The sequence below is a fragment of the Aspergillus neoniger genome, assembly GCF_003184625.1.
Source record: "Aspergillus neoniger CBS 115656 unplaced genomic scaffold BO87scaffold_47, whole genome shotgun sequence".
Classification (NCBI taxonomy): domain Eukaryota; kingdom Fungi; phylum Ascomycota; class Eurotiomycetes; order Eurotiales; family Aspergillaceae; genus Aspergillus; species Aspergillus neoniger.
In genome coordinates, this window is record NW_020291175.1 from 1 (window position 1) to 69,987 (window position 69,987).

The following is a 69,987-nucleotide window of genomic DNA, read 5'->3' on the forward strand; positions in this document are numbered from 1 at the left end:
GATGCCTTTGCCTGAGTCAGAAAGGTTAATGGTGACGGTTCCTAGATATAAATTAATTTCTAAGTACTTGATAATTACTTAAGAAATTACCTGGGTTGAGTATTCCTCTTCCGTAGAACTAAGTTCAATAACTTCATGAAAATCCATGTCTAGGAAGTACTTGGCAGGTACTTATAAAGTACTTGGTAAGTGCTTGAAATAAAGTGTGTAATGAACTTGGAGAAATATAAGAGGAAGTTGAATTTCAATAATAAAAAACAGTAATTTATAGGGTCGTGTGGAACGTTCCTGCTTACATAAAGGGCTTGGCATCACGTGCCGCGGGAACGTTCCACGTGTACGCAAGAAAAAGTTCATGTGAACTGTGTTCACGGGAGATTGCTTCCGCCGTCCGCAGCTCTCGCTTAGGTACGCAGAACCACCTCCACGGCGCCTTACGGGATAAGCCGCAAGACTTCGAACACTACAAAGTATATCATGCCACATCGAGCAGCTTCTCGCGTGGACTTCTTCGTATATTTTAGCATATGAATTCATGAATCTTTCCAGTCTATTGTAGGGTCCTCCATTCAGTGAGGTCACCGCATATTGACCCCAACCACTACGCCCGATGATATGCCCAGGATGTCCATCGATCGCACAAGTCGCAATTGCCGATCGAACAAATGTCACGACGTTGTTGCGATCCATAGCTCTGAAGCAACTGCCCATGGAAATCCGAGTATCCGGCTTGTTCCTCTAATGACCGATCTGCACTCACCCTCTTGTTATCACATAAAGTCATCGAGAAAATCGGGATCTCGGTCCTGATTGTTGCTCGCTTGAACGTTCTCCTCACTCATCAGGTCATCATAGGCATGATCTTTCTGCCACTTCAACTGTTCTCGTTCCCTCCGTTCCTGCTTTTCCCTCGATCGTTGCTCCTCTCTTACCTTACGTTCCTCTTTCTGCTTCTTCTTTAGATAGTCATCCTTCTCCGCCTTGAGATCAGGGAACTTTTCAATACGCGTCTTGTTCAATCGGTTGACAATTGGGTTTTCCCGTTGTCGGACAAGGACCTTGCGGACCATCTTAGGATTGTGGAAAGAAACCTGGCCGGTCGCCATAGATCCATCCTTCATAAGATTCGACCATGGCGTATAGATCACGGTTATATTGTCCTTCTTGTTGCCTGCTCTGCGACTTAGTTCCCCTCTCATAGGTGGTTTTCGGCTGCTCGGTCGTCATTGCTAACCTTCGATCGAATTCGCTTTGGTAAGCTGTGCACAATCTTCCAGCAGCTGCTGCGGGATGTTGTCCCATGTTTCACCTTCCCGGAGGCGGAGATATACGTGGGCACTGGACAAGTTATCGACGTGGAACTGGATGTAGCATCATGCTCCGGTTAGATTCTTGCATCTCTGACACAACAGGGTGGTGAACACACCCTACAAGGTAAACACCCAAATGCAAGCGTCAGCACGCTGTTTGCGAAAGGTAGTCGGCGACGGCGCAAGGGTGACGGTACCAGACGTCCTTCTCCAACCCATGTGTTATAAGGTCCTCATCTGCCCACAAAAATCGTCAGACTATGCGCATGTTCCAGACTAGAACATGGTCGTCGTACTCTCAAATTTATCTTTCCCAACGTAGATGAAAGCCGAGGGGTCAACGACCTTTGACGTGTAATAGTATACCATTTTGTCACGATGACTTCTAATCAGGGGCCAGCACGACAAAATTAGCAGCAACGCGATAACAATGCAAGTCCGGCAAGGGAAGATTCAGTATCCTCAAGCGATTCGACGAATGTGTGTGGAAAGATTTCTTTGCCAGAGAGCGCGGGGAACTAGATGCGGATTAGTCATGTTTGTATCCGTAGTAAAGTTAAGCGTGCTTTGACTATTCCAGTACTAGCTATGTATAGATGGGCAGAGTAGCTAGTTTAGCAGCCAGTCACTTCGCTGCTCCATTAGAGGCATCATTCCCGATTTCCATAATGTAATTGCACAGGGGCTCTGGTGGTCCAGATTTAAAGAATTACCTGCCTACTGCTTACACGTTGTTGGTCTATACGCAGGAATCGTGCCCTTCCAGGAGCTCTCTCAACGAACCTCTGACCAAGTCGCCCTGTCACTCTCCAAAGATATTGCATCAGCAGTGATTGGTAGGTGAGTATCCCACTTATGATTAGCGTGTCACGCTGGACTCCAACAGGCTGCAACAGACTAAGTGGGTGTTTCAACGAGCCCACAGCAGGGAACATGGGGGCCGATGCACCGCTGGCCCTACTCATAATCCCTGGGTTTTGGCGCGTAATTCTCAGGCTTGGTCAACTATTTTCGGCGCTCATCAAGGCGCATCCGTTCGTCAGCGGCAAGGGGGTTGGCTAGCTGACCCAGCCTAGAAGCAGTCGCCCATCAGAATCAAACATAGCCTGTGGAATGAGTTGTTGAGACGCAATGCCCTTGTTGTTGTCACCACAGATTCACTGTGGGTATGGACACTCCGTGCATACAGTCGGGTACCGGGATGAATTTACACAGAATGGGCAGGAAAGTCCACTCTTGTCATAGAATGTTTGATCGGACGCTGGCGGTAACCCATAGGCTTAGAATTCCAGGCGTGAGCCTACACCTGGGATAGGTTTGACAAGTGGCAGGCATGAGATATAGAGGCTGGTCCGAATGACGGATGACCCAGATAGGGGAGAAATACACCATTAATATCCGTGTATAACATTGAATACTGCGCTTGCTTATGCAGCAAAGACAAGGAGCATCATGCTTTCGGTTGTAACGGCCATACATCGGTCTGACAGAGATGGAGATACAGTGTCAACGTGTCAGTATGGTGATCCTGGCGCATAGCTTCTATTCGAAAAGGAACCAAAATGCAGGGAGAAAGGGTGGGACAAACGGTGGCTCACGGCATCAAGTGCAGAGGCGCGCACACACCCAGGGCATGGTGGTTTGCTTCCGCAGTAGGAGGGGGAAAAAACAAATAGATGGATTGGTTAAAGATAGATCAAGTCGATCATAGCTCTATTGGATGGATAGTTGTAATATTAGAAGAACGAGGGTCCGTTACTCAGCCTTCCCTATGTTAACTAGTTGGATATGAGTGTTGTCTTAGCGATACAACGGGCCGGGTAGGTACTACTAGTACTATCACGACTACTTACTGTAAGTGACTAGCCGAAACGGTGAGCTGCTGCCGCAGGATCCTGTCTGCATGGGCAATTGCAACGGAGTACCTCATAGTAATAGTAAGTAGTGCTTGAGGGAAAATTGATGCATATTTTCTAACCAATAGGAGGATTGTGGTACGATTCAAGGGATCTTGCTGGTGTATACGTTGCGAATACACATTGTGTACATCTGAAGCGAAACACTGACGTTTTTCCCTTTTCCCAACAGCGAAGCTCTCAGAGATGCGAGTCATTTCACCTCCTAGCCTAAAACTCCATACCGCCGCCGACCGATTCGCCTTGGAGCGAACCACCCAGGACCCACCCAGCTCATGCACCGGACCGTACGGACTTGTGGGCGAGTCGTACGTATGTCCCAGAGCACACTTGACGGAGAGTTTGAACTCTTTTGAGATTTGTGGAAGCTGTCCGAAACTTTCAAGTCCACATCCACACCCATTATCAATCATCCCCCATGATAGGAAAATTGAAATTGAGAAAATATAAAATCAAATATATAGAATTGAAAGTTAAAATAAAAAGGAAGATAGAAAGGAAGAGAGAAGGAAAACTTATACACGTTCATGAATATTTTATCTCCTTATTTCGATCTACCTTACTTCTTAGTTCCATTTGATTGGTGAAGTTGGACAATATTCCCGAAATGCCAGTCACACATGACCACGAAAAAATCTCTTCTCACTGGACAACGTCTAAACGAAATCGGAAGAACCGAGCTAGGGAAATTTTTAAGTTTTTTGTCAATTTTTTTCTTCCTTTTCCGCCCTTGCTAACCACGTAGACCTCAGACAAGATGGCTCTAAAGTCAGATACTTTCAACCCCATTTTACTCCGTAACGAGACCCAGTCCATCCACGGAACAGAAATACACTCAGTTACTGGATTTGTGCAAGCGCCGGCTGTTCCTAGACGGATTACCCGTAGTTACCGGACGACTACCACCGATCCGTACGTAACCAGTTCCCAATCTCGACTAGTGACAACCAACCAGCGACAGCCGCTCGTTTCGGCCAGGTTCGCAACCCTACCAGTTTTACCCTACCGTGGAGCCCGAATCTGACACTTTTCCCATCGCGAGGAAAACCGTTACGCCAAGGGCTCAATACTAGAAGCTGCTACAGCGGGTGAGCCCGTACGAAACCCCACCTGCCACATGGCCATACAAATCAGAGCAAATGGGAGGGAAATTAAAGAGGGTGAACGCGAGGAGAGAAGAAGGGACAGGTGGAAAAAGGGTGACCGAGAGAAATAGAATCCCCACCACTGCTGCTTCTCTTGCCTTCCTGAGGTATCTGGATACATACACTGATAAATTCGACGTGCTCCAGACAACTTCCGGAACTAAGTACATCAACGGGTATCTTTGCGCGATAAGATATTTTTCTTTTTCTATTTTTTTTTTTTTTCCGTTTCCTTTCTCCTCGGCTCTTTCACAAGGCACGAGGACTCGGAACAGATCAGATCTATCAAATCTAACCAAATCCGATAGGCTGAAATGGACACAAGTCGATCAGTACTAATCACTTTTCAGAAGTGGCACTCCTGCATAACAGACGCAATCCATAAAGAGCCCATCCAATGGTTTGAAAATTTGAAGGGAAGAAGTAAAAAGCGGTAAAATGGGCATGGGAGAGGATGGAAGAGGGACGCATCAGAAAAAGACAATAATAGTAAAGGATGGAAGACTAAGAGGCTTTGGTAGTTAGTACTTACCGTGTAAGTAGTATGGGAAAAAATGGCCCGAAAAGAATAAAAGAAGGTGGGGAGAAAAAGAATAAGAAAGGAAAAGAAGTAAATAGCAGAATAAAATAAAATCAAATAAATGAGGATGATGATTAAAAATAAAAATATTGACGGGGGAAAAAAAGAAAAGAGAAAAACGGGAAAACGGAAAAGGAAAAAGAAAAAGTTTTGGGGGGGTTTTTTTTCAAAAAAAAATAAATAAATAAATTATTGGGAGGAAAAAAGGGAAAAAGGAAGAAAAAAAGAAAAAAGAAAAAAAAAGAAAAGAGAAAGAAACCCTGTAGTATTAAAGGTAAAACTGGAAACACATTCAAACATGGATGTTCCCCCGGCGCCAGCACGTCCATTCATTTAACAACATTAATATAATATTCCATGTTCATAGAATTACTCTAAATGTATTAGTCTATTTGGTTATTCTTACTATGATTGAATCATTAGTATTATTCTCCCTTGTTAGAGACTCGATCCACGATTACCCAGCAAACCCCCTACTCCACCTAGACGATGTTAAATGGGGAAGGTCGGAGCTTGCCAAAGACAGTCCGCCAGAAAAAATTTTGATGAGAAGCTCAGGGATCATTCTATTTCTACCCCTTTCTTCTTCATTCATTAAACTGGCTTGTCCTCCCTGAGCAATCCAGCATTCTGCAATACCCGCGGGATTCTTCTGTCTTCGTTTTTCTACACTTCCTTCAACAAAAAAACCAACCAAAGAGATCGAATATCTGCCTCGAGATTCCAAGAGCAATTACCCCAGATGGCTGAAACAGCGAAACCTCCATCCTCTGCCGAAGTGCAAAATGCCTTAGCCCGCGCCAGAGAGTCCGAGTCTGGTCCTGACGCTGCTACGATGGCTATACTCGAAGGTTCCGTCAACGGTCTATGGGAACGTATCAAGGCTGAGCCGGAATACGTGCTCAACCAAAAAGAATTCTCCTTGTTCAACTACTTCATCTTACGCTATAAAAAGGAGCCTGCGTGTAAAAGAGCCGTGGAGCAGTTTTGGAACCATTATCGCGCAGACGAGGCCACCAACGGAAGCAAGACTTAGTGACTGTAGTGCGCTCGTCAAATAGCCGTTCCTATGCCTACACCACCTTCAGGCTCAAGGCTCCGAGGGAGAGAGAGAGAGAGAGAAAATTGTGGGCGCCAAGCCATGATTGAGCTTGACAGTCAGATCAAGCAGATAATCTTGCGCTCAGAAGCAAGCGCTCAGCAATTCCCCGTCAACGACCTCGTCGTCTCCTAAAACAAACAAGAAACTGAGACGTGACAGGGGGCGATGGAGTGAACCTCGATGGCCGCAACATATGCATCTTGAGCCCTCTGAAATCCGTGATTCGGGGGAAATTCCAGTCACAGTTTTAATGTCCAGTCATTCTGTCGATGTTCGATTGATTGACCATGCATTCTGATCCCCAAGTCCGAGCTGGTTGGTCCGATACCCGAGCGGACGAGTACACGGGTATAGCCGTCTCGACTGTATCCGTCAAAGATGACCGAACTGTCGAAAATTGCCAGTTTCAAACGTTGGCATTTCATGCTCATTTGTGTTGCGTATTTCATTTCTTGCCTATCCCCTGTGTGGTTTTCTATGGAACAAATTTATCTTTTGTTTTATCTCCCCCTCTTCTTCTAATTATCACTGTTTTCCTGCTCCGATTTTATCAAGTCTTTCTTTCTTTTCTTTTTTTTTCCTCTTCCGCTCTTCGATCTGCTGCTTATTGAACAAGCTATGGGATCATTTTCAAAATAAATTGTTTCATCATCACAACTCAGGGAGGGATCATCACTGACCTGGACCCTCTCCTGTCCGTGCCCCGCACTTACCCTTACGGGGACTTCTAGGTCCCTCGGCTGACGTGTTTTCTCACGTACATAACCACCAGCAAGTGGTGCTGTTCTAAATTCTAACACAGTGAGCTGCGCCAGGGACCAGCCATACACATAGGGCATCTTCTGAAGCGGAGTAGCCATTCCCAGGCTACTTCTGGGTGTACATTTAAAAGCTTACTCCTGGGGGGGAAGGAGGATGAGGAAAGGAGTTTGGGTGAGGGTGGAAGGAATAGAAATAAAAACAAGGCACGTCCGCACTTTTACCACCACCAAGTCTTGACTCGGAAAGCGGAAAAAGAGATTTGTCGTTGGGAAACGGACTCTTCCGGAGGGCAGTTAGTTTACTTTACGTACCTTTGTTAACATGACACTAAGAGGCTCCCGCGTACGATAGCCATGCAGCTACACCTTAGATCCGCTGTAGTTCTGCACGAGGCCATAAGCACGAAAAGCCCTCACTACTGCACCTGAGCGCCAATGGCTTGCTAAAGGAAACTTATGTACAAATTAGTAGGTACAGTAGTAGTAAGGTAGTTATGTAGAACATACTTTGTACTAACTAAATGTTCTAAACTTAGTAAGAAGTATGGGTGAATATTACATAGCGAGACCTGGTAACGAAATATAAGCATGACTAGAAGTAGAATCGAAGATGGAAAGTTGATGAACACGGAGAATTCTATGCAACAATTAATTGCTTCTAAACTACTTAACTGGTAATGATGACGGTCCCTCCAAGCTCTTTCAGGGTTTCTCCCTTTTCCCTCACTCAAATTCAGCCCATGACCTCCTCTGGGGCGGGTTTTGGGTTTCCCTTGGCGCCCGCCCCCTCTTCCCCCCGGTCAAGTACCACACTACAGTTATACACTATACCACCCCCGGTAAGTGGGGGCGGGGAGAGGGGGGAAAGCGGCCAACTGGGAAAAGAATTAGAGAAATTGGCCGTAAATTGAACAAAAGAAATAAAATTAAACCAAAAATATAAATAAAATCCAAACGAATCGAGGAACTCCCGCTGTCCGGGTTGCATCCAAATCGGGCTCCCGCGCGGACATGGTTCCGCAGGCCTTGTTATTGGGTGAATGGGCACCAGTGGATTTCCGCGATCCGGTTACTTACGAGTAACTGGCTAACAGTATAAATTAGTCTGTACCTTAGTAGATTGTACCTACTAGCAACCTACTTAGTATTGCGTAGTACCGGAAGTGCCTCTTGCTCTCCTTGATTGAATAAGAGCTACTACTCGCTGGTCCTAATAGGTCCCGAGCGGCTACCAACTACAGCAACTAGCTGGGTGTAGTACCTGGGTATCACATGTGGGTGGTTGCATCCTCAGCGGCCAAATGAATGGTAATACAAGCAAAGTGTACCTAGTGTACGTGTTCGCTCCTAATTGTCAACAATGTCTGTAGTACTGGCTCAGGCATCATAGGTAACGTAGCCAGGGCCCTACGCGCGAGAGAAACTAGCTATAAATATCTGCCTACCATACGTGCTATGGAGCCCGCTTATGATATTGTCTAGCAGTATCTACCTATATACATGCTATGCGCCCACGTCAATCGTTGAAGAATAAGCCGCCTATTCCCGCAGAACGAATCATGGGTATGTCCCGGACATCTCGGGTACATAGGTGCAGACACGATAGCTTTGCCAGCAGAAAGTCCCTGAGCAACTTACTGCTAGGCAGGAAAGGACCACCAAGAACCTCCGAGTGGGCCTAACAATAAATGTTTACCAAAGGGGCAAACGGGCAGAAGCAAGTAAAAATCTGGTAATGTGGAAAGGTAATCGCAGGCACACAAGTCTAGTGTCTGTCCTAGCAGACTGGAATGATGTTTGCACGCTTGCCCGGCGCTACCCTTCATAGTCCGGCACTTTATAGATAAGATACACGGCTTCCAATACCTTCCTTATCTTGTCTCGATGCAAGGTGGCATGCTTCTGGCCTTGCCGTGACCGCTTGACCTAGTTTCCCAAGCAGTAGTCATGCATTATCTGCACAAGAGAACCTCCTTCGAACGGCGTGTTCACTGAGATTGCTTTGGACGGATCTGATAGATGAGTACACCCCAACTATACACTGGACACCGGTTAGTTGGTAAGCCAGTGACAACTGTAGATCCAGCTTACAATAACTAGCCCGATGATGACATTGATGCAATTGAAGCCTATCAGGATTGTCTGTTTCCAACTGAGAGGCCTCCCAGGTACATTGAGGTAAAGCCAAAACACGCCTGGGAGACTGAACGTAAACCAGCTGGCAAACAACGAGCTCTGCAGGATAGGGGTCAGCTGTTTTCGTGCCCAAGGGGGTATATTTTCTTTTTCGTTATTTCCCATTTGTCCCAAGAACTTACCGTAAGCCCCAAGATATCGTTGAAAACCGGTATGCTTTCCGCTACTACCCAGGCTAAAAACCATAGCGTCGCGCATACAGCGATCCATTGTGATATTGCACCGAAGGAACGTGAGTGCATGGCATTGCTGCCGTGAAACATCCGCAAGTATATTGATTTCACCGCGACATGGGCGTTGACGACACCTGCTATCACAATCTATGCGATCAGTTGAACGACAAGGGAGCACAACTTTGGTTGGGCTGCCTACCGTTGGGATTGCAATGCCATATGATATCTTTTTGAAGAGTGAACTGACTGAATTGAGGGATGGGGAAGCAATATCCTTTCCAACCAATAGATATAGTACGATAGCCGTCACTGTGTAGAGCGTCACCTCACTCACTTGCAATAACGCTAGTGCCCTTGGGTAGTCCTTCACGTCCCGAAGCTCTGAAAAGAAGGCAAAGAAGGCAACATGTCCAGCATACGCAAATACAACGTTTGCAATTGCAACCACTATGTCGTGGAAAGTGGGCGGTAATGATGTCTGGATAGGGCTTGTCTTGTTAAGAGATGCTCCTCCAACCATGCTAACGAAGACTGCTCCGAGGACACTAGCAAAGCTGATTGAGGAGAGAAATGACAGGCTTTCGAGACGTCGTGGGATGGTGAAGACGATCGAAAGCAATCCTCCAGCCACGGAAATTAGAACTGTACAGCCCGAGTAACCGGTGAGAACGCTCACCATAATAGAGAAGGTCAGTATATGGCTAGCCATTATGAGTATGAAGAAGATAAGCTGAGCAGCGCCCAGGATTTCACAGCCAGTCCTTCCCCACAGTATGCTTCCGGCATCAGCCATACTATGTGTCTGAGCATAGCGACGCTTGAACTCCCCAATGACTAGTCCTGTGTAGGTCGTCAGTACCCCGACGCCAATGATAACGGCAATCCCACTGCGGAACGTTAGCTTGTGCAGGAATCATGGCTAGTCTAAGCTAAGGAAACCGTACGGGAAAAGACCCAAAGTAGCTAGCACTTTGGGGAGAGCCAGGATTCCAAGAGAGATGGTCTCTGCTATCATGACTGGTATCGTTAGGACTCCATGTTGTAACATGCATGTTTCAACCCGAGATTACTCACTCATTCCAGCCTGCCTGGAGGTTAATTAGCACCTAGTGGCTAGTAGTTCTCGGAGACCGGTAGCGCACTCACCACCAACTCAATGTCTTGTACTTCACCTCCAGCCCGGTCTCATCTCCGAAAAGATCCTCTCCCTCGCAGTTAGTGTGTGGCTGGGACATTGTAGTAGGACGGTCGCTCTCTGCCTTCCAGAATTCTAGACTATTCTCACACGGCCATGAGGTCACAACCCCGGCACGCCTCTGAATTACGTGCCATGTCATAATTTGGTGAGTGTGCAGTATAGGCTGTCAGGCAAAGAGGTGAATATGTAATAACCTGGCGAGAGCCTCGAACGATGTTCAATAACTGTATGTTCGTTGCCGGAAATCTTAATTCTTAAAGCACTATTGCAATTCAGGGTAGAGGAGGCTCATTCCCTGGGAAAAGGGGATAGAAATAACCTTGTCGAGCAGGCGTTCCTTCCACGACCAGTCCGCATTCATGAACTTGCCCGATCTGTTTCCTTCTGTTGTTAAAAGTTAGCCAACCACCATATGCATTGAGTGCTCAAGGCTTGACCATAACACAGCTGAAGCCTAAGACCCAGGTTATACCTCCCCTGTCTGACATGTTTCAGATTATTTCTCTAAATGATCCCTTTTACTCCAAGGCAGGCCGAGTACATACATCATAATATTGCCCGTCGGCGCCATTCTTAGGGATAGAGAAGCCGAGACATATCATTGCTTTAGCTGAGAGAAAGTAGAGGAAAATCTTTAACCAGACTCATCATACATTATGGAATCAAAGTAATACATCGAAATTATTTATACATAAGGCAATACTCTATAGCTCATGACACTTCTATTTGTTTGCCGGGGACTCGGGGTGTATCAGCTTGTTAGAATCTGACGAGGGGATGTCACTACTGAGCACATCCGCCGGGGGATCTAAGAATTCGTTAGTCAGGTCTGTCGCGAATGAGCTGTTCAGTGCAGGTCCTACTCACCGGACCGAGCAAAGGCCTTTCTTTGCGCGATATCCAGATCCTTTACTCTACCCGCCTCGACATCCTCTCGCGTCATGCTCAGGAAAGCCTTTGGTAGACCCATAGAAGATAGAAACTGGACGCTCTCCTTCCATTCAGAATCTTTCCGGTTCGTATCCCACTTGAGCTCCTCACCCATGAGATCAATGATGTTAGGAAGGGCTTCAAGGGCTGCTTCGGCGTTCAAAAATGCCAACCGGGTTCTGCGAGCAATGACATCGGTGGCAGTCTGTGCATATTCGTGGCGCACAGCATACCTGATTTCACCATCAACGAAGGGGTATAGCCTGGAGATGCGTTGGCCGCGGACAGGGAAGCGAGCATTTGTGGGGGAAGACAAAGCCGCAACCTGCCAGGCTCGGTCACCATATGATTCCGTTAAATGCTTAGCCACATCCACCTCGAGTCCGAAATGCTGAATGAGGTTGATGAAAAGGGTTTTGGAGAAGCCGTGGGCACCAATCAAGCGGACCTGGTGGGTTTGGCAAGATCCGTCAAGGACAGCACCGTCGGAGACCAAGCCACTGCCGCCAACACCACTGATATCCGGGGCGCCGGTGACACCGCGAGGCTTCAAGCCGAATACATCGATGGCCTCATCCACCGCCTCTTCGGCCATCTGCCGGTAAGTGGTCCACTTGCCACCAGCACAGGTCAGGAGTCCGGAGGGAGAGACAGTGATGAGATGGTTGCGGACCAGAGCCTCAGAACTCTTTACCTTAGGGTCACGCACCAACGGGCGAATTCCAGCCCAGGCAGCAAGGACATCACTCCGCTCAATATTGATGTCTGGAGCCAAGTAATTGCGGACTTCGGAGATGATCCAATTAATGTCTTTTTCAGAAGGCTGGGGCTGAGGGGTGATCTCGGTCGGCTGATCCGTTGTACCAGCAATGGTGTTCCCTTGCCAGGGAAGGAAGAAAATCACACGGCCGTCCGACGTGGAAGGGTCAATAAGGCCCATATCTGAAGGGCTGTAATAGCCAGGTAAGATCACATGGACACCTGAGCTTGGGGCTACGATCTCCTTGATGCCGGGTTCGTCCATCTGTCTGATCGAGTCGGTAAAGGGGCCAGTTGCGTTTATGATACCCTTTGCCTTGATCGTGAACTCCTCCGCCTCTTGTCCATCTCTTCCGGGGATCAGATCCTTGACACGAGCGCCGTTCAGCTTCCCAGAGGAGTCCTTTTCCAGGCCAGTGACTTGCATATGATTGACAACAGTGGCTCCGTATAACGCAGCTGTCATCGCCAGCGAAACATTCATTCGAGAGTCATTGTGGGCACCATCTAGTAGATGCACCGTTAACGAGGGGTCATCTAAATGACGGGGATAGGGTAGGGGAAAGAGACTGCATACCATAGTAGACCATGGCTCCAAACAGGTTGTCTTTTCTTAACATAGGGAAGGCATCGATGGCCTTGCTCTTGGTGAGGAAGTAGGAGCTCTCGATACCTTCAGACCCAGCCAAGTAGTCATAAAACTTTGTTCCCGCCCAGAAATAGGGCGCCTGCCACCATTTCTGTAGCGGGACCATGATAGGAAGCCAGCTAGACAGATGAGGGGCTGTGTTCAAGAAATACTTTCGCTCTCTCAGAGCCTCCTTGACTAGCTTGTACCTAAAGTAGAACGAGTGGCATTCAGTATATCATGGTCGGCACACAAACAAGAGATCGGAGAGGGGCGGGGAAAAACTAACTGGTTGTAATCCAACTCCCAAACAGCCTTTTCCAGGTAACGAACACCACCGTGAACGAGTTTTGTACTCTTGCTGCTCGTTCCAGCGCTGAAGTCGTCCCGCTCAACAATGGCAACCTTCAACCCTCGTGTGGCAGCATCAAGGGCAATTCCCGATCCAGTGGCACCACCGCCAATGACAAGCAGATCATACTCTTCGGAGTTGCTTCCACCGGAAGAGCGCTTTAAATCTTGGATTTGCTCGAGACGGGATTTGATGTTGGGAAAGCTCGGGGGCACGAGCTTGCCTTCATGGTAGCCCGGCGGCGGAACCGCGGGGGCTTCTGAACCAGGGATATTGCGGGGACGGTAGGAGATGTAGAGAACTCCGGCTCCTGTGGCAGCCGCCAGCGATGTATAAAGCAGAGGTCGTAGAATCCTACGAGACTGGCGGGAGGCCATTGTACCCAGGGGGTCGAATGTTCAGAGCAAAGAGGATCTGGCGAGCTAGAGCGAATTGGTGAATCGATGGTACTAGAGGGTGGGGGTTCCCTATAGCGCGCGCTGTATGTTCTATACTCAAGAAAAGCTCTGCACACACGCGCACACACCAAAAGTCAGCCGGATATGGACTCGAGAACTGCGGTGTAACCGATACGCAACAAGGTAGGCGGAGAATTGGAGCGGCATACCTTCCACAGAAAATGTTTGACTTGTGAGTGTCAATTGGGGGCGAGGGGAAAAGAGAGATAGAAAAGAGAAACACGGGACACTTGCCCGAGGAAAAGTGGTAAGTGTAGAATCGGAGAAGGGGAGGAAAGAAACGGATTAAAATACTATACGTATATACTGACGTATGTATGAAGAGGAAGGTAATGAGGCAGGTACGAGTCGAGAGGAAGAATGGGGGATGGGAATGGGATTTCGTGAGGAACGAGGAGAGTAAAGAAGAGAGAGGGAGAGGGCGAGGTTAAGGATGCGAGGGATGTAGGAATGCCGGATCAGCTGCCAAGTTCGAATGGTTTCTTGTACGGGGAAAAGGAATGGGAATGAATTAGTATTTACATACTCTACAGGCCTAATTCAGGGCCGGGTAACCTTCCACCTTTTGGAATTTGGGGGAGGCTGCGTCATGAGCTCAATCCGGGAAGGAGCTGGATTGGAAGGAGAAAATAATGGGGGCGGGTCGCTATGACGGTGTCGCAGCGTCAATCAAGAATGTCCCACCAATCAGCATCTCGGCAGCCCCGGGCGTGGATGGGCCTGATCACTGATTTGCCTGCCGCGCCCGAACTCCGGAACCGCATGTGACCAGAAAAGATTTTGTCTCTTCTGTAAATGTTCCCTTGGGGGGAAAGGGACCGATCCACTTGGGTCTTTTTATGGCTTCCAGACTCGCGGTCTATCAGGTTTTACCCTATCTAGATAGTCCTTACTATTGTCAACATCCACCTTGTTCCTATTTCTTTCTTTATCCTCCTTCCCCCCTCCTCCCCTTAGTTGACCTACTCCCCTTTTTTTCTTCCCTCTTCTCCATAGTCTGAAATTGCGGAGGGCGGAGTAGCTATCAGTTGATTCTTTTAGAATTTAATTTTAGATCAATTATTTATTTCTTGTTTATTCACTTATTGCACAGAAAGATATATACAATGAATACTCTTTTTTAAAGGTAAAAGCAGAAATGAAAAGAATAGAAAAGAAGAAAGGAATTGGCCTGGGGTTACTAATGGAGCACCTACCTAGTAGGAACGGGGGATCAGGATTAGTACAATCATTCGCAGTGCGGACTACCTATCTAGGTAAGTCAAACTAGTGTTTTTGGAAATCACGCGACCTACCCACGTTTTCATTGCGGATCTTCCGTCTATTCTAGGATACCTAGACCTGTCTAAAGTCTTCTGTCTTGGCACAATGATCATCCCTGGTTGGATCTCAACGCTTATATGTGTACAATACATACAGTAGGTGCCACATAACATAACAGCATATATACATACTACCTGCTAGTTATTGCTTCGTACTGCAAAACTGAAGTATGGGGGAAGGATTATATCAATCAATGCATATAAGATTTGGTCGTGCTAACTGCTCACTTGGCTTATTATCTATACAGTGTTTCTCTTAATGCGATGCTTTCTACAATACTAATACAGGAAAGGGGGAGTGAAGGAGTGAATGATAATGATCATTCATCGTTGTCTACTATGTGAGTACAGCAGTCAACAAAGAAAGGGTTAAGTGTCCTTGTTTGTCGGGGTTCATTTTCTCCACTTGCCCAGCCCAGCCCAGACCCTGAGCGGGTATAGACTGAATACATACTGTACATATACTCATAACATACTTTGATAGTTATCTAAAGGACTTTGTCGTAACATTGAAGTATTATGTGATCAAGTATACTTTTTTGATTGATGTACTGTGGACAACTGGGCATAGATTAGTAGCGTCGCCGGTGGTCACACACTCCCCACCTGAATGGCGTAATCCCTAATATTTTGGTGGATGAGCTCGGGTAAGTAGGCATCTTGGAGATGAATGCGCTTCCCTCGCTCTTCCATGGAAGCAAGCGGGACTTGATTTCTTGGTTGGGGGTGTACATAAACTAGATATATTTCACCTGCTGTGCGAGTGCGAGTCCCACCGCCCTACGTCAACCTTCCCAGGACTTGACGGTGTCTAAACTCCGTACCCGACTAGATCAGTCTTGTACTGTGACCCTGCTTCCCCTTCCATCCAGCTTTTCGTGTCGATCATGATAGAATCCTCCGCTTCGCTACCCCTCTTCTAATTCTTTTGGTGGAGCGCGCAGTGATTCAATGCGACCGGTCAGCCAGTTTACCAACCCAAACATCCACCTGATTTTCCCGATCGGCTTGGAGAGTGGGTCAAAGGCCGTCGCATTTGTCTGTGCATAAGTAGAAAGTAAATAGACTAGTAGTAGTAGTAGTAGTAGTAGACTACTAGATATCTCACATCCACTGCATTTATTTTTGTCTCCGCAAATAACTCCCGCTGCCAAGGAGGACTCATGCAGTCTAGTCTTCAATAGACCCTGTCCCTTCTTCATCGGTCAGTAGCAACTCCGTACTTAAAGCCACACCATCAATCATCCGGTATTCCAGTTAATTTTTCCTTTCTTCTGAAGCACATGACCGTACTCATATCAACCTATACTTTTTTCCTTTTTTTTTTCTTTCTTTTATTTCTTGGCATCATATAAGACGATGTTTCTTATCAAGAAATACACTTTTGGAATGTTGTGGGCAAAGAAAAAGCTGTCCAATTCTTGTGGAGATAAAGGCAAATAGATGCGAGCATTAGAGAAGAAGGCAGCCAATGAGAGTAGAAAAGGAAATGTGAAGAAAGGGGTGAGGGAAGATGATAAAAAAGATATACTAACTCATATCCTCAAACCTACAATTGATAAGAAGTAGTAGTATATTCAGTCAAAACACTGTCCTCTCATGTTCTGAAATGAATTTGTATAAGACTTAAAACAACAAAACAATGGCTTGGGAATGCTAGGCCGCCCACTGCGTGGAGGTACATTCTGCTTTATATGGACAAGTATAATCACGGCCAACCTCCGATATCAAAGTTAAGGAATAACTACTAGTAAATATATACCGCAGTTGGTACAAAGGAAGGCCAGATCTATGCCTAAACTACCATGGCAGCAACCGAGGTCCATGTCGTAAGGGATATAGAGTAAATCGACTGTATTGACCTTGAGAAGCGGAAACGTTCCGGCTGCGGAATCTTCTCGGTTGCTTCCACTCCTCCCCTGACCCCCACCCCCAGGTTTTTGGACACCGGAACCTGGGGTAGAACTACGTTAGCTACCAATGTCCCTCACTTCCTGGTGACGGAAATGTTCCTTCCCGTGAGAGGGGAGGGATGGCGACTCCGGGACGTATCACATGTGCACCAGGGCATATGATGCTGCGTTATATTCAGTCGACCTGCCCAGCGTCAGCTAAACATCTTCCTTATCTACTTGGCTACTATATCACCAAGCAAGAAACACAGTTCGTCCATCATGGCCGTCGCAGCAGTTCTTTCATTCCTGCAGCAAAGCATTCTCGAATCTCCGTTGCAGTCATTGGCTGCAACCGCCTTCATTGTCCCAATTGTCTATATTATCATTAACGAATTTATTCGAGCTTCCGCCCGAGTACCTGGTCTTAAAGGCCCCCGTGGTCTTCCTCTGATCGGAAACCTTGCTCAAATCCGGAAAAATGCCGCCGAACAATATCGCATATGGTCTAAAACGCACGGGCCCGTTTATCAAATCCAGCTGGGAAATATTCCAGTTGTTGTCGTGAATTCGGCGGCGGCGGCAAAAGTTCTTTTTGGACACAATGCACAAGCTCTGAGTTCAAGACCGGAATTCTATACTTTCCACAAGGTAAGCTCCAGGCAGCATGCTTCCCTAGGCTTTCTCTATCCTTGCCTCTATTTCTTTCCTTTGTCAGTGGGTTATAGCTCACAATCATGCATCAGATTGTATCAAATACTGCTGGCACAACAATCGGGACTTCCCCATATAGTGAGTCACTTAAGAGACGCAGAAAAGGTGCCGCTTCAGCCCTCAATCGTCCTTCTGTAGAATCATACATCTCGCACCTAGATGTCGAGTCCAGATCTTTCGTGGATGAGCTCTACAGGTATGGAAATGGTGGCGAAAAACCAGTGGATCCTATGCCAATGATCCAGCGTCTAAGCTTGAGTTTGTCCTTGACTCTCAATTGGGGCGTACGTGTGGCCTCTCAAGAAGAAGACCTATTTGCCGAGATCACCCACGTCGAGGAAGAGATCAGCAAGTTCAGAAGCACCACTGGCAACCTGCAGGACTACATTCCTCTTTTACGACTAAACCCATTCAATAGCAACTCAAAAGTTGCCAAAGAAATGAGGGATCGACGTGATCGGTATCTCACCGCTCTAAACCGAGACTTGGATGACCGCATGGAGAAAGGCATTCATAAACCATGCATCCAGGCAAACGTTATTTTCGACAAAGAGGCCAAACTGAACTCTGAAGAGCTCATATCAATCAGCTTGACCATGCTTTCTGGAGGTCTCGACACAGTCACGACCCTTGTGGCTTGGAGTATTGGCCTTCTTTCCCAGCGGCCTGATATCCAGGAGAAGGCCGCAAACGCGATACAAGATATGTATGGGCATGACCAGCCCTTGTGCGATCCCATGGATGATCAGAAATGTGCCTACGTTGCAGCCCTGGTTAGAGAATGCCTAAGGTACAGCTTGAGAACTGGACCCCAAGCTCAGAGTTCCGGTACGCTAAGTGGTTATATACAGGTATTTTACAGTCCTTCGTCTCGCGCTTCCCCGGACTTCGATTAGAGACGTGGTGTACAATGGAATAGTGATCCCTAAGGGCACAGTATTCTTCTTGAACTCCTGGGCCTGCAACATGGGTAGGTTGTCGCTCGATGAACGATCGTAATACTTTGCAATTATCGGCTAATGCATCATCACGTAGACCCCGAAGTCTGGAGCGACCCCGAGGAGTTCCGGCCAGAAAGATGGCTCGAGCAACCAGACGCTCCTCTTTTCACCTATGGCATGGGCTATCGCATGTGCGCTGGCTCACTACTCGCGAATCGTGAACTCTATCTTGTCTTCATGCGCACACTAAATGGTTTCCGAATCGAGCCACTTGGTGAGACTGACTGGCATCCTGTTCGGGGCAATTCAGACCCTACAAGTCTTGTGGCAATCCCCCAAAAGTATAAGGTTCGATTCGTTCCAAGAGATGAAAAAGCACTCGCGACAGCACTGGGCCGGTAATTGGCAAATCTGATTTATGGTCTGTATTGGGAGGGTGAAGCGAAGAAATGATGTGATGTTGTGTATGATCTTTTTACTGGACGGAAGCTGGGTATAGTAATTAGCTTGTGCCTCTGAACCTCAGTACACTACGAAGGGGAGAATGCTCACCTCAGTGGAGATGCTAAGAACATCAGTCGGGCTTGAGTATTCTATAGCGATCCCCTATATCCGGGCATTTTCTTCAAACCCTCCGAATTGTGGACCATGTAGGATTGTAGCTTAGCAATACTCCTGTTGGAGTTATCGCAGATTATGCTTGATGTCGTCGCCATACGCGTGCGGTGACAGCTTACAATGATTGCAATTGAAGGACATAAAACCGGGCTTCTGCTCCGATCTGCCGCGGATCGGCACCTTGATGCCATTGTATTACTTTCATTTCTGGTCCCACTTACTTTCCATCACTGTCTCCCCTATGTACTTTCCTTCTCTGGCCCATCCCACCCCTTGCCCGTCATTGCTTATTCCCTCTCCCACTACCTTCCCTTCCCTTCCATGCCTGACTGATTTCTGTGCTTCCTCACGCCGAATGCCACACTGCAGGCTTATTTGGGTATGCATGTTGCCCAGGATGGCCTGATGGTATAATTAATGCTGGGTATATAGCTCTCGTAATAAAAAGGATATGACAATCAATGAATGGTTCTCTTGGGAATGGGAGGTGATACTGGATTAGGCTGCTGAAGTGCGAGGGGTCCGTGGGTTTTGTCCACAATAGCCACCATTGCTTCGATACAATGGTGCTCATGGAGAATAGATCTGGTTGTAATCATAGGGCGCTAAGATGCGAAACGTCTTTTCAAGTCACGGACGTGGTCGAAGCTGCATGCATAATCCCGTAACTCGTTTTTGAATTGACTTGCTACCACGAAGGACCGTGATGAGCTGCTCTTGACCGACGACAGTGATGTCTGCGAAGAAGATGGCGATAGTACCCTTTTGGGGTATTGGGAACCAGATGATCCCGCCGGCGCCGTTCCCGTTGTTACGAAAGATCCGGTCACAGAACGCCCAGCTTGTCTGGGGGCCCTAGTTGGTTGTGGACACACGATCGCATGAGGTGCTGTCGCCTCCTTCGAGACGGTATCCAGCTCAGCCAGCCTGCAGGCTTGGGAGCAATATGGTTCCCCTAGGGTCTGACGGTCACAAGCAAGGCAGAAGTCAAGCGACCATTCAGTTGCCATATTGGCTGGTCCTCACAAAGAGGCAACAGAAGGGGATGGCGTTGGGGACAAGGTTGAAGAACTTTGTATATATGGGCTGTGGAGTATGAATACAGGACTAGGGACTGTTGTCCCGATGACATGTCACCAAATATGGGGTAATCGAATGCGCTTCGGATAGCGATATTTGAGGGTTGCTAGTCGGCCTCTTGTTCCGTGAATGAGAATGGTTACTACTGCTGATAATGCTTTTTCTTTTTGGTTAGCATTGAGTGACTTCTTGTTCGAGTGGGGGAAGAGCGTGAGAAGAGCTAGCAGATGTGATGGAAAATTGGTGTGGAGGTTCATTATATATGAAAAGGTTAAGGCCATCACACCATAATAATCCACTTCGGTCTCATTCTTGCGAAACAGGAGGGTCACGCAAGGCCACCCCACTAGCAAAGGGACCTACCCAAGGACGTGAGGGTAGATCAAAGCCGGTGGATCCAGATCTATGTCAGATGACAACCGATGAGATATCTGAGGTGAATGGAAGGGTTATTGTTGTGATGGAATGGGAAGGGATACGGAACGGGTTCTTCATCCAGTGTGTTGTAGCATAGCCTCCAGGTCACGCAGTCCGCACAGGGCCAAGTCAGACGTAAATGACGGGGAACTATTGGGGGGAGGGACTGGCTTCTACATATTAAGTATTATATATATATATATATATGGGTAGGTAAATGCCCCAAAGACGCCAGTGACATGCACACAGCCCCTTTAGGGGAAAGAGGGGGGGTGGGAGAGCATGGCCCAATCTCCAGGAGACACGGCGTTGTAGGGTTTACGGGTAGATTGCAATACTAGTCTCTACCCAAAACTTATCCCCAATAGAGCATACCTACATTGAGCTAGTACGGAGCATTGTTCAGTTCTCGCTGATAATTTCGAACGTGTTTGGGCTTATCCAGGGACTTACGGGACAATACCTTACCTATGATGTGTATGGTAAATGGTCTCTCTTGAAAGTCCCTGGTATATCGTAACATACTAACTAGTATGTGCCACTCACCACTGTACCACAGTGTAAATCATTGTAAGCAAGTTACTATATTAACTTGACTACCGCTGCTGCTGCTGCTGTTACTGTTACTGTAACAAGATAAGTATTAGGTATTTATCGACTCTCGAGGTACCCGATACGATACCTGCCTTTCCTTATGATGATTATTATTATTATCATTATCATGTTTAAGGCAGGCCAAGTGGAGTAAAAAGAGGGGGTGACCGGTGGCTAACCTTTTGCCCCATCCCTTCCTAGTTGCAGTAGTCTATTGCCTATCTTGGCCTAGCTGGCTTTTACCTGCACGGTTGCTGGTGGCCCCAGCGCATTCTAATTCGAGCACCTGCTGTAGTCACTGGTCAATCTACACCAAACGGCACTTATGGTTGGACCATCAGATAATACATTCCTTCGAGGTCACTATGGTGGTGGTCATGCTCACAACGTCAGCAGCTCCTCCCACAATTATCCTTGCTGTACAGTAACTGACTAGTATTGCTCCGTGATGGTACTCACTGGTTATGGGAAGATATTATATCACTCGTATATACATACACCCATAAGATCTTGCTGGGATTGTCACCAGCAATGAGCCGGCCCGCGTATGTCAAGACATAGGAGTAACTATATTGTCTTGCCTGTAAACAGTAGGCTACATGAGATATGTATGCCGACAGAGTGTGTCTTGGCGTGGCAGCAAGGAGCCAAATCCATACAATCGCAGACACAACATCAGTTCTTGCCTTCTCCGCCCTACCCGCCCATTGCGTACAGAGGCTCTGCACATGGCAAGCAGCAGGCGTCGAACCTACTTAGTTTATTCCAAACCACCCCGTAGTTTGCCCGTGTGAGAACGAGCTGGAATGTCCTGCGACGCAACCTCTTGGTCACCCCCTTTCCCCCAGCCCCAGCTAACACGATGTCTTTCGATCACATCGCAAATCTAAAGGGTACATCAGATGGCATGGAAATGCTAAGTATGAAGGTGTCGTGTTCATTTTACCAGTCCTGACCTATTTGAATCATCCAAGCAGCAAGTGTATTGATCGATATCCTATTGTTAAGCTGTGTCCTAATATAGCCAGGGTATAGAGGTTGCCTATTCAATACGGGCCTGAGAATTTTGTATACTGGTGACCAGGGACTGTACCTTGGAGCCAGGCGATGGATAGATACAATTAAGACACCAATAGCAACTTCTATCTAATGGGTCTCAAGCCCCAATGGATGTTTTGAAACACAGGAGTGTGGGCTTGATGTCTATGAAGCAGTATCCCAGTGCCTTCGTGCAAAATTTCATCTAGTGTTGAAGTCTCAAGAGGGCGTGTGTAGGCGTCTATACTATACATGGAGAGTCACATTCCCATTGTCGATTGATTGACGAGTATGGAAAAAAGAAAATGGGCAAAAATGGAGCTGCGGGGAATCGAACCCCGGACCTCTCCCATGCTAAGGGAATATTATACCACTAAACCACAGCCCCATATTGGTTGTTTGTGGAATATATCTAGGAACTGAATCCTCTTGTTTGATTTTAAGTGTACTCAATGATGTGCTGAGTGAGATGTTCAAGCTAAAGCAGGTACTGTGGGGTTGTGCTGCGGGTTATGTTTTAGTCGGTGCTTTGGCCCTCCGGAAGACATTCAATATATGCAGGTGTCACGAAGGATTGGAGCTGAACACATTCTTAAAGCTCTCATCGAAGTGTAGGACTCTTGCCACGGGCGACCATTGCTTTATTGCAGGCTCGATAAAAAAGATCCCGATGGCAGTCCCTTGTCTGCGATTACCAAGTGAGTCTACCAGCTTCCCAGCGTGTGAATAGCAATACTTGGTACTTGTGTCTATTCCTCTGCTAGGTTGACGTCTTGTCGTGATATCTGGAAATAGGGTAGTGTGGTCTAGCAATTTCTTCCTGCTTGGGGTTTTTTCTCGGTACCATGTATACTTTTCTCCCATTTAAAGGGGACAGGCAGTATGATATGGTAGCTCGTATCGTCCACTGTTGACACACGTAGTAGATATATATTTCTACCATGAACTTGCCAGTACGTTATCGCCGACCAAAAACCAATTTGATGTCACCCCAAACCAACACTCCCAGAACCCGCCCCCAGTGCGCGTCAGGAGTAGACGACCCAGTTACTGCAAACAAGCCAACCGCGCGGCCATCCAATGGAGAGCCCGGACCTCAAGCCCAGGAGCTTGGGACGCGTATCATGTATAGGTTCATCTAGGCAGACAGACCTACTAGGTAGAGGTGCTCAAAGAGAGGTACCTGACTCTATCACGCACATAACACTGCCGGTCAGAACTAGGTGGTGTGAATGTATAAAGGAAATTGATAAGGTAGCTCTTGATTCCTGACGGTTAATTGCTTGGATACCCAACTGGCCACTTCCCGGAAACCATAGGAAACCGTGGCAGGAGATTGTACCATAAGACTTCACCTGATTTATCACATACGTAACTAGGTAGTTGATGGATGTTACTGATTGCAACCGAGATCATCCACGTGTCTGGGGTTGGGCTAAGCTTTGGAAGTATATATATTGATATCAGTGATTACCGTGCGTACAGCGTTAGTGGACTATATGGCCTTTACTTTGGCAAAGTACACTATAAAGGGGTTGTGGTTTAGTGGTATAATATTCCCTTAGCATGGGAGAGGTCCGGGGTTCGATTCCCCGCAACTCCATTTTTTGGTATTTTTGACTATATCTTTTGGTGTTCCGTAAGAATGCGGTATACGCGTTGAATGATGTATGCACCGAGCATGTATATGAAATCGTGGATAGATAGGATACAGTCCAGCTAAGGTATTAATGATGTCTTGCGATTATAATCATTGCAGCAAGCGTAACTTTCTGCAGAAGAACAAAGTACGTCATATAGGTAAAATAAAACTCCGAGTATATATAAGAGGGGGCTGTGGTTTAGTGGTATAATATTCCCTTAGCATGGGAGAGGTCCGGGGTTCGATTCCCCGCAGCTCCATTTTTTTACTCAAAATTTTTCTTTTCTTTTCTTTCCCCCCCCCCCCCCCCCCCCAAATTCTTAGAGCGCACTCGAATCCGTATCCAAACTGCAAAGTACAATGACTTAATCCAACAACAGCAGGAAACCACCATTGTAATATGTTATCTCATCATAACCACGCGGGTTCAAGTTCTCTGAGTAGGTATAATTCGAAGGACACAAGAGATATCAACGGGATTCCCAAGATCAAAACCTCCAAAATAAAATTGATGTTGTTTGCCTTCGCACACTTTTAGTGAACAAACCCGTATCATGGCAGATGTGAGCTGAACACAACAACAGTCTCTACGGTAGGCCCACGGAGAGATGAAACGGACATGTCTTCTGCTGAGACCAGATGGGTGACCCCTTTTTATTAAATCGAGCTCGACAACGCATGCGCGATTCCCAGCAAACTACTGGGCGTTGATGTAAGCAGCCCACTGGAAGCCATATTTGGCGCCAGACTGATCGACAAAGCCCTTCTAATTCCCTGGACCGTAACCCGTGCATACCTATCCGTCAAGGAGAGAGCCCCTGCTTATCACTCAGAAGAGGAAACAGTCACGGCGGAAATATAAACTGGCATGGAGTATGCGAGAAAAATATCCGTATCATCCCTTGATATGCTGGCTATCCCCAACTTTCCACCGACGGATTAGACCTGACGGACAACTGCCCCTTTAGGTAGAATAACCTATCCTCAGGTACTGTTCCCCCGCGCGATATTCCGACAGTCCCAGGAGAGGCTCATTTTGCAACCAGAAAGCAACCCCCTTCCCCCCATCCTGCGCCAGATGCCCGCTACCACAAACAACTGGAACTCTCTGCATCCAATACCGCCGCTTCAGACAATGCCAGAGATGACCAAGAACATCCACGACGTCCAGCGCGTAGTTTGTGATTCCATGTAGGCAGCATCCCGGCCTCCTTGTAAATGATATTCCTGTGGACCCCGTTGCTATACTCGACCATCCAAATAACGGCTCACCTGCTAAGCCAATGAGAGTCTGACCCCGTCCACAGGCACTGTGTTACCTGCCAAAGGACGTCTGTGGATGCAAAATATGCATGTCCCGAGCCAAGAGCCAATATCTTGTACACAGTGATTCACTGGCTAGGAGGCTCTTCCTGCTTTGAAACGGGGATCCGTACCAGAGTAGCAGGCATAGGTGAGCCATTCGGTAGTCTTTTGGTAGTTGAATCTGGTGTGTGTTCCATCGGTAAGTTCAAGTTCGCGGCTTTCGCTTTAAATTTGATCAGCATCGTTTGAGAGCAAATCTACATTAGAGAGCAAACTTACTCGAGGCCATGCTGATGGCCCGCAGTACATTATCCCAGTTTGCAAGGACACACGCGAAAGCTACAGCCAACACGAGAGTCAATCAGGACATACTCCACCATGATATTTTGAATTGACAAACCTTCTGTGCCATCCTTGAGGGTCCCAAGCTTGTCCTGTAAAACCTGCATCTGCGAGGCCAGTGCTGCACTCATATCACGAAGCTGCCTCAGATTTTCTAGTTCAGCCCTTTTTGCTGCAATGCGGGATGCTAGGACCGAAGACTGTTGCTGTGAGATTGTTGTAGATTGTTGGTTTGGCTGACGAAACGAGGATGTGGCCGAGGATCCGGGAGGGAGCATGGAAGCAGTGCGAGACATGTATGCCATGATGTAGAAGATTTGTTGCTACTGGCGGCGGTTTGTAGATGTCTGACCCTCTTTGAAGTCAATAGAGGCGGGGTATATTAACGGATAGTGAATAGTGAAAGACGCGGGCTGCACAGACTGCACGCTAGTTGGTATGACTGCAGTTGTGGCTTGTAGATTTAATGAAGAGCTGTATTACAAGAGAATGTCGGTTTTTAAAGGGAGCTGCGGCTAGATGATAAACTGAAAGGTAATATGTGAATGATTCATTGCGGCTAGCTTCAATCATTATTATGATGCACCATTTGAGCGGTCGCAGACCGACAGCAATCACACTAGTCCCGATAAGGGCATTTGTCAACAACCAACCCGCGTTTGTCAACTATCACGGGGCCACATCCACCCACTCTTGTTTACTCACCGGTTAATTCGGATAAGGAGGCGAGATACTATCTACAATACGGAATAAGTGTGGATACTGGCTGCCTTTGCTACTTCTGATATACCTGGTCCCTGGGTGATTGACTGCCGAGGAATTGACCGCAGTCTTGCCTCCTTATGCCGGGTATGGCTCGCTTAAATGAATCGTCAGCTCCAACAGAGCACATAGAGGCCTGTAAGCACCGCAACCCCTCCCCGCTGGGAATTTACTGAAGCTGACTCTAGCGCCACATCAGTAAAACGACGGTTTGTGCGACAGAATCGTGAGATCGCCCGAGTAAACTCGATACAGTCCCTCCGCATTCGCAGCCTGGAATCTGAAGTCTCTCATCTCCTCTCAGAAAATGTTTCGCTTCGGGAGCAAGTAATAAGTCTTAGCCAGGAGGTAGAGAGATTCGAGGCCGTCCGGCTACTCCAGCATGGTGTTTACGACATCAAGACGAGACTAGACAGCAAGTTGGCGGAGCTGAACAACCTGGTGGCTGACCTTGGCGCACTACCCCGCACGTTCTACAGCAAATGTGCAGAGAATCCTCGAGATTCGAGCCAACATCGGGCACTGCCGGATTGGAAACCGAAGGCTGCTGATGATGAGCTCAATCATGGGAAAGACGAAGACGGAAGGCTTCCTGTCATCCTGGAAGACAAATATTACCCCAGAAGAACATTAGAGTAAGGAAAAGACGAAACCCCGAGCCTTAAATTTTCAATGCTTACCATGAACAGGCCGCAAGAGCTGCAAGATATCCGATATAACACTGCCGATAATCTGCGATCTCCCACTCCGGAAGAACCTGTAGCCACGCAGCCAGACACAGCGGACGACAGCTCCTCTACGAATGATTCTTCCGATATCATGAATGCGCAGCAGGCACCAAGACACGACGAGCACATATCGGACGAGGACGAGGCAGTTTTGCCCCCAACTCTTGAAACCAGGAAAAGAAAAAGGCCCAACTTAGCATCAAAGCAAGTGGAAAGTCCTAGCATGGATCACGGGGCAACCTCGAAACGAAACATCCCTGGGGCTATCTTTGGCCCAGGAGCCAAGCGCAAATTTTCGGTGCATCACGAAGACACAATAGAATCGTTATCGAGAAAATCCGACGCTCCATGGACAAGCATGCAGTCACCTTCACCGGTGGGCAACAACGAGCAGTCGCTGTCTTCAGAGGCTGATGATAGCCCATCGAGAGGGAAGGCATCGCTTTTGATAGAAGAGGCAATGAGTCACAGGTTGGCAAAACGGAAAGCATTGGAGCATAGTATGTGCTGTGCCGTGCCACCGCAATACTGAGATTTTATCAGCTAATGATGATGTAGGAAGCACGAACATGAATGTGACCAGCCCAACGAAAGCACATACTACAATGGCGCAAGAGAAGCACCAGAAAGGCACATTATCCTCCGTCGACGAAAAGGATGGGCAAGTTGGGTTGTCCCCAACACCCCCCGAAAAAAGCACGGATCTCGAGCAGTCGAGGCAAGAGTTGACGCCTGGACAGAGTCAAATCTATCAGTCCACAGATGAAGAGAAATATAACGAAAATCCCATGGTTAAATCCCAACCCAACACGCAGTCGCCGACGCTACCAGAAACTGAGAGCGGACCAAGGAATTTGCCTGAGGTGTCCGGCCCAACAAGGCCTTCCAGGCGTCAGAGAGCCATTGTGAGCTATGCGGAGCCAAATTTACGAGACAAGATGAGGCGACCTACGAAGGAATTGATAGCAGCAGTTGGCGATCACCCAAGACGAAGCTCTAGCTCTCTCAATGCACGGCTGGTTTCGAACGAGGATGAGGACCTGCACAAGAATGGGCGATCGAATGGTCGAAGACCGCGAAACTCGGATTCTTCAGGCAAAGAACCTAGATTATCGACGACAGAGGCAGCAGCAGATTCATCCACCCAGCAAATGAACTCGGTATCTCAGAGGAAACGGAAGACTTCTCCGGCAAGCAAGTGCGATATGACACCTGAAGGCATTTACGAGTCTACAGGGGCATATCCTAATCACTGGGTGGCTGGGAGTAGTAAAGTCGATGAAGTAATGGCCGAAGATGGCAATTGTCAGACGCAGCCGTCACAGATGGTTGGTAATGATGTTACGAGGAACGTCCCCCCTATTGGGTGCAAGGCCAGACCTGCTTCAGCTCGGAATTCTAGACGGCATTCCTCGCAGCCCGAGTCATCCAGAAAAGGTGAACTTCAACCAGCAAACAACGGCTATATAGGCATAGGCAGCCGAGATGACTCTCCATCAGAGGCCCATGCAGGTAATTCACACTCGACAAGATCCCTTGAAGAATTCGTCAAACCGAGCCTTCCTACACAGCAACCAGAACCGAGTACTGGAGCAGACTTGTCTACTTCGAGGCTGGCCGATTCAGGGCGGACTAAGCGCGGGCAACGTGCCGCGGCTGCTATGGCTAGAAGAAAAAGCATGATGCTGTGAAATATACTTCATTCATAGTTGTTGATAAACGGAGTCTACAATCGGCTCACCCTTTATGATCACAGCATTACCACTTCTTTCTTTGATTGTCCCCTCATCCATTCATTCCCTTTATTCGCTTTCTAGTTCTGTACAGATTCCAGCAAGCCTTCTGAAATAAGTCTGATGTCCTGCACCATCTTCAACCACCCAGTAATATTTACGTGTATTGTATAGATAACCTGGGCAAACCCGTCTTGAGAAATCATGCTAGAAGAAGTACTATGAGACATCCGTGCTATCCAAGGACGCTCAGAGGACAGGTAAGAAAAGGCTGACCTTGATAGTCAGTGTGGGTTTCCATTTGGACGATACTGAGAATGCAGATTTGATGGGGCGTATCAATTGATGTCGTTATCGCATTGCATGTGATTAAAATAATTCCTCTCATGGCATATAACAAACACTATTGTGGGAGACCTTAACTGCTGGATACTGAGGATGAATCACAGCGTTAGTCTGCGAAAGGTCTCGAATATTTTAACGGCCCTTCGTAGTCTTTGGCATTTTCTCATAGGCATTTGGGCTTGGCTTTCGTTTCGTTTTCCTCGTTCGGTGACTTGATCGGCAGGTTCTTCCTTCTCTGTTCGATGGAGGCCTCTGACCAGAAGAAGCATAGTCTTCTCCCTGCCCTGTAGGCGGGCGGTGTCCCGTCCTTCTATGGCAGGCCGCTTCGCCGTCGCTATCTGTGTCCGAATTAGAAGTACTGGAGTCCGAGGATTCGGACTCGGAGCTACTATCGCCAATAGGTCGGCTTTTGTGATAGATGCAGCACACTGCGATATGTGAGCACAGTTTCGGAGAATCCACTGGCTAGGGAAGGATTACCTTTGGAACTCTTTTTTCCCATTCCTTCGTTATCTATGACATCTTCACTCCAGCGTATACGTCGGGAGATGCCCTCATTCATTTCGGGCCGGTTAGCAGCAGGCTCATCTGCTGCTCTTAACCTAAGTGTTGCTGGACCTGGAATAGCTGACGAAATGTTGGTATGCTCCTCTGTCAATTCCAGTTGAGAACTACTTGCTGGCTCAGACGGTATTTGGCGAGTCCGAGACATGGTAATAAAATTCAATTTTGGCGCAACTCCGTCTCCGGAGAGGCGTCCTGATGCTGTTATGGGACAAAGTTTATTATCGTGGGGGCTAAAATGTCTCTTGGACCATTAGAGCGTTCAGATAAATGGGGTTTGCTTCTGACGGAGATGCATCACAGCAAGAGGCCGGCCTCACACCGCCTTTTCGCTTCTGGTACGCGCTCAACTACTACTACTGATAGACGTTGGGGTTTACTTGCACAACAATAATTTATGGGTAGAATAATGAATGCTTGTTCTTTGTTCTGGATACTACTAGACTATTCCTTAAGTAGAATGACCTCTTTGTAGTTGAATGGCCACCTCCGAGAGAATATATCTATGTTCCATTACCTCTTGCTCCCTTTTGGAATTTCTACGACCTTGTCACCGCAGCGCCTGGCTACCTTTAAACAGGCCACTGGTCTTTTCTTATCTTTTCTTTCTTTCTTTCTCTCTCTTTTTTTTATTCCGTTGGGTGGAAAGATTCAAATATGTTGTCACTGCAAATTGATTGTTGAGGGAAGGCACGAAGGAAGGAGCGGACGAATATCGCGCTGCGCTCTGGAAGCACCAAGACTGACTTTACATGAGGACCATATGATGGAAGAAACCCAATACGCACTGATAATTTCTTGTTCGTTAAATGGCAATTAGTTCAAACTTAGAGTCCATAACATGACCAGCCATCAAACCAGTCACTTGCCGATAAAGACCTGGGATCATTGTCATGCGCTGTGGTATCGGCAGTTGATAGCGCAACTTCGGAACGCAGTTCCTTGTCCAGTCATAGCTCATCCTCTTGATCCATTTCGGATGGCTTCAAAAGACCACCTACCCTCATTGCTCGGTCTCGTTCAGCGGCTTTAGCATCCCGCAAGGCTTGCTCCCTTTCTTCCGCATACAAGTCTGCGTTATCACCGGAGAACTCCTTCAGTGATATCAAGAAATCACGCAGGTGCGTCTTGAACTTGTTAAAGTCGTCATTGAATGCAAACAAGCCAACAACAAATTGTTTGATTTGGATTCTGGGAAAATATTAGCCAATCATTCGGTTTCCTTCGGCTCATATGCTCCTCATGATCGGGTAGAACGTACTCCTGGAGATTCTTGAAAGCAGTTTGTAGGAGATTCGCGACATATTCCTGCAAGAAATCCTTGTTGGATGTCCCTAAGGGTGCCTGCTCAGGAGAATAAATCGGGTTTTGCACTTTGCCAGACTCAATGAAGTAGAACATGCGCGACAATAACATGGCCTGTGATTTGAACCCTGTTATAATAGACATTAGCACACTTCTGTCTACAGGAACTAGACTACATACCGGCTTTATGATCACTGTCTGTCAGGACAAAGAATACATCCTGCAAGATAGGAATGTAAAACTGTTGGAAGAAAATATTTGAGGTCTGAGCATCAGTGTCGGCCATGTTGTTCATGAGCTCAAGGCACATTGTGAGACCTGTATTCTCGACTTCACGATTGTCGTGTTTGCTGGCCCACATGCAAGAGTCGATGACAAACTTGAATTGCGTAGCATCGAGCTTGAGCAATGCCGGGAAACAGTACAAGTTGATAGCTTGAATCAACTTGAAGAACTGGACACGGTGCTCTGGATAGTCATGGAAGTCTTTGTTGATCATTCCTAGTGTGCATTCAAAGACGCTCTCCATTATCAAGGGGACTTTGTCTTCCATCAGATTCTGGATATCACATGTCAGCTTCATATCAATCCTGCAAGGCTTCAATGTCATCTAGTGGGGCTGGCGTACGTGTAACTTGTGAATAATCGTCGTCATGACGTTCAAGACCTCCGCCTCACGCGCGTCAGGGACATTGCGATTGTAGTCGACGAGAACGGCCTCCAGGAGCGGAGGGACCATGTTTGCATTTACCATTTCCAGGTCGTCGGCTTTCTGCACATAGGTATCGATGAGCTTCAGTATTTCCTTCTTGATCGTCCTTAGACCCCGGACTTTCGGGGTCTTCGTTGCAATATTGCCTATGTAATGGTCAGAAAGCCCTAACAACTGACATGCTCGCTGCATAAGGGGTGAAGTGAAACGGGAATGACGAGAGGTAAGAGTGTGGCGGGGACAGAAGAAGACATCCTTACCATCATGCGCTACAGCGTCACTGATAAGCTGGCTGGAGGCACGGAACATATTGAGCATGTCATGATAAATCCGTCCAAGCTGGGAATAGAAGTAAGTGCCCACAGAGGAACATGCTGCGACATTCGTCTTCATAATATTTCCGATGATTTTTATCGTCTCGCCATCTTGAAGTATAGCGGGGTTCTGGTTTGCCTGCACTATGATGGCATCCCAGGCTGAGTTAGGCAGGGACATCAAATTTTCAATCAGTCGGTCCTGGAGGCCCTTTTGGCCTTGTGCCGAGATCATGTAGCCACAGGCTTCGTAGAAAGTGTGGACCTGCTGAGGAGAAAGATCACAAGTAATTTTCCTCATATTGCGAACGATTTCCTCAATGAATGGTTCGTTCTCCCCCGGTTGAAGCGCAACAAAATGCCGCCTGCATTTATTCGCAATCTTGATGAATGTATCGCAAGCCATGTCCTGAACACCTGGTTTGGGTTAGCTAATGACTTTCCATCTGCAGGGCAGCAACACACCTTCATGAGTCTCATGCATGAACTCGAAAAGCTTGTTCACCACGGTCTTCAAGAATTTCCAGTGCGCTTTCAGGAATCTCGGATACTGTCCGACAATGTACATGATATTACTGGCCACGACGGCTTTGTTGTCCTTTCCACGCTTCATTTCGGTAAGACCAAGGAGATCTTTGATGACGTTGACCAGGAATCGCTTCTCGGTCTCTTCATTCATGGCTCCGGAAATTGAGCCAATGGCCCAGCAGAGAGTATTACAATTGGCCCAGGACCATTCGGACCCGTCAACCTGCTTGGCTAACTTTTCAATCATGATATTCTCTGTGTCGACGACATCCAGATGAGTCAGATAGACCAGGCATTCGCGTATCGTCTTGTAAAGTTGAATGGTGTCACTTTCCTTAACGAATTCGCGAACAATTTCGCCTTCGTCATTTTCAACAATCAAGACTTCCTCAGGACGCACCATCTTCTCAATCATGACTGTGCGAAGGCTTGATAAAACCTCCTCGTACTTGTGTTTCCGGAGAGGATAGTTGGCCAACGTGCTGGGATGCGGTGCACCTCCGTTCGACAGGCCGCTAACACCCATACTCACCAGAGGATTGATATCTGTGATTGGAAGCTGCTGCATCTCTTCGTACAGTTCTTGCACTAGTCTCGTCCAATATTCCAGGCAGATCTTGAAGACTTCCCTGTCGTCGATTTGACTGATACGAATGAGGTAGAAATGGGCGTGGGTGAGGTAGTCACGGTTGGGCAATTTTTCGATCAGCTTGATGAGTTAGCATGAACCTGATTGTTATGCCATGAGAACTCACATTCAGATGAGCGCTAAAAAAGCTAGAAAGAAACAGTGCCAGGTTGAGAACGAACTCTTGGTCCCTCGAGTTGCTCTTAGCATAGGTCTGTTTCAAATCCATGGACAAGGGGATGATTCTTGAAACTGCAGTCAGCGTCTCTGTGAACATATGGACCAGCCTTTCATCGTAATTGTACGGGTTGCCGATTTGTAACCCGCCGATTTCAGTGAGGCACTTGAGTGTGACATTTCTGAACTCAGGAACATCCAGAAACCGCGTCAGCAGGGTGTTTATGATGGGAGTTTCGAAGATATATCCTAAAGGAATCCAGTTCAAGAAACGAAGCAGAGTCTCTAGCGTAGCTTTGACAAGACTTGGCTGGTTCGCCGTGTTCAAGACCTCGGAACATAGCTGGAAAATGGACGAGAACTCCTGCGTCATTGAGGTCTTCAAGTTTCTCGCTTTGACCGAAGTCATTTGATCCTGGGAAAAGTCAAACACTTCTTCGGATAGTAGACGAAGAATCGCCATGTTATTCTCGCAGATGGACAGGCTGGTATGGCAAGACGAGATGATTTCGTTGATAAAAGTTGGCCAGTTATGTGGCCACTCTTGTTTCAGGATGGAAACGAGAACCAGGTTGAGCTTATTAAGGAAGGCTCGCTCACTCCTTAGCTTGTCCTCCGATTTCGAGTTTTCGATGATGAAGTTGACAATAAAATTCCGAATACCTGAGGATGTTAGAATAGTTTGACAATCGAGGTTAGCTTAAAGAAATCACCTAGGCATTGCTCCCTGGGTAAGACCTTCCATCGCGTCATAATCACATCGTCAAGGACCTGGAGAGCAAGATCTGATTCTATCAGCGCACGGCCGTCTGCAGCAAAGAGTGAGGCATCGTCTCGCACATTTTGTCTGTGGGTATGTTGATTCTTGGAGAATATTTCCCACAATTAACCAAGCATCCGGATTTTGCTTGAACTGGTCGCCGGAAACAAGTCAGAGCTAGATGAATGATATGTGCTATGCAATTCGGTCACTCACCTCCGTCAGGGTCTGCTGAGCTTGCTTTTGCTGTGAGTCGCATACCAGGTCAGTTCACATCCCAATTATGAGGACACACATCGAAAGTCATAAGCGCCCAGCTCCTTGCGACATACCAGATCTCCCTTGCCCTCATAGAAGGCCCGGACTGTGTTGTCCAACTCTTGTATGGAAACAGACATTCCGCTCCAGAAGTTGACAGTACTGTACGCTGCGCTCCTCGGCCTTCAATAGACGATTCAAGCAAGCGAGGTCTAGATGAAGACTCAGTAGGGTCTAGAGAAGGCCGTAGATACGAGACGGCGTAGCAAGAAAGAATAGGTTGGCAGAATATATGGCGGGGTAAGAGGCTTCCTTGGAGGGGTTCGTCGGAGGTAGGGTGAGCTTGGAGCAAACTCCTGCCTGAAGATGCAGCAGCCTTGGAGAAGCAGCTGGTAAAGTGGGGTACGGTGGCTGTAATTTATGATGAGAGTTCTGGCTTTGGAATATGGATATTTCTGGAAAAAAACAATGCGTACTACGGAGTACTGGCGGTGAGAACAGCGCGTCTCTCGGATTGTTGGCGCTATTCTATCGGGCCGGTGCGATGTATCTCCATTTAGCCTTAGTCATCAATTAGAGCTCTGACCTATAGCTAGTAGTTAGGAAGTTATAAGTAAACACATTAAGTAGTTAACTACCGGATTTGCAGTACTAGCTATAGAAATAGATACCTAGACTACAGGGCACCTATTCCTTCCATTACTAGGTTTACACAATGCAGGATACTTGTGGAGTGGTAATACCGATGTGGAGATTTTTGCATAGTATGTCGATTATGAAAGGTCTTCAGGCCTTGTGCAGAATCGATCCAGGTATGTTGAGCTTGCTTATAGTAATTAGATCATTGTTTTCTGAGTTTACGGTTTTGATGAGCCCGAATATGACAACCTTGGGGGGTGGTAAGGCTGCGTATATCATAGGCGTCCCAAGGATGGGCCTATAATCTATTATATTGCTTCAAAGTCTATTTAAACATAGGGCTAGTTGAACTAGAATTAAGAAAAATGGAGATTTTTTCTAGGATATGGCTTTTGTTTCCACATTGAGATATGAGTGGATAAAAAAAGACAGATGGTTTGTGCTAGGATACCAATGGCACCTAATCAACCCTTCAGTCACTTTATAGTAGATTACATAACTTAAAATACAGCCAGAAGCTGAGAATATCTGTCCATCAATCATCTGTTACTTTTGGCAAATTTAGAACAGATTAAGTTTTTCGACATTGCTAATAATTGGTACTTGAGGTGATTAGGACACTGTTGTTCAACGACGTACAAAGGACAGCTGGGATACATTTTACTTCAATGTGAATGGAATGATGTGCGTGGCTGACCATGTCACGATATAGGGTACATCACCCTTCATAAAAGAGGGGGTAGGGGAGCTCCTCCTACTAATACGGAGTATAATTACTTCCCAGCTTTCAAAGAGTACCCATTGTTCACTGGTAAATCAGAATGTGAGTGAGATTTGCCAATTTCAAATTTCCGGGACGATAGCACAGACATTTTTGAGGGAAGGGGGGGGGGGGGAAGAAGGGGGTTCCGCGGTAGGTAAGAGGGAAGAACAGACAGGTGCTGTGCCGTACTAACCGCAACCGCGTCCCTCCTGCGCCAATGGCGAATAATTGGCGGGAAAAGGCAGCGCTGGTAAGCGACCGAGCTATTGTGTAAGCGTGTTCCACACCCACCATTTCAGGCTGTCAACGCGCAGGTCGCTTCGACCCACCAGGAACCTTTTCCGCCGCCGCCGTGCCGCGCTTCCCTCGCGGGTAGAGCAGACGGCAGTGCAAAAGCCACCGAACCAAGGCGAGTCGATTCCCCCCTCCCAAAGGTGGCGTGTCGCCTGAGCGCGCCATCGCTCAAACTCATGCGTCTTTTAACTTCACGTCCAACCAACCAGAAGCTGCTTGCCGGGGTTGTGGTAGCCAACCATTTGCTTCGCGCCGCTCATGGCCGATCGCGCGCCAACTTCAATCCTGTCGAGTGCTCAGCAGCCAGCTGGCAGCCGCATCCTTCTGCCAGGATGTACGACACCCAATGAACGACTCCAACTCTACAGTGCATCCATCCCACTAAGGTACTGCTAGTACTTCGACTCCCCTGGTCGTTTACCTCTTTAACATTACTATTTTTCTTCCCGCCCCCCCTCCTTACGGCTGCTCGTCTTTCCTTTTTCTTTCCTGGGGTTTGCAACTAGGTACTATTGGTTCCTTAGTGAAATGCCTCGTTTCTTGATTCCCACCTGCAGGCGGCAAAAAATTTCGTTCTAGGAGTCCGTTTCGACATACTACTCGCTGACCTATAATTGTTATCGTTTGCCTATCCATCTTCTCTCCACTGCTAGTACGACCACGGCCACTACACTTTCCCCTCCTTCTTTCCTTTGACGCCTTTCCCCTCTTTTCTATTTAGTAACCGCCCTATCTTGAATCCATGCCGGCGAATTGATGTGAGACGGCCAGACATTCCCCCATTTCAATCTACCATCTTAATCTAGCATTTCTACTCGCTTCACGTAACCTTCTGCGCATCATAGTTGCAATTCTTCCCTCTATTCTTATTTTTCTTACTTCCAAAGCGAGGAACGCGCTTTCTATTTTCCTCTCTTCTTCCCACCTTTCTCTTCACGACCTTCCCTGCAATGTCCAAAACATTTTCGCTCCTACTTCTGCGCTAAACACTTATTTCCTTGCCTCTACTGCCGGGCATTCCCCCAGCCCAACAACAACTCAAGATTGGCCTCTTTAGTGGCACAGTCCTAGGGGTAGTCATACAAGTCACCTAGTTATTTACTAGGAAGTGACCTGATATTCAAATACTACGATAGCCTTCTCTATCTCTCTTTTCAGCATAGTCGACTTGCACGACATATGTTTCCGCTTCAAATCTCCTGCACCGCTTCCTGAGCTTGCATCCCTTTGGGACTGAATTTGATGTGCTTGTTTGGAGACCACAAATGATTCAATTCAGCGCACATAACTCACAAGATTATATTGGGCAATTTGCAAATACAGACAGGCGCGTCTAGCGATTCCATCGTCCATTAGCCAGTAAGTGGCGGTAATCATCATCGGGTACAAGGAGCGTTGTCCTCAAAGCAAATGTCGGATAGTTCAACTTTCATCCGCGCTGATCTATAACCATCCATACACTGAGCTGTTCATTTACCATGGCAACAGTGGCTTCTACATCGGTAATGAATGATCAAGACACCGAAAAAGCGCCCAGGGCGGACCATAGCCCTTCTCGATTTACTGCAGTGAACGGAAAAGAGCCCTCGGTTACTGCGGGATCTGTGCCCACACCGGCTGTTACCGATTGCGCCGTTGAATCCTCCGATGTCTTCGTACGAAATGGTTTAGATGCGCAATCTCGCCTCGACGAACAAATACAGGGGAACGGGAACGCTGAGAGCGGCAACAGTGCTAATGAACTAGAAGAGCCTCATTCTCAGCGGTCACCTTCCCTGAGTGGCTCGTCGGGCCCCAGCAAAAGCAAACGAAAAAGGTCGGAATCTGGGGAACAAGAAGAAAGCCATGGTATGCTTCGCAGGGCTCCGAAAAGCCCGGTTCTACGTTCGGATGATACGAGCCAACCCCCCACTCAGACATCTACGTCGAACGACACCGGCATGTCCCATGGTGAAAGCGAAATCAAGCATCCATCCCCTTCTACTCAGCCTCGATTAGAGGAACATGGGGGTGATACTCGGACGCCACCCGCAAATACAACATGGCATGATTATGATTCCCAGCTGGTACATCAAGCCCAGCGTGCACAACAATTTGACGCATCCGACGCTCAATTGGCTGAGGCACTTCAGCGCGAGGCCAATGGCCATGATACGTCTCAAAAGAATTGGGGTACAAGCGGTCGTCCAACGGAAGGGCCAGCACAGAGTGAGCAGCCATCCTCACTATCTGTACTTCCTCAGGAGCGGCCCCAGGCAGCCGTTCAAGTTGCACCCAAGAGAAAACGCGTGTTTAGTAACCGAACCAAAACAGGCTGCATGACTTGTCGGAGGAGGAAAAAGAAGTGCGATGAACAACATCCTGCCTGTAAGTTTGGTGATATGGTTTCCGTAGCTGTGTTGTGGTATGGTTAGGATCTAACTTCATCGGTGTTGTAGGCAACAACTGTATCAGGGGGGGCTTTTTGTGTGAGGGCTATTCATCCCGAAGCACCTGGCAAAAGCCGTCGAATTCGAAAACTCCAGTTCCTCTGCAATCCAAGGAAGGCTATTTGGATGTCAATTCTCAGTATGTCCACGATATAAGTCAGCATGACCGGCAACAAACCTTGCCGGAACAACTTGATCCAGGGAAAATCAGGCCTATTGTTGTAGACGAAAGCGACCGGGCAACTGCCTCGTTCAATACTAGTCCCACAGGAACTAATTCCGGTCGCGGTCCATGGACGAAACGCAGCTGGGGAAGCACAGGCCACCCTTCCTACATCTCCGATCATGTGGCAAAGCCTGATTACCGCGAGGTCCCCTCGATCCATGAGTTATCCCGGGAAGGCCATGCTAAGTCTGATTTCCCAATCGTTCCTCCTATCAGAGAGCTTTCTCATGGAGGTCATTCCAAACCCGGGGCAGTCCCGCTCTTCCAAGGAGGGATAGATCAACGATCAGCACATTCAGGGAACGTGGACACTAATAGCCCCCAGGCTCAGGCGCGGATGGCACTAAGCATCGAACATCAGTTATCTACTCGTACACTATCGACCGAGGACACCGAAAAAGATAAGATGATACGTGGTGACCTCTACCGACCTTATGATGTTCACCTCGTGGAAGAAAGGGATCGCTGCAAGGCCGCCTTATGGCGGTTCAATAACGCCTGTAACCCTATTTCGGGGTTAAGCACTAAGGAGCAAAGTCGGTTGCTGAAGGAAGTGCTTGTTCCTCCAGGCTCAGCTATCAACTCACCTCCTGGTCTGACTTCATCTCGTTCGACAGGGTCGTTAGGGCAAGGTGCTATAGTTGAAGCACCTTTCTACTGTCACTATGGGTACAACGTGCATATCGGTGAAGATGTTATGGTCTCAGAAAACTGCTTGTTTGTTGATGACTGTCCTGTAACCATTGGTGCCCATACCTGGATAGGTCCCCGGGTTACCATACTTACATCGATGGCCCATGCTAATATGCAAGAACGCAAAGGCTCACAAAGCCGATATCAGGGGCGCCCTGTTACAATCGAGGAAGATTGCTACGTCGGGGCTGGCTGTACGATCTATCCTGGTGTTCGACTACGACGCGGGGCGTATGTCGCTCCTGGAGAGGTAGTAAAGTCAGACATCGTAGCCTATGGTTTTCAGGGACTAAAGCCAAGCTATATGTGATTTTTGTGCAGATCTGTTGGTACGTACCAGCTGGTTTTTGGCTTTCAGGATACCAACTATTTTATACTTGTCCTTATCATCAACCTTCAGCTTCGCTTGTAATTATACCGATTTATTCTCTGCATCCATTCTGAGAGAACTGGCTGGCTCAGAGCACAAGGTGTGAAGCTTTGACATAACCTTAGGTTTTCCATCGACCCCTATTTGTATTCTTTGATAACATGAGTGGTCCGCAGGCCTAAATTGGCGAAATGATATATAATCTTGTCCTCAACATCACAGCAGCTAGACACACAAACATCTTTACAGAAGCATTGTTTTCGATGACAGACTTCAAGTAGGATTTGTGGGACATAAATCATCAATTGTTCAAAATGTGGCGTATCGGAAATTTATGAAAGGCCAGCAAGAGATGGGGAAATATAATAAGATTAACAGGGACAAGCGGGAAAGGGAAAGAGGCAATGCGTTTTTCCTCCGTTTAGTTTTAGAGGGAAATGAAGCAACAAATTGATGCTTTTCGATCGATCGACAGGCTCAATCAGATATATGGACTTTGACATGCAAAAGACAAAAACATACAGGGGGGATAAACAGCAAAGTGGGCATACTCGTTACAGTCATGATTTAGCTCGGTCTTATCACAATAGCTTAAGAAAGCCAATCCAGAAAGTCGGGCACAAAATAGCTCACAATGATACCAGCTCCTGCCCGTAGTATACCCTCTGTGCTCTCGAAAGCCATTGATTTCAGATCGAAAACGCCAGCCTTGGCCCCTGCATGTATCATGGCATACTCTCCGCTAACTTGGTACGCGGCAACTGGCATGTCTTTGGCAAGCTCCTTCGCATCCCGTATGATATCCAGATAGCTACTAGCGGGCTTCACCATTATTATGTCTGCGCCCTCCCCAATATCGCGCTGTATCGCTCGCCGAGCAAGCCCCCGGCCACCTGGAGGCAATTGGTAACACCTGCGGTCTCCGAAGGATGGGCAAGAGCCTGCGGCATCTCGGAAGGGACCATATAGACATCCACTGAATTTTGCACTGTAGGACATTAGGAGGACACGATGAGCGATACCAGCTTCAATAAGCTTGAGCTTTATGGCGCGGACTCTGCCGTCGTTCATATCTGACGGAGCCACGCAGTGAGCACCAGCGGCAGCATAGGCGAGGGCTACATCTGAAATCCGATCAACGGATTGTGCGTTATCGAGCGTCCCATCCTCACGTAGTATCCCGCAATGACCATGTGAGGTGTATTCACAAAGACAGACATCCGTCACGATATAAAGTTGAGGAAAGCGCGAACGAAGAAGGCGGATGGCCTGAACTACCGGACCGGTCGGATCATCCGCAGCGGTTCCCAGCGCATCCTTTGCAGATGGATGCAAAGGGACACCGAACAGAATCACGGAACGCAGTCCTTTCTGTACCAATGGTCTTAAAAAGGGAACTAATCGATTCAACCCTCGGCGATACTGATTTGGAAGGGATGGAATAGGCGTCTCTTCGTCAGGGTTATCAGTAATGAATAGGGGATAGATGAGCATCTCCTGCACACAATCAGACCATGATACTACAGGACTATATCGCAATACGAACCTTGGTCAACTGCTTCTCGGCTTGCCATGATCTACTCAATGGGTGACTATAACCAGAATGAAGCTGGCTAGATATGTCACCAGATATGCTAACGCTGGTCGCAGCCGTGCTGGTATATGATCGTGCGGTGGCTTGCGACCGTGCATGGGATATTTGAGAACTTCGGTCATCCTGAGCGTCTCTGAATGCAAGGTCAGAAACAAGGTTTGAAAACGACATGATGAGATGAGGCTATATTGAGTAGAGTGGTCGAACTCGGTTTCTGCTTTAACGGTTGAGCAAATGTTTGTTGCTTCAATTGATATTGGGCTCTGAAGAACGTTGCCAGCGTATAGGGTTAAAGTGTTGAATATTGACTTTGTTCGTTATGGCCATGTACGTGGCAGGAACGCAGTTGAATGTGCAGAACTAAATAAAAGTGGTCCGAACGATCTTCCGTTGGGAGGCGGCAGCTTACCAGGAGCGTCTGATTACTAAAATGACACGGAACTGTGGCATGTCAAGTGTTGTCTGGATGCACAGTAAGAGACCTCGGTCATCCCGTACCATATCAATTAGAAACACATACTCAACAGCTTAACATACTGAAAAATTTAGATTTAAGCATTTAGAAAAATACTATAGGCAATGTCGTAGAAGATAGTCTTTGAAAACTGTTATTTACATAGAAATAAAATAAATATATATTGAGTCTAACATCTAGGGCATCTACTCCTCCCTGAATCTCACTTCAGCATATTTTATAATACTTCTTTATCTTTATATCTGCTTTTTTCTGAATTTAACTCCAGCATATTCTTTGATTTTATCATTTTCAGATCTACTTCTCTCTGTATCTCACTTCAGTATATTATTTAAATATCTTTTTATCTATATATCTGCTTCTTTCTGAATATTATCTTAATCTATTTTTAAATACTTCTTTATCTTTGAACGAAAGTATGCTGAATCAGGAGATTAACCTACTTATAAATGTCATAATAGAAATTAATAAGGCACAAAAAAATTTATATCATAAAAAAAGGCTGTAAAGATAATAGTAAAGGTTAATAAATAATATTCATACTAAGTAATATGTCTACCAGACTTTGTGAACAAATATATTTATACTACTTTAGACAGGCCTTTTTTTTAAGTTCCGAATAAGTCTGAATTTATATACTATATTATAGTCTCTAGTTTTTTATTTTTTTAAGAATAATATAAATAATAATTTGTAAAATAAGTCTTGTGTGATAGAATAACCTAGTTATCATGCCCAGTGTGATAGGATAACCTAGCCATCAGGAGTAAGACCATCGGAATAATATACTATAGTAGTTAATGTAACTCCCGGCCGCATCAGCCACCCGCCCGCGCCGGCCACCTAGTATACCGCCCAACATGTTTCTACATGCAACCACTCTTTCTATCAAAGGCAGTAAATTAGCAATGAGTAGTACAATGATTCTAGGGCGGTGTGGTAGGGGTGGCCGGCGCAGGCGGGTAGCCGATGCGGCTGAGAGTTCTGTTTAATATTAGATTAGGCCAGGTTGAACCCGTGGTGTGAGAACCTAAAGACTATAATAAGTAATCATGTCTGAATGAAGCCTGTGTATTCATAAGAATTAATAAATCTAGAAAAAAATTTTTATTCTCTAGAGATCAGGCTGCTTTATATATTTCTTAATTTTTACCTGCTCAGTAAGTCTTATTTTATTTTTATTATTTGTTTATTAATTAAACTAATTATTAATGATGATATTAATTAACTTGGAGCCAGTATTCTCCGAAAAATTATATTAAAAAAATTATTATAAAACTATTGTTAATATTATATACTTATTTCATGATTTATAAACTCACTGGTTAGCTGGGAGTCTTGTAAAAATAAATAAAAAATAATAGATATAATTCAATATTAATTTAATCTAATTTTTGATTTATTAAAGTCCCTGTACTAGAAAGATAAAATTATGATTATTGCTAAAAACTATACTAGGAGATTCTGACAGTAAATATATTTTATTTAATCTTAATATTATATTATTAGATAATATAAATAATAATATATTTTGTTTTATATGAATATTTATAAAGATAGCCAATAAGATAATTTCCTTGAAATCATATAACAATTCTATCTGGATTATATTGATAAGATTAAATAAATAAAGAAGGAAATAAAAGAGGTATAATAATGATATCCATATATATGATATCTATACAGAATAAAAAATTAATTAATTTAATATATTTATTTTTATGTATATAACATGTAGGTATATATATAAGAATCACTAAGAGATATCTTATAAATAATTATAAATGAATATTAAACATTTAATCTATTAATATAGCTTGTGAAGCAATATAATTTATTATTATTGTGATGGCGAGTGACATGACTGAGGCATATGATATAGTATATAACATAGATTTTACCTATTTTATTAATTATATAAAATCTTATTTATTTATTCTATTTATTTTATTTTATTTATTTATTCTTATTATTTATATGTATTTCTCTACACTCCTTTCCTTTTCCTTTTTATATTTAATATTTTAGTTTAGATATACTGAATATAATTATTTAATTAGCTTTTATATGATATTAAATATTATAATTAATTATTTTTTTCTTTAACTAATACTACAAGTAATTAATTATCTAATAAAATTATCAATATTCATTTAATATATATTTAATAATAATAAAATAACCAAGATAAAAGAGCTTAAATTAAATTTTTAAAGAAAATAATTAATTAATAATTATTTTAAATTATAATAATCAGAGAAAGCCAGGCTGGTTTTATTTTATATAAAAAAATCTAAAATAATATTTTATCATTTTACTGAATAAAAAAAATAATTATAGAAAGATTAAAAAAATTTAGTAAAATATATAAAAAGAATTTTAAAGAAACTTTTAATCTAGTTTTTAATTTTATGAAATAAAATAAAAGTAGAATTGAATATTATAATTAATAAATATAATATACTAATTATTAAATAAAACAAGCTTATTAAAAAATATAATAATATTTTTAGAAATATAATATATAGGCAGTATTGATAGTATATTATATAATTTATAATAATTAAAAAATTAAAATTTTTAATTTGAAAATTCTTTTAAAGATTCCTGATTTCCTGATATTTAATAATAAAGAATTCTGATATTTAAAAATTAATATAAATTATTTGATTATTTTAATTATTTAATATATTTATAAACAGCTACTATAAACGATATTTTAAAATATTTGAAAATATTTAATTTTTTAATTTCATCTTAAAGTAATTAATTCTTATAAGAATACTATTAATATACTAGAATATTTAAAGATAATTTTTATTAATTTAAATAAAAATTAAAATACCTGATATTGATATTAAAAATTAAAAATAATATATAAAAAAAGTTTTATAATTTTATATTTATATTTTAATATCTGATAATAAAGATTAATATTAAATTTTATTAAAAAAATTTTTATATTAATAATTATTTTTTAAATTGAAAAAGATAATTACAGCCTAGTTTATAAATAATAATATAGATTTTGATTAATTTATTAAATTCTATACTGGTGCTTCTGACTTTATTGATTAAGAATTAATTTATTATTTTACTGTATTTTACTAGCAGTTTCAAATATTATTATTTTTATTATTTTTATTTTTATTAATATCTAAATCTTTTAAATTATTAATTATATTTTAAATCTGGAGCCTGAGAATCATAATTATATAATAATTAAAAAATAATACTTTATTTATTAAAAATTATTTATAAAAAAGATAGTTCAGATCAAGCAACTAAAAGTTATAAAAAAATAAATAAATAAAAAATAAAAATTTATATAAGTTTATTAGACTTGCAGACTCTACTAGACTAAAAAAAATTTTAATTTTATAATAAATACTTTAATATTAAAAAATAAATTAATAATATTTATATATACTTTAACAGATATTAAAATTAATATATTTATATATATAAATATTAATTTTATAATTAAATTAATATATTAATTCCAGAGTAAAATATTTTTTTAATAATGAAATATATTATAACAAGATTCAATAGAAAAGTCACTTTATCTCTGATATATATTATTTATTTTAATTTTATTATTAATAAATAATAATTTAACAATATTCTCTTTCTAATTCTTAACCTTGGTTAATATAATATTGTATTATAAAATATAATTTATAAAATATAAAATCTTATTAAATTATTAATATTACCAGCTTGATTGGCCTGACTAATTTTTATTATAAAATAATATTAAAATAAATTTATTATATTACATTTCTTAAAATATTTTAGACTAGTGTCCTGTAGACTAAAGTTATTAATAAGATATTATTTATTAAAATAAATATTTTTAAAAAATATTAGAATTATTATATTTTATATTAATTTTTGAATATAAATTTATATTACTATAATTTTACTAAAGCTCACCGTAGGAAACTTTAACTAAAATAAATTATAATTTTAATAATTAAAATCTTTAATATTAATAGCTTATACTACCCCTGAAGTCTTATAATAAAAATACTTTAAATAAGATTAAGATAAAATTACATAAGACTACTATATTTTATAAATATTTTTAAAATTAAAAATTTATAATATTTATTATATTTAAAAATATAATTAAAAAGACAATTTCAGATAAATAAAATCTTATAAATTAAGATTTTAAATTAATAAAAAAAATAAATTAAGTAGATCTTGCCTGAATATTATTATAATTTAATATTTTTTTAAAAAAAAATTAAATATTTTTCTGCTATTCTATTCTTATAATTATTAGATAAAATTTGAAAAATCTACTGGAAGCAGCCTTCCTATATAAATTAATATAAAAATATATTATTAAAAATTTAAAAAAAGAATTTATTATCTTTAATATAATATTATATATTTTTTTATTCTCATAGTGTAGAAGCCCGGAGGAGAATTATATTTTTATATAAATTATTAAAAATTAAATATATTAATTTAAATTATCTTTATCTGATCTTATTAATTAATAAAATGATAAATTAATTAATAATTCTACTGAATCTGCATGGATCCCGACTCTGAGAATCTGATAATATTTTATATTTATTGAAAATCTATAAATATTATATACTGCTGTTTAGTCTTATTAATAATCTAATTATATTTTAATAATTTATTAATAAGATTCTTATGAATTCTTTAAATAAATTTATTATTACTTATATTATTAATATATTAATCTTCAGTGAAAATAAAATTAAATATAAATTTTATATATATTAAATTTTAGAGTATTTCTATACTGCTAGTCTCCAGGCTATTATTTATAAATAAAAATTTTTTTAATAAATTAATAAAATATAATATTTTATAATTTATTATTTTAAGATCTTGTCCCTGCCTGAGTATAATTATATTATTAATAATGAAAAATATTAATAATTATATAAATTTTAGCAGAATAGTATACAGAGCTAGAAAAATTATAATAATTAAAGAAATTTAATATTTTTATAAATTATTAAATCTTAGAGTATTTTATAAATATTGAAAAAATTAATATTTAATAAATTTATTAAATAAAGATATTCTTTCATTATTATTTTATTATTTATTATTATCTAGAAAAATCAATGTTTTAATTAATTATCTTATTTAAAAGAAGCCTATTACTGGACTATTGAATTATTTTAAATATTATTAAAATCTAATTAGCTGGAATTAGAAATTACTTTTAAATTTTAATTTAAATTTTTCAAATTTATTATAATAATTCCCGTGACATCATATCTCTATATAATTAATTATATATTAAATATTAATTATAATTTTTTATTTTTAAAAATTTTTAAAAGGAAGCATGACAGCCAGATAATAAATTTTTATAAAAAATAAATTAATATTATATTAGAATTAACTGGTAGTCTCTGATAAAAAAAACTTTTTAAATATAATTATTAAATAAGATATTATTAATTATTATTTATATATTCCAGAGATATAAAGATAATAATTCTTATAAAATATTAATATTTCTAGAGTATTTAGAACAGAAATATCTAATATTATATAAATAAATAATTATATAATATATAAATATAAAAATATTTATTATAATCTACTTCCAGGCTTATTTTATATTTTATTAATTCTCATATATTTATAATAATATATTTTAATAAATTTTTAATTTTTTCTGAAAGACTACCACGGCTATAATATAATTTTTATTATAATAAATTATTTTAATAAATTTATAATTTCTATTCTATGTACTAAGCAGATATTTATATAGAATATAATATATATATTTATAAATTAAATATATATTTAGATAAGATTATTAAATATAATTATTTTAATTATAAAGACTACTTTATAGCTGATTTCTAGAATAAAATTTATATAATTTAATAGATTAAATTAAAGTTTTTTATTATATATTATTTCTAAATTAATAGCTAGATAGAGATTATTAATTACTATATCATTTCATAATTTATTTTATTTATCAATTATTTTTAATTAATTTTGTTATTATTATTCTTCTACATAAATCTACTAGATTATTATTATTCATAATAAAAAGAAATTATGAATCTAGAATATTATTTAATTAAATGTTTTTCATAAATTTTTTATTATATATAATTACCTGAGATCAGATATAGAAATTTATTTATTAAATAAATTTTTTTTACTCAAAAGAATATCTAAGAAATTTAAAATTAATAAACTTAATAAATAAATCATTAATATTATCCAGAAAATTTTTATTAATATAAAAAATTAATATTAGGCCTAGTCTTCACAGAAATTCTACATATTTAATAAAAATTTATTCTAATTATTAATAAAATAAATAATATATATAAAATTTATTTTTTGGAGAATATATATATACACCTGATCTTCTATTCCAAAAAATTATATTTATAAAATTTATTAAAGATTTTACCTGACTAGATTCAGGATATTATTATTATTATTAAAATTAATAATTAAATAAAATAAAAAGTTAAAGAGATAATTATTCATTATTAATATTATAAATATTTATAATATAGGATTAAATAACTTACTTTAAATAAAGTAAATTATATATAATATTTAACTAGAAATTCTAAAAATATTTTATTTTATTTATAAAATTATTATATTAAATATCCTATCTATCCTGGATTTCTTAATTATTATAATAATTAGCTGCTGCTAAGACTAATAAATTTATACTAGATTATAAAGATAATGATATGCCTCTGGCTAAGAACAGCTAGTCTTAAAAAATAATATAATAATAAATAATATAATCAAAATATATAATATAATACATGATATAGTTTTCACCTATTTTATTAATTATATATAATCTTATTTATTTATTCTGTTTACTTTATCTTGCTTACTTTTTTTTATTATTTATATATATTCTTTTATACTCCTTTTCTTTTCTCTCTTATATTTAAGATTCTAGTTTAAACATACTGAATATGATTATTTGATTAGCTCTCACAATTATAATATAAATCCTGAACTAGTTCAGAATCTTATTAATAAAATATTAAGAAAATAAGAATAATCCTTTCCTGCAGAATATAAATAATAATAATATTTCCTTGTAAAATAATAATAATCTTATCTTTTCATATACTTATTTTAATAATAATACGTCCCAGCCGCGCAGAGGGTATTATAATAAGAATAATTATATAAGAATATCTAATATAATTGGACAGGTCTTTATATTTTTCTGACAGTAATTAAATCTAATAAACAGAATCTCAGGTGGATAATAACTTTAATATAAATTAGACTCAATATTCTCTCCACGTAGTCAAGAATAATGAAGTCAGTGTAAAAAGATTTTGTAAGATTATAAGAATTTTATGTCATATAAAAATCCTTATATATATTACACGGCTCTAGATTTGAAAAATTATTCTAGTTATCCTGGCAGTATAATGTCTGACTGTTAGTTTAATACCATCTGCCACTCAGCCGTAGGGCTGATACAAGGCATATACGAATAAATCAGTCAGTCAATCAGCATATCTGTGAAAGCAGGTCCACCAGTACTTTTAAAGGTCAAAAGACCGTAGAATTCATTAAATGCTATAAGTATAAAGCTATCTATATCATGCTTTCAGTATTCTCCAATGATATATAATTAGAAAATTATAAAGATCTACTAAAAGACTATATAATATTATATAATCATTTTGATTTAGAAAAAAGTTTGTATGTATAGATCAATATTCTTAGAAAAATAAAAGATATAAGTCTAAAGAATATTTTTTGGTTTCCTTGAATATTAAAATTGTACTTATAAAAAAAAGTAATTAAATCCCCTTTTTTATATATAATTATAAAATATAGTATAAAGATTATGTGGAATTAATATGATGATTTTATATATATAATCTAACTAATTGACTATTTATGTGAGTAGGTGACTGGGTAACTAAATAATTAGATCTAAGATTATATATATAATATTTTTTGATACATGTTATAAGTAAGAAGATAGTCAATAATGCTATATAAAAAGTATAAAATTACTTATTTTTTAAACAATTCACAAAAGAGTATAAATAAAAAATTACTAGATAAATATTAATTATAATCTACTATATAGTGTTACTTACTAAAGTAAGAGTAAATAATATTATTTATTGTTTATTTAATCATAGTAATATGGATATGTTTAATTTTTTTAATATAAATTTTATATAGATATAAGACTCAGGATTCTTAACCAGGATAATATTACTACTTATCTATATAAATAATAATAAAGTAATTTGTTAAGATGCATATAATATTAAAATATTAAATATCCAATTCAATAAATAATATACCTGTTATCTCTTAAAAATAAGGTAATAACAGTTTATTCTTCAAGATTTATTTTACAAATCTTCTAGTAAGTTAGGATATATAACTATAAATAAACATTATATAAAAAAAATAAAAATTAATCTAATAAATATTACAGAAGCTGAAAAGTCCAGGTTTATTATATCAATAAAATAAATTATAATTAAGCTAGTAAAATAATATTAAATCAGATTTATTATTTATAATATAAATAATATTAGAATAAGTATTAATTATAATCCAGATAAATATATTATTATATTTTTAATTTATAATAATATTTCTAATATATCATAATTTTATTTAATTTTATTATTCTGTTATGCTTTGATAAGGAACTTTTATAATGATATTATATAAAAAGGTCGTATAAATAGAAAGATTAAAATATTTAAAAGAGTTTTATATATATAATCTTTATAAAAAATAAATACTAATATCTAAAAAACAGGTATAGACATTATTCATTAATGATTTAATAAGCTTAATAAATGATATTTTGGAAATATTAACTACTCTACTGTCTAGTACAGCCCGAATCCCTGAGCACCCCTGTAAAAGCACACCCACAAGGCTTTTAAGGGTCAATTGACTCAAAAGATTGTATTTAACTGCCTTTTAACTCCACCTACATTACTTTTTCAGTGTTTTTTTTATATTATATAACTATAATATTATAAAGACCTACCAGAAGAGCTATATAATCTTAAATAATTAAATTAATTATGTATAAGAATTTATACATTCAAGTAAATATCTTACTAGATAATACTAATAACTTTAAATACTTTTAAAAAATAATAATAAATATAAGACTAAAAGATATCCTTTTAAATTTTCTGGATATCATAATTACTCTTATAAAAAAAGTAGTAAAGATTTTTTTGGTATAATTATAAAGAATCTTACAGAAATTAAGAATATTATATACTTATAATAAGCTGACTAGATTAAATTAATCAAATTTATTGTAATTTTAGAAAATAAAGGTATGTAATATTCATAATTTTAATATTATAATTATATTCAAGAATAATAAGATAGGGCTTTATATTGATTTCTAAATTACATATATCTGACTTAATAAAATATATATTAAAATAATAATATTATCTTTTTTAATTCTTACAGAAATCTCTGGAATCTTAACTAAGTTAAAATCTGTAATAGAAATCTAGAATTATATATAAAAAAAATTTCTATTATAATGATTGGGTACTCTAATATGAAAATCAGAATCTAATTAGATAAATTAATTAAAAATTTTATTACCTGTAATAATCCCAAGATCTTAACTTATAAAATTACAGTTAAAATAAATTCTGTTAAACAGTAATATACTTATTATATATAATATAAAGAATATAGAATATTCCATATATATAAATATATTATATAATCAGAAAAAGTAATTTTTCAGAATATTAATATAAATTAATCAAGTATTTGCTTACTATTAATATCTATTAATAAATTTTTATATTAATAAATATTATATATATTAAATAAACCAGGCTATAGAAAAAATTTAAAAAAATTATTTATTCGTATCAATTATAAAATTTAATAATAATTATATTATTAGCCAGGTTATCTGTACAGAGATTTTATTTAATAATAATAATTTTAACATTATAATTTATAACTAGGGTTAGTATATTCTACAGTATTAATAATATTAGAATTATAAATATAAATATTAATCTTACTGTAAGTATTTAGTCTATATATATTATATAAAAAGCTATAGAAATATTAATTCTTTTTATAAGAATAATATTAATAAGAGTTATATATATTATATTTTTAACTGTATCTGTAAATATGAAAAAATATATTAAAAATAATTTATTAATAATCTTAAATTATATTATCTAATTTTCTATTAATTCTTTAATTAAGATTTATATATAAATAAATTCTAATAATTAAATAATTTAATACTGCCATGACTGATACACAGAATATTATTATTATTTTATATAAGTAAGGACTTAGTTAATCATATTATATAAAATAAATTTATTTGAAAATTAAGAAGATTATAATAGCTTAAAATAAAAATTATTATAATAGAAATTATCAAAACTTTTAGACTCAGCCAGAAGATAATTAATTCTATAATAAATAATCTTATATTAAATTCTAGAATACCAGAAAAGTCATCTTTAAAAATATTAATATTAAGATACTAAAATTATATAATTTTGTAAAAAAATACCCATCTCTGTTATTAAAATTAATAATAATATAATAATAAATATAAATAATGATAAGTTTTTTTTATATAGGGCCCCTGGCTGTCCATATCAATAAAGTTAAAGTATAGATTGTTATTAAAATAATAAATATATTAATTCTGATAATAATAAAGATAAGAATTCTTTAAAACTTAATTTTCATAACGAATAATAATATTATTAATAATAATAATAATAATTATAAATAATTATATCATGACTCAGTGTATCATAAATTAATTATTAAAAAGATTTTCTAATTATAACATATCTTTTTAGTATGAAAGAAATATAAAATTTCATTATAATATTTATCTAAAAGTTATATCTAAATTATTATATATTATAAATAACTATAAGATTATCAAATCATATATAAATTAATTTATAATTTATAAATTAAATAATTAGCTGTTAGCTCCACAAAAAATAATAATAAAATATTATTTATAAATTTATATAATTTTAATTTTAATCCTTGATTTATTAAAGCACCTGTACTAGAACAGTAAGATCAAATAATTATTAATTTATTTATATTTTAAAAATTTTTAATTATATATATATCCTGTCTGAGTACAGATATTATAATATTAATAATAATTATAGAAATAGTATTAAAGTAGTAATAATTATAAAATTATATATTATTTATTATCCTGTAGATTTTAATATAATATATATAATATATATTAAAAAACTTATTAATATTAATATAGCCTTAATTTATATTAAATAATTATATTTTATAAATTATTTTATTAATAATTTTAGTTATAATTCTCTTATCTTACTGAATTTTATATCGTTCAAAATATATAATGTAAGTATTTTTATAATAACCAGACTACTATCTAAATCTGTACTGATTTTTAAACTAATATTTTAAAAATTAATATATTTTATAAAGTATTATTATATAAACTAATTAATTTTAATATTTTTTTAAATTTAGCTGGATAATCTTCCTGTAATAACTTTTTAATGATAAAAAGATTTTTAATAATAAATATACTGATTACCTTGTTAAGACTAGTACTAAAATTATTATTTAAAAATAAAAAAATAACTATTTAATAAAATACTAATATTAAATAGAAAATTTAATAATATTATTAATAAATTAATCTTATTTTTAATTTATTATATACACCTCAAGGCCCTAGCTGACAAAATATAAAAGATTTAATAAATAATGAATTTATATATATAATAATATTTTAGAATTTATTCTCAAAGTACTTACTCTATATAATATATATTAAATATAAAGATTTATTTTAATATAAATATGAATTAAAATTGGAAAGGAAAATTAACTAAACATTTATACAGAATTAAAAAATAATTAATTTAATATATTTTATTTCCATATATACAGCATGTAAATATATATATAAATTTTTTAAAAGTATCCGTGAGTAATTATAAGTAAATATTAAAAATTAAATTTATTAATCTAGCTTATAAAATAGTATAATTTATTATTATAATATAAATTCTAGACTAATTCAGGACCTTATTAAATAAAATATTAAAAAAATAAAATCAATCTCTTTATAAAATAATAATAATTTTATTTTATATATATATACATATTTTAATAATACCTTCTCTACCAGTTATATAAAAAAAGATTACTATAATAGAAATATTTCTATAAAAATAATTAGTATAGCTGAATAGATTTTATATTTTTTTAATAATAAATAAATCCAGTAAATAAAATTTTAAATAAATATAATAATTTTTATAGATTAGAACCCTTCCTGATCTATATAAATAAAATAATATATTGAATTAAATATAGAGAAATTAAAGAGTTATAAGTATTTTATATATATATTATATAATTTTAGACATAAGTAATTTTATTAATTATTCTAGTAATAATATCTAACTGCTAGATTAAAATTATTTATTACATAATTATAAAACTAATATAAATATATATAAATTCATTAATTAATAAATTAAATTATCTGGTATAAGCAAAATCTTTTTATTGATATAAAAAATATAAAAAAATATTTTCTAGTAAACTTAAAGTAATTTATACTTAAATATTTTCAGATTATTACTTATTAATTTTTTTTAAAATGTATTATATCATTAATATAACATTTATAAATATAATAAACAGGCAAGCCGGGTAAGCTTCAAAAAATTAAGAATACATTAATTTAAGTTTTAAATTCTGATTAGCCAGGCTCAGCTCAGTGTTAATACTTATTACTAAATAGAAAAATTTTATTTATAAAAATTTATAAAGACTTGCTAAGAGATTTTAAATATATATCTTTGTTAATCTAAATTAGAATATATCAAGAAATTTATTTTGATTAATTATATAATTTCTAGATATATATATAGTACAGAAGATATTAAAAGCAAATTTAATTATATTTATTAAAATTTTATTATAAGAGGTTATATTCCTTATATAAATTACTTACTTATTTATTCTAGAATCTAATATTAAATATATATTTATTTATATAATTTTATACTAAATTTAAAAGTTAGAAATATATTTTTTTATGAATATTAATTTTTTTATTATATTATTAGAGCGGGTCTGCTGGCTTGCTATAATTTACTAAATTATATAAATTAAACAAGATTATATAATTTATTTTTATATTATATCTTGCTGGCTCTTCTTATAATATAAAAAATTAATAATTAATTTTAAGTAAAATAATAACTAGTATTTATATATATAATTAAATTTATTATATTTTTGATATTATTTTTAACAATTCTGATTACTCTTTTATAAAAGAAAATCTAAATAAAATTAATATCTTATATTTAAAAAACTATATTAGGAAAAAAATTATAAAAATTTTAAAATCAATTTTAATAACTGAAATTATAAATAATAAATATTTAACTAATATTAGAACTAGTAAAATCTCTGAATCATATAAATTCTCTAAAAATAAAAATATTATTATACTAAAATACTAATTATATAAAAAGATTTAACGAAAAAAATTGTATTTATAGAAATAATTTATAAATTTAGATAAGATAATAAAAGATATAAGATAATAAAATTTTAAGTTATAAAATTCTTCTATTAATTTTTTATAACAGAGAAAATTCTGGAAAAAATATAAAATTTTTTTATATATATAATAAGACTACCAGCCAGGCCTGTAATAAATAAAAAATATTATAAAAAAATAAGTGAATACTGTATTTATATAACTTATATAAAAAATTATTTTATCCAAGATAATCTGAAAATAATAAATATTATTTTTTATTTTTATTTCCTATTACTTTTTTAATAAAAAGAATATAATAGTAAAATATTTACTAGTAAATAGTCTATTTTAATTTAATTAAAATATTATGATTTTTTTCCTCTGATAATTTGTATTCTTTAAAATATTTATAAAAGAATATAAATTAATACTATTAAAAAATAAATAGAAAAAATTATTAATCTGTATATAAATTTATATAATATATTTATTAATAATATACTTAACTTGTAAAACTATATTTAAAAAATAAATAGAAAGATTATTTATATTCCTGAGTATTAAAAAAAAAATTAAAAAATCTTTAAAAAAATTTTAAAGAACCAGATATATATAATATTTTTATAATATATTTATAAATTATTAAGAATTAAATATTAAAATATTATCTTGGAAAAGTTATAGTAATTTAAATAATATAAAATCCTGAAAATATAAATAAAAATTTAAAATAAATTTAAATAAAAAAAGCTTTGAATAAATAATTTTATACTTAATATCAAATATTATTAATATTAAAAATTAGAATATATAGCAGCTTATTACCTAGAAAATATAATAGAAATAAAAAAATTAAATATCTTAGTCTTGTATATAGCAGTAATACTAGAATTTTAATTATAAAAAAAATTTAGTTTTATTAATATATGAATAATAATTAATATATTGAAAGAACCTGTACTTATATATATTTTAAAAATTATAATATATCAGTAAATCTTATTAGTTAATTATAAATAAAATAATAATTAGATCTACTAAATTAAGCTTTTTATTATATAAAAGTTTTAAATAAATATTATAAATTTCTATATAGATAATATAATCTTGCAGTTAATATTATAAATTATAAAAATAAAAAAACGAGTTAATAATAATTTAATATTATAAATATATAAGATTTTAATATAATACTAGACATGCCCTGGCTGTGAAACTAAAATCTAAATATTAATTTAAAAAAATTAATATTATTATATAAGAAAATATCTTAAAATAATTAATAAGAAGAATATTAATACTATTATTAAAAAAAGTTATATTTAATATAATATAAATTTATATAGATTCAGGCACGACTTATATACAAATAATAAAATATAATAATAAAATAAATATTATTAAAATTAATATCTTAAAATTTCTAGATAAATACAATAACTTTATAGATATTTTTTCCAATAAATAAACAAATACTCTAGTATTTATTATATTTTAGCTATAATTATATAATTAAATTAGAAGTAGGAATATAATTTTTATATTAATTAATTTATAATTTATTAGAGACTTAGCTTTAAATTTTATATAAATATATTATAAATATATTATAATGAGAATAGATTTACTCTTTTAAAGTCTAATACATATATATATTTTATTCATTTTTAAAAAAGATAATATATTGTATTTTTATATAAATTTTAAGATTAAATATAATTATTATTAAAGATTATTATTTTTTATTATTAATTAGTAAAATAATAGATCGCCTCAGCAGGATAAAAATCTTTATAAAACTTAATTTATATAATATTTACTATTATATCTGAATAAAAAAGAGTAATAAATAAAAAACTGTCTTTTATACTTACTATAATCATTATAAATATATTATTATATTATTGAATTTAGTTAATATATATCTGCTATATTCCAGAGCTATATAAATTATATATTTAATATTTTATTTAATATCTATTATGTTTATAAAGTTATAAATAATATATTAAATATATATAAATAATATTAAATTATTTAAGAAAATATCAGCTGGTAGCAAAGATCTTTAAATATAAGTTATATATATAAAAAATATATTATTTAAGATTTGAAACTAGATTAAAGAAAATTTTAATAAGAAAATAAGTCAATATAATTTAATTATAATTAGAATTTAGAATTATATATAGAATCCTTGTTCTTAGAGGATTTATAAATTTTTACATTATTTGTCTCCTCACAGAACTCACGCTTTAAAGAAAAAAAATTAGAATTTCTTATGATTATAGGATAAAACTACTAGTAATATATTTTTCTAGATTAATTCTTGAATTTTTTAACTAATATAAAGAAAGTATTTAGAAAAGCTAAAAAGGATTTTTTATAATATATTATTTATATAATATTTTAATTTAAAATTGTAAATCAAGCTTAAGATAAACTTATTAAATTTTATAATTAGTATAATTATATTATAATTATAAATAGAAAGAATCTATTTTCTATTATATTTTTCTTAAGAAGATAATAGATGTGGAATATAAATAATTAAATAATAATATTATTATTTAGAAGAAAGCAAATTTCTGATTATAATAAAGTTTAATCATATTAATCTTAGAATTTTTTTAAATCTTATATCGAAGAAATTAAGTTTTTAGTAGACTAAATATACAGAGTTATTTATAACGTTTAATTTTATAGTCTGGAGAAAAGAACTTTATAAATATATTTAATTAATATTTAAATCTTACTTTTTTAGTAAAGAAAATAAAGTTTACTATTATTTATTTTATAAATAGAGTTATTAAACAATTTAATAAATCTAGAAAAATAAATAGGTTCTCTAGAGAAGTACTGGCAGAAAATAATTTAAATAATTATATAAAAAATAAAATAAATATTAAAATATATATTTATAAAAAGATATTCGTAAATATTAAAATATATTTATAAATAAAAAGAATATTAATAATAATATAAAAATTCTAGATTTTTTAGTACCACGGATCTATTTATAAAAAATATTTATACTAATAACAGTCCTGTCACAAGTCTTAATTTATATTTTATATAACTTATAAGCTACCTATAAATATCTTATTATTTACAAAATAAAGTTAAGATAGTTAGCAACAATATCGTAAGAAAATTAAACTTATATTTTATATTCATGAATAAGATACACTCTTGATACTATCTCATTATATTCACCCTTATAGATGCTTAAGACAAGATAATAATTGATAAATCTTTTAAAAAAATAAATAAGATTTATTAATTATATAAGAATTTAAAAATCATAATAGTTAATTATATTTAAATAAAGCCTGTGTATTTATAAAAATTAATAAATTTGAAGAAAATTTATTTATTTTCTAGATATTAAACTATTTTATATATTTTTAAAAATTAATTTTTGTTCAGTAAGTTTTATCTTTTTTTTTATTAATTTTTTATTAACTTCCTATTAATTCTTTTATTTATTATTTATTTTTTAACTAGTTCTTGTCTTGTCTTCTAGCAAGTCTTGTATTCTGATTATTTTCTCACGAATTACTATCAGTAATTCTTTGTATCTAAGAGGTCATATAATCTGTACGTGACAGTTATATGATGAGGCATGGGATGACTGAGGTCTCACAAATACCGGGAATCTGTAAGTTATTCTAAATATTAAATTAAAAATAATACTAAGAATTTTTATATTATTTTTTAAATAATAAATACTCCTGCTTTCAGGTGTATTAAACTATACTAATATTTAATAAAATAAATATATAAAATAATTTATCATAATCCTCCAGAATATTAATAATTAATTATATAATTTTTCTTCTCTTTTTCTTATTTTACTATGATTTTCTTATATTAGAGAGTAGGGGTGGTGCTGGAATAATTTTATCATATTTTCTTTTATATATTTAATTTAATAAAAATCTTCTTTAGTCCTGACAAGAGTATACTGGTTTTGATTATAGTTTTTTCTAGAATTCTTCCAGATATGAGTAATTATAATATTTTAAAAAGTTTAACTAGTTTTTAAATATTCTACATGTAGCTTGTTTACTTAATTTAATAATAAAACCTTGATTTCTGTTTCTTTAAGCTAAACTTTTTTTAAAATAAGTTTTATTAAGTAATTTTTTTTATTAATATAAATAGCTAGGGGTTGCTAATTATTCTTTTATTAAAATAAAAATTAATTCGTGGCTGCTAGCTGTAATAAATATTTATAAAATATATTATAAATTCTAGTAGGTATATCAAGATAGATAAAATAAATTTTTAATATTTTAATAATTTTATATTTAATATTTTTTAATCCAGCTTTTTACTTAGTTAATCGGTATTAATATTTCTTGAATTTAATTAAACTATATCTCTAATGTGATATAATATCAGGGCGGGTATCTATGATTTATTTTTTTATTTTTTTATTTTTTATAAAATATATATTAATAATATTTTAATTTAATGACTAGTTTCTTTAATAATACAGATAATATATGCCCTGACTTATACTAAACTCTAGAAAATCTTATTATATAAAATAAGTTAATCTTTAATAAAATTTAAAAAAAAGATTTATATTTATACTTTAGAAAAAATAAAAATATATCAGTTAATATTAAAATTTAAATATTAATAATTATTTTAATAAGTAGAAGGAGCTAGTTCTAGTTATTTTAATTATATTAAATATAAATTTATAAATAAATTTTTATAATATTATTTATTTATTCAGTAGTCCCGTCTATCTGGAGATAATATATTATAAATAATTATTTTCAAATCTTATTTATTAAATGTCTTTTATAGTTGAAGATAGTTATTTATAATATATTATATTATTATATATAATTATCTAAGACTTTTTATATTAAATTTATAATTATTATTTTTTTATAACTGCCAGTACCACTTCTTTTGTAAATTAATTAATAATAATTAAAATATTAATAAAGTTTTTATTTTTTAATAATTTAATAATAAAATTTATATTAATATCCTGCCACAGGTGCACGGGAAATAAAAATAATTTTAATAATTTATATTTTTTATACTAGACTTTTATTGTTTTATAAGTATTATAGTTTTATATAATTCTCTATATATTTTATATTATATTAGGCCAGAAACATTCTTAGTTTATAGTTAAACATCTCTGTTCTTATTCTAGATATTCAATTAATAAAGAGTTATAAATTTTCTATATTAGTTTTTTTCATTAAAATTTATAATCAGAAATTTATCTTTAATTTTTAAGGATTAGTCTCTTATAAATCTATTATATGTTTTAAAATAAAGATTTTTAATTTTAGGCTGGACGGGAATCTCTGTATTTTTTCATTATTTATTTAATTTTTTAATATCAATTATTTTAGTTTTTAGTTTTCTTTATAATAATAAAGTATCAGCGGGTATAAGAACTAGTCTTAAATATTTAATTTAAATAATTTTATAATATTTATCCAGCTAGAAAAGCTGGAAGATTTATTTTATAATTTATTAATTTTAATAATTAAATATATTTTAATTTTTTTTAAAAAAAACATTAGTCTAATTATTTTCTACACTCTTTTAGTAAATAAAAAGAAGTTAAATTTATTAAAAAAAAGATGTTATTAAATATATTTTTTTAATAATTTTTTAGTATATAGAGGTACTCCACATTCTTATAATTTATAATTATTTTAAATTTAAAAACAAAATATAATTTAGTATCTTAAGCTTTTATATATTTTATAAAAATTAATAATCTTTTATTATAAATCTTTTAATTGCACTCTACCAGTGCTAATTATTTTAAAAAATAAATATAAAAATATAATTTTTTTTATTATATTAAAATAAATATATTTTTTAAACTATAGCCTGACAAATCAGTTTCCAGGATTACTTATTTATTAAAATTAAAAAATTGAATACTAGTTTTGTATAAAAACTTCTTTAATATAAATTGTTTTTAATATTTCTGAGTTTATCGGAACTGGGTATCTTTTCCCAAAAAGTTCTAGAAAATTCTGAATAATCTTAAAAAGTTCAGTATAAATTAACAGTAAAAATTAATAAATTTGATAGACTTATATATTTTCTTAACTATAATATGAGATTTTTATTTCTAAATTATATAAATTATTTTAGAATTTATACTTACTTCCTGCTTTATTTTAATATTAAATCTAAGATATTTAATTTTTTTATTTAATTTATACTTATTAATATCAAGACATAATCTAGTTTTTTATAATTTAATTAGGACTTTTCAGACATATTTTCAGTACTGCTAGAAAATCTTAATTAAAAAATAAATATATTATTTAAATAAATAAAATTTATCTAAGTATTCTTATAAGACCTAGTTAATATACTTCTAAGAGATACTAAAAATATTTATAAATCTAAATAATATAATTAATTATTTATAAAATTTATATTAAATATAGAAGATGATTATCTATTTCTATTTTTTAATAATATATATCTTATGGAAGACTGTAGACATATTTAATTTAATATAATATTTTATAAATTAGAAATAACAGATACTGGTTTTTTTTTAATTATAATATTTAATTTATAATAATTAATACAAAAATAGAGATCTCTTTTTAATTTTTAAATAAAAAAACTAGGACTATAATTAATAAGTTATTTATTTAAATAAATCTCTTATCTAATGATTTAATAGTTTTTTTATAATATTATAAGTTTTTTTAAATATATTATACAGGGGTCTTTATAAAGACTAAAAAATTTTGGTTTTTTTTAATTTATAATTTAATTAAATAATTAATAATTAAAATTTAATTTATAATATAAAAATAAGATTTCTATATTTTTTAATTTAAATAATTCTAGAAACTGCTGGTATTGTTCTACTAATCTATCTTTTAAATTTAATTTAAATTTAAAATCTGAAGTTTCTTTTATATTTTTAAAAATATAATAAATATGTTTATTTTTAATTATAGAATTCTTCTCTTTTTTTTAAATTTATATTTAAAAAGCTGTGGCTGAGACTTGGACTATAATATATTTAAAATATAATATTTAAATTATTTTAATTTAGATTTAGATTATTTACAAATAAATCTAATTCTAATTTAATTTTATTTTTTTTAATATTCCAGCCAGGGAAGATCCAGAATAATATTATATTTTAAATTATAATTAAATATATATATATAAAATCTAATCTTAGTATAAGTACTAATATTTAAATATATTTAAATATATTTAAATAATATAATTAACAATCTTTTTTCTCCCAATTCCAGTTATTAAAATTAGAATAATAGAAATTAAGTCTAATTTATACTTTTTTATATATTTTAAATTAATAATATTTTATATATGGCACTCTGTCTTAACTATAATATAAATATTAATTATTTAATTAATAATAATTCTTAAAAATAAAAACTTAGAGTTCATGTACTTCTTTTAGAATCCTTTATTTAAAATAAATCTTTCTACTTAGAGTTCTTTATCTGTGATTTTATATAAAGATTATTCTTTTCTCTAATTTTTATTTTATTTATTATCTGTAATCTCTTCTGTTTAATATTCTTAATATTTTACAGAAATTATTCAGATTAGAAATTAAAATACTGGTTTCTAATAATAATCTTTAATCAGATATCTATTCTCTTTATAATGAAAATAAAGATCTATTTTCTTTCTTTATTATATTTTTTTAGTTAAGATCTACTTAGCAGGATAAGAATTATATTAATTTAAATTTTAAAATTAAGTTATATATTTTTATTTTTTATTATTTATTGTTAAAATATATTTCTAGTTTATAGCATCCTCTGTACTACCTGTAAGATTTATATAAAAATTCTAAATTTATATAGATTATTAATAGTTCTGATACTTTTTTTAATTATTATTTATTTTATATTATAATTATATTATTAGAGCTGATTGTAATATTATGATAGGATCTACTTGTCAGGATAGAAAGCCTGTTAACAAGGTAAGGAATCAGCTACTAAATATCATAGATTTATCTGATAATAACAAAGATAATCTATATCCACGAGATAGACTAATCCTTAAGAAATCAGTAGCTTATTATAAAGAATTTAATATCTTATAAATATTAGGAAAATATAGAACTAATATTAATAATTTTATAATTCTTATAACTACTATAATATATTATCCTAATAATCTTAATCTTGATAGCTGAGTTATTTTATTATAAATAATACTTTTTTTTACTGGAATAAGTTATCTAGTTCAGATATTAGAGATAGTCTTATATATTTTTAATTTAGAATAATAAAAATCTAATAGTAGAAAATAAGAAACTTATAAAATATATAATATAAATAAGAATATATACTACTTCTATATAGCTTTATAAGTATTTAATTATATTTATATAGATAAATTTAATGTGCAGAAATATAAATAAGAAATTTTTATATTATTTTTTTTCTTTTTTTTTATAATTATTAATCTTTTAGTCTTCTGTGATTATTCTGTTTGCTTTTTATTGTTATTTTATATATATATTTTATTTTCATTATTATATATTAATTACTTAATAATTAAACATTTTTCGGTATTTATTTCTTACTTTATTTATTCTAAAATTATATATTTTATATTAGATCTTTTAATATATTTTTTTAGACTTTTAAGAAGAAGATTTATATATTATAAAAATATTTATTAAAATATAATATCTTTTCTGCATGTACTGCTTCTGTATTATCAATAAAATATTTTAAAAAGAATTTTTAATAATATTAATTATTACCAGAATACTTGTACTTCAATACTATATTATTAATATTTTAAAAAAAGATATATCTTATAATATATATATTATTTATTTTCTTTTGCTATACGGGATATGATATTAATATTAATTAAATTAATATAGAAATATTTAATAATATTTATAATTTTATTATTATTCTTGAGTAGCAAGTAGTCTTAATAAACTTAAATAAATAAAATAAAAATATTAAATATACTATTTTTAAAAAAATATTAAATCTGGCTATTATATTTAATTATATAAAGTTAATTTATATTTATTAATTTAATTCTAAAGAAATCCAGCAGACTATTCAGGTAAAAATATCTTATAAATTACTAGAATAAATAATTAATTAATAATGTTTTAATAGGAGAATATAATAAAATATAAATTATTTTTGATCATTTATTATTAATTTATTAATTTATTAATTTTTTTCCTGCTAGTACTATTCCTGAATAATATTAAGTATATAAATATAATTTTTTAACATATTTAATACCGGGAGATAAAGATTATATAATTTAAATTTTAATTATAAAGTTTTCTTTAGATATTATTATTAAAATTGTCTGTGTTTAGTATTTTAATATTATTAATAAAATTATATTACATAGTAATAATAACTTTAATAAATATATTATAATTTCTAAAATTAATAATTTTGTCAATGTATTTCCTGTGTTTATTTCTAGCTTATAAAAAGAAATTATAAACTCAATCTTTAGACTTTAATAGAATATTTATTTTATAGAATTAAATTAATATTAAATTATAATAGATGAAATTGTTAATATATATGAATATAATTTATTATTTTATAATAATATTTAAAATATATTTATTAATATATTAGTATAATTCTATATATTTTTAATTTATTATTAATATCTAAGCCTGTTGTAGTTAGTTAATTAATATATAATTTTATAAATATATAAAAATATTATCAAATAGATAATTTATATAGCTCTGGAATATAGTATAAAATAATAAATTAAATAATATATTAATATATTTATAATAATTATAATAGATATAAATGATTTTTTATTTATTATTTTTTCTATTTAGATACAATAGTAAATATTATACAAGTTAATTTGATAAAGATTTTTGTTTTATTAAGATAATTTATTATCTTATTAACTAACAGAAAAAGAGAATTAATTGTTAGTAATAATTATAGTTAATTTTTAATAGTTTAAACAGAGATATAATATATTATTTATTTAAAAAATAAATAGAATAAATATATGTACTAAATTTTAAAAAAAATTAAATTTATTTTTACTATATATATATATATATATATGATTTAGAACTCAGCCTCTGAGAGATTATAAATTAATTGATACAAAAATGTTTTTCCTGCTTTTAATTTAATTATATGATTATAATTAAGATATAATATTAAAATATTTACCTGCTTTTAAAAAAAATATTTATAAAATTATATATATCTACAAATTTTAGTATAAGATTTATATTTATAATATTTGCTTTAGTATGATACTTTATAACTTATATATAAATAATATCTGAATTTATATAAATTTATATGATATAAATATAAGCTTCTTAAAAAGTAATAGTACTAATATTTTTCTTATTAATTATGTTAAAATATATTTTTCTTATATAATAGCGCCAGTTTTTTTTAATTAATATCTAGATTTTGGCTTTATAATTAAAATATATTTAATGATATATTGAAATCTTATATATTCATAGTATTAAATTATTATTAATTAATTTTCTTTTTATTTTTATAATTTATAGTACTAACTGTAAGATTATATGTTTCATAAAAAATATATAATATTTATCCAGGATTTTTATATAATTAAAAACTTAATAAATCTTATTATTTTATCTATAACTAGCTTATTAAAATTTATTTATATATTATAATTTATTAAAATATATATAAATAATAGTTTTTAAACATATTAATTATTATCTATATATTAATAAATTTAAACCTTTTTATAACTAGAATTCCAGTACAACTGCTATATATAAAACTAAAATATTTAATATTTTGTTACATTATATTTTCTAAATAATAAATTATTATATATTCTAGCTTTTAGTATTAATAATACCTAATATTAAATATAAAATCATTTAAAATCTTCTTTTTATTATATTTAAATTTATTTTAGGTTTTTATTCATATTTCCAGGATTCTGTATTATCTGGATTACTATAATTTTTTTAAAATAATTTTTTAATATTTTTTTCATTTTATTATATGTATTTCATATTACTTTAGTATGTAATTTTCAATAATTTATAAATATATTATAAAGATATCATATATATCCAGTTTTTTAAGATATTTTAAATCTTCTTTATAAATCTTTTTCTAATATTTAGATATATAAATAATTTTAGATATATAAATAGTTTTTTATTAATTTTTTATATATATATCTAGACGCTGGATATATTATTAATAAATGTATTTTATAAATTTATATATAAATTAATAGTTTTTTTTATTTTATATTTTAATAATACTAGTTCATATCTCTTTATAGATTTATAAAATTATTAAATTATGAAAAAAAAATTATAGTATTCCTGTTAGATTAAAACAGATTATTTATTAATAAATATTTTTTTATTATATTACTTTTACAAGAGAAGTAATAGAAAATAAAAATATAAAATAACATTTATTATTTTCAGATTATCTTAAATAAAATAATTCTTTATATAAGCTATATAAATATGATATTTAATTATTTTTTTATAATATTTTTTATTTATTACAGGCCTGATTAGTAGTCTTATTATATATATAAAATTTTTTTGTAATAAAAAACTAGTAAAAAAGTTTTATAATTTAAGATATTATTATTTTATATCTTCTATTATGTTATTTAAATCTGTAAAATATTTTTATATAATCTTCTAATCAAGGTTTTATTTGTATAACTTATATTTTAATATAATAATATTTTTATCCCTGGAGAATCTATATAAGTTAAAAATCTTACTAATTATAGTATTGATTGGGTGCCTGCTGCTTACAGATTTAGTTATGAATTAAAAATTATTTTAAAAAATTATAATTATATATATATCCTGCCTGGATACAGATACTGTATTATTAAATTATAATAATATTATAATATTTTATTATTATTAATATTAATAAAAGCAGTTAATAGAATAATTTTTAAAAAATAAATTATATAGTAATTCTATCCACAATATACTAATAAAATTAAATAAATAAAACAGAAGATATAGCAGGTTTAAAATAATATAAATATATATATTTAAAAAATAAAAAAAGATTGTATATAGCTTAATATCTAGTAAATAAAATAATTACCAAGATTTTGAGAATTATATATATATATTCAATAAAAGAAAAAAATGAATTTGTATAAGAATTTTAATAATTAATAAAATACATTTATATTAGAACATTTTTGGAATTTATATTTATGCCTGCTCTAAAAGATCCCAGTAATATATTGAATAATCTTTTCAACAATAATTTAAAAAAGAAAACTAGATAATTTTAAATAGTATTTTTTCTAAGATTAGTACTACTGATCTACTATTATCTAATATTATTATATATATTAAGAATTATTTTATCAGGAACCTATAAAATTATATATTATATTTTATTTTATAAAGTACCTAGCCTGAACAGTATTTTGAATATTATTTTATTATATTTTTTTTAATTTTAAATATGTCTAAGACTTATAATAACTTTATATTTATATTTATTATATAATCTTTGGAGACAATAAATATTTGTAATATATATTAATTAGATTTACATCTTTTTAGTAATTAATATATAACTATTACTATGTTAAAGATTAGTACTATAAAATAAACAAAATATAAAAATTAATAGAATACTAATAATTAGATTTATTAGTCTAGTCTGTAAAGCAGTGCAGTTTATTATTATAATATAAATTCTAAACTAATTCAGGATCTTATTAAATAAGATATTCAAAGATAGAAATAATCTTCTTCTGCAGGATAATAATTATAATTCTATATTCTTATATATTTATTTTAATAATAATGCTTTCTCTGCTGGTTATGCAGAGAAGAATACTACAGTAAAAATATCTATTTAAGAATAATTAATATAATTAAATAAGTCTTATATCTTTTTAGTAATAAATATATCCAGTAAAGAGGATCTCAGGTAATTATAAAATCTTTATATAAATTCAAGCCCACCCTGAACTATATAAAATAAAGTAATATATAATATAAAAAGATTTGGAGGATTACAAGTATTTTATATACATAAATATCTTTATATATATCACGTGGCCTTAAATGCAAGTAATCTATCCAGCTATTCTAGTAATAATATCTGGCTACTAGATCAATACCATCTGCCACCCAGCCGTAGGGCTGACATAAGCGTGTATGAATAAATCAATCAATCAATCAATCAATCAATCATAGTCTCTTTAATACTGTAGAAGGCCAGTGATCAATTTCAAGCAGAATAATAACTAGTACTCATATATATAATTAAACTTATCACGTCTCCTACATCATCCCTAACAAAAATAATATTAAACAATTTACTAAGAAACTTTTTTCAGTATATAATATCTAATGAGAAATTTTACAGTTATTAAATAATATAATCTAATATTATTATTCAATTATCTCCAGGTACCTTTTTTCAAAACTTTAAAAATGTAGTTAAAAATATAATATTCTTATTATAAAAATACAGTATGTATAATTTTTAATAATGTTATTCTTACAATTCTTATATAGTACATATAGATCAGTTATCTATAATAATTCTAATATATATACTTATAAAATTTTGATATTATTAATATCAGAGAATATATTACTTTAATTAATAGTTTATAATATTAAATAAATTATTATTAAGCAGGCTTATGTACAAATAATTTAATTAAAATATAATTATTATTAAAGTCCATTATTAAAATAGATAAATAGAATTTCTTAATAATTCTTTTTTAAACCCTTGATCTATGTATATAATATTAGTTAACATAATAATATAATAAAAGATATTAATAATAAATATATATGTGATTACTTATATTAATATTTCCAGATATATATAATAAAAATATATTTTTATTTAAAAGATTTTATTTAATTGTTATCTTGTAATTCAAGATCTTAGAATCTTTATATATAATTTTAACTTTTCTTATAATTGAACTTTTATCAATTTAATAAATTATAATCTATATTTTATAATAAAAGAGCTAGATTATTACACTAGAAACTCTTTAAATTATAATACTATATTTTATAAAAGCTTTGGCTGGACTTGAATCCTAAAAACTTTATGAAAAACAATTAGATTAGACTAGTATTTATAATGTATATTTTATTAAGCTAGTCAAATATATATACATATAAAATTAACATAAAACCCTATTTTATTTTTATAAATATATTTATAATATTGAAAATATAAATATAAATATAAGTATAACAGAGCTCCTGCTCTCTAACACTATCATAAATTTAATTAATTCAATTTAATTAATTTATAATAAGTATATTTTATTTTATAATATATAAAAAAAATTTTATATAATCTTAAATCTAGTTAAATAGTCACACAGTCACCCCCTCATATAGTTAACTAATTAATTAAATTATATATATAATATTATTATATTATTTTTACAGAATATAAGCACTTATAATAATAAATCATTAAATTTCTATATTTTTACTATCTTTTATTATTTTCTATATATTATATATAATTATTTATATGTAATCAAAATTTCTTAAATTTTAAATTAGTATTTTATATATCTCCATAATAATCTAGCCGGCTTAGTATTTAGATTAAATATTTATTAATTACCCAAATCTTCT

General features: G+C 34.5%; 16 protein-coding genes and 3 non-coding genes across 19 annotated transcripts; 10 read left to right on the top strand and 9 right to left on the bottom strand.

Moving 5' to 3' along the window:
- Positions 1–477: 477 nt before the first annotated feature.
- On the bottom strand, positions 478–1,679 carry BO87DRAFT_410420 (putative DUF814 domain protein; the record flags this gene model as incomplete). The annotated part of the gene is made up of 4 exons (XM_025626329.1): positions 478–1,171; positions 1,235–1,361; positions 1,513–1,547; positions 1,607–1,679. 4 exons carry the CDS (start codon positions 1,677–1,679, stop codon positions 771–773), a joined length of 636 nt encoding a protein of 211 aa, XP_025475014.1. The 3' UTR covers positions 478–770.
- A 1,193-nt stretch (positions 1,680–2,872) lies between these two features.
- Positions 2,873–3,696, top strand: BO87DRAFT_390899 (uncharacterized protein; the record flags this gene model as incomplete). The annotated part of the gene is made up of 5 exons (XM_025624950.1): positions 2,873–2,962; positions 3,115–3,134; positions 3,177–3,247; positions 3,399–3,538; positions 3,691–3,696. The coding sequence occupies 5 exons, from the start codon at positions 2,873–2,875 to the stop codon at positions 3,694–3,696; spliced, it is 327 nt and encodes a 108-aa protein (XP_025475015.1).
- A 287-nt stretch (positions 3,697–3,983) lies between these two features.
- On the top strand, positions 3,984–4,299 carry BO87DRAFT_401201 (uncharacterized protein; the record flags this gene model as incomplete). Its single annotated transcript, XM_025625589.1, has 2 exons — positions 3,984–4,138; positions 4,182–4,299. The coding sequence occupies 2 exons, from the start codon at positions 3,984–3,986 to the stop codon at positions 4,297–4,299; spliced, it is 273 nt and encodes a 90-aa protein (XP_025475016.1).
- A 1,014-nt stretch (positions 4,300–5,313) lies between these two features.
- Positions 5,314–6,279, top strand: BO87DRAFT_178249 (uncharacterized protein). Its single transcript, XM_025618389.1, has one exon. It carries the CDS (start codon positions 5,694–5,696, stop codon positions 5,985–5,987), a length of 294 nt encoding a protein of 97 aa, XP_025475017.1. The 5' UTR covers positions 5,314–5,693; the 3' UTR covers positions 5,988–6,279.
- A 2,584-nt stretch (positions 6,280–8,863) lies between these two features.
- Positions 8,864–10,520, bottom strand: BO87DRAFT_447682 (uncharacterized protein; the record flags this gene model as incomplete). The annotated part of the gene is made up of 6 exons (XM_025628272.1): positions 8,864–9,049; positions 9,133–9,330; positions 9,383–10,070; positions 10,128–10,200; positions 10,258–10,271; positions 10,330–10,520. 6 exons carry the CDS (start codon positions 10,518–10,520, stop codon positions 8,867–8,869), a joined length of 1,347 nt encoding a protein of 448 aa, XP_025475018.1.
- Positions 10,521–11,049: 529 nt separating this feature from the next.
- On the bottom strand, positions 11,050–13,755 carry BO87DRAFT_178273 (glycerol-3-phosphate dehydrogenase GUT2). Its single transcript, XM_025618390.1, has 5 exons — positions 13,658–13,755; positions 12,988–13,556; positions 12,648–12,907; positions 11,249–12,577; positions 11,050–11,189 (listed from the first exon to the last, which is right to left on the bottom strand). Exons 2-5 carry the CDS (start codon positions 13,425–13,427, stop codon positions 11,104–11,106), a joined length of 2,115 nt encoding a protein of 704 aa, XP_025475019.1. The 5' UTR covers positions 13,428–13,556; positions 13,658–13,755; the 3' UTR covers positions 11,050–11,103.
- A 3,076-nt stretch (positions 13,756–16,831) lies between these two features.
- BO87DRAFT_380496 (cytochrome P450 phenylacetate hydroxylase) lies at positions 16,832–18,993 on the top strand. The gene is made up of 4 exons (XM_025624309.1): positions 16,832–17,373; positions 17,469–18,226; positions 18,288–18,406; positions 18,472–18,993. Exons 1-4 carry the CDS (start codon positions 17,005–17,007, stop codon positions 18,777–18,779), a joined length of 1,554 nt encoding a protein of 517 aa, XP_025475020.1. The 5' UTR covers positions 16,832–17,004; the 3' UTR covers positions 18,780–18,993.
- Positions 18,994–19,190: 197 nt separating this feature from the next.
- Positions 19,191–20,469, bottom strand: BO87DRAFT_380497 (uncharacterized protein). Its single transcript, XM_025624310.1, has one exon. It carries the CDS (start codon positions 20,003–20,005, stop codon positions 19,601–19,603), a length of 405 nt encoding a protein of 134 aa, XP_025475021.1. The 5' UTR covers positions 20,006–20,469; the 3' UTR covers positions 19,191–19,600.
- On the top strand, positions 20,157–20,651 carry BO87DRAFT_178362 (uncharacterized protein). The gene has a single exon (XM_025618391.1). It carries the CDS (start codon positions 20,308–20,310, stop codon positions 20,587–20,589), a length of 282 nt encoding a protein of 93 aa, XP_025475022.1. The 5' UTR covers positions 20,157–20,307; the 3' UTR covers positions 20,590–20,651.
- A 1,789-nt stretch (positions 20,652–22,440) lies between these two features.
- On the bottom strand, positions 22,441–22,512 carry BO87DRAFT_t247. The gene has a single exon. It is a non-coding gene; the product is annotated as a tRNA-Ala (tRNA).
- A 1,143-nt stretch (positions 22,513–23,655) lies between these two features.
- BO87DRAFT_t245 lies at positions 23,656–23,727 on the top strand. The gene has a single exon. It is a non-coding gene; the product is annotated as a tRNA-Ala (tRNA).
- Positions 23,728–23,954: 227 nt separating this feature from the next.
- BO87DRAFT_t246 lies at positions 23,955–24,026 on the top strand. The gene has a single exon. It is a non-coding gene; the product is annotated as a tRNA-Ala (tRNA).
- Positions 24,027–25,157: 1,131 nt separating this feature from the next.
- Positions 25,158–25,718, bottom strand: BO87DRAFT_319495 (DASH complex subunit DAD2; the record flags this gene model as incomplete). Its single annotated transcript, XM_025619855.1, has 3 exons — positions 25,158–25,294; positions 25,351–25,410; positions 25,472–25,718. The coding sequence occupies 3 exons, from the start codon at positions 25,716–25,718 to the stop codon at positions 25,158–25,160; spliced, it is 444 nt and encodes a 147-aa protein (XP_025475023.1).
- A 414-nt stretch (positions 25,719–26,132) lies between these two features.
- On the top strand, positions 26,133–28,972 carry BO87DRAFT_462940 (shugoshin family protein). The gene is made up of 4 exons (XM_025629198.1): positions 26,133–26,313; positions 26,375–26,810; positions 26,865–27,403; positions 27,462–28,972. The coding sequence occupies exons 1-4, from the start codon at positions 26,256–26,258 to the stop codon at positions 28,592–28,594; spliced, it is 2,166 nt and encodes a 721-aa protein (XP_025475024.1). The 5' UTR covers positions 26,133–26,255; the 3' UTR covers positions 28,595–28,972.
- Positions 28,615–29,804, bottom strand: BO87DRAFT_344471 (PPP1R11/YPI1 family protein). Its single transcript, XM_025620822.1, has 2 exons — positions 29,462–29,804; positions 28,615–29,409 (listed from the first exon to the last, which is right to left on the bottom strand). The coding sequence occupies exons 1-2, from the start codon at positions 29,691–29,693 to the stop codon at positions 29,114–29,116; spliced, it is 528 nt and encodes a 175-aa protein (XP_025475025.1). The 5' UTR covers positions 29,694–29,804; the 3' UTR covers positions 28,615–29,113.
- A 266-nt stretch (positions 29,805–30,070) lies between these two features.
- On the bottom strand, positions 30,071–34,723 carry BO87DRAFT_462941 (exportin CRM1). The gene is made up of 11 exons (XM_025629199.1): positions 34,302–34,723; positions 34,186–34,215; positions 34,050–34,122; positions 33,923–33,994; positions 33,160–33,872; positions 32,342–33,113; positions 31,823–32,293; positions 31,479–31,708; positions 31,031–31,409; positions 30,807–30,978; positions 30,071–30,736 (listed from the first exon to the last, which is right to left on the bottom strand). The coding sequence occupies exons 1-11, from the start codon at positions 34,365–34,367 to the stop codon at positions 30,496–30,498; spliced, it is 3,219 nt and encodes a 1,072-aa protein (XP_025475026.1). The 5' UTR covers positions 34,368–34,723; the 3' UTR covers positions 30,071–30,495.
- A 1,123-nt stretch (positions 34,724–35,846) lies between these two features.
- Positions 35,847–36,308, top strand: BO87DRAFT_401211 (uncharacterized protein; the record flags this gene model as incomplete). Its single annotated transcript, XM_025625590.1, has 3 exons — positions 35,847–35,879; positions 35,929–36,001; positions 36,064–36,308. The coding sequence occupies 3 exons, from the start codon at positions 35,847–35,849 to the stop codon at positions 36,306–36,308; spliced, it is 351 nt and encodes a 116-aa protein (XP_025475027.1).
- A 1,093-nt stretch (positions 36,309–37,401) lies between these two features.
- On the top strand, positions 37,402–39,581 carry BO87DRAFT_319500 (acetyltransferase; the record flags this gene model as incomplete). The annotated part of the gene is made up of 2 exons (XM_025619856.1): positions 37,402–38,290; positions 38,362–39,581. The coding sequence occupies 2 exons, from the start codon at positions 37,402–37,404 to the stop codon at positions 39,579–39,581; spliced, it is 2,109 nt and encodes a 702-aa protein (XP_025475028.1).
- A 651-nt stretch (positions 39,582–40,232) lies between these two features.
- Positions 40,233–41,406, bottom strand: BO87DRAFT_390910 (porphobilinogen synthase HEM2; the record flags this gene model as incomplete). The annotated part of the gene is made up of 2 exons (XM_025624951.1): positions 40,233–41,138; positions 41,188–41,406. 2 exons carry the CDS (start codon positions 41,404–41,406, stop codon positions 40,233–40,235), a joined length of 1,125 nt encoding a protein of 374 aa, XP_025475029.1.
- Between the last annotated feature and the right edge of the window lie 28,581 nt (positions 41,407–69,987).

Coding starts and splice junctions, on each gene's coding strand:
- BO87DRAFT_178362 (XM_025618391.1), top strand. CDS start 20,308: ATGGAAAATTGGTGTGGAGGTTCATTATATATGAAAAGGTTAAGGCCA.
- BO87DRAFT_344471 (XM_025620822.1), bottom strand. CDS start 29,693: ATGTCTCGGACTCGCCAAATACCGTCTGAGCCAGCAAGTAGTTCTCAA. Junction 29,410..29,461: donor GGGAAAAAAGAGTTCCAAAG/GTAATCCTTCCC, acceptor CACATATCGCAG/TGTGCTGCATCTATCACAAA.
- BO87DRAFT_178273 (XM_025618390.1), bottom strand. CDS start 13,427: ATGGCCTCCCGCCAGTCTCGTAGGATTCTACGACCTCTGCTTTATACA. Junction 12,908..12,987: donor TGGGAGTTGGATTACAACCA/GTTAGTTTTTCC, acceptor GTTCTACTTTAG/GTACAAGCTAGTCAAGGAGG. Junction 11,190..11,248: donor AAAGGCCTTTGCTCGGTCCG/GTGAGTAGGACC, acceptor ACGAATTCTTAG/ATCCCCCGGCGGATGTGCTC.
- BO87DRAFT_462940 (XM_025629198.1), top strand. CDS start 26,256: ATGCCGGGTATGGCTCGCTTAAATGAATCGTCAGCTCCAACAGAGCAC. Junction 26,811..26,864: donor TACCCCAGAAGAACATTAGA/GTAAGGAAAAGA, acceptor TACCATGAACAG/GCCGCAAGAGCTGCAAGATA. Junction 27,404..27,461: donor ACGGAAAGCATTGGAGCATA/GTATGTGCTGTG, acceptor ATGATGATGTAG/GAAGCACGAACATGAATGTG.
- BO87DRAFT_462941 (XM_025629199.1), bottom strand. CDS start 34,367: ATGTCTGTTTCCATACAAGAGTTGGACAACACAGTCCGGGCCTTCTAT. Junction 31,410..31,478: donor CGATTATTCACAAGTTACAC/GTACGCCAGCCC, acceptor TGTGATATCCAG/AATCTGATGGAAGACAAAGT. Junction 30,979..31,030: donor AGACAGTGATCATAAAGCCG/GTATGTAGTCTA, acceptor CTATTATAACAG/GGTTCAAATCACAGGCCATG.
- BO87DRAFT_380496 (XM_025624309.1), top strand. CDS start 17,005: ATGGCCGTCGCAGCAGTTCTTTCATTCCTGCAGCAAAGCATTCTCGAA. Junction 17,374..17,468: donor AATTCTATACTTTCCACAAG/GTAAGCTCCAGG, acceptor ATCATGCATCAG/ATTGTATCAAATACTGCTGG. Junction 18,407..18,471: donor CTCCTGGGCCTGCAACATGG/GTAGGTTGTCGC, acceptor ATCATCACGTAG/ACCCCGAAGTCTGGAGCGAC.
- BO87DRAFT_380497 (XM_025624310.1), bottom strand. CDS start 20,005: ATGGCAACTGAATGGTCGCTTGACTTCTGCCTTGCTTGTGACCGTCAG.
- BO87DRAFT_178249 (XM_025618389.1), top strand. CDS start 5,694: ATGGCTGAAACAGCGAAACCTCCATCCTCTGCCGAAGTGCAAAATGCC.